Source organism: Nymphaea colorata, chromosome 10 (assembly GCF_008831285.2).
Source record: "Nymphaea colorata isolate Beijing-Zhang1983 chromosome 10, ASM883128v2, whole genome shotgun sequence".
In the NCBI taxonomy this organism is placed as follows: domain Eukaryota; kingdom Viridiplantae; phylum Streptophyta; class Magnoliopsida; order Nymphaeales; family Nymphaeaceae; genus Nymphaea; species Nymphaea colorata.
The window spans coordinates 5,040,482-5,112,570 of record NC_045147.1 but is presented as its reverse complement, the minus strand read 5'-3'; the positions used below and the strand labels follow the sequence as shown (position 1 = coordinate 5,112,570).

General features: G+C 39.1%; 2 protein-coding genes across 2 annotated transcripts; one reads left to right on the top strand and one right to left on the bottom strand.

Annotated features, from left to right (window-relative positions):
* Nucleotides 1–16,058: 16,058 nt before the first annotated feature.
* Nucleotides 16,059–18,148, bottom strand: LOC116262733 (uncharacterized). Its single transcript, XM_031642223.2, has 4 exons — nucleotides 17,757–18,148; nucleotides 17,213–17,256; nucleotides 16,987–17,030; nucleotides 16,059–16,715 (listed from the first exon to the last, which is right to left on the bottom strand). The coding sequence occupies exons 1-4, from the start codon at nucleotides 18,033–18,035 to the stop codon at nucleotides 16,294–16,296; spliced, it is 789 nt and encodes a 262-aa protein (XP_031498083.1). The 5' UTR covers nucleotides 18,036–18,148; the 3' UTR covers nucleotides 16,059–16,293.
* A 6,565-nt stretch (nucleotides 18,149–24,713) lies between these two features.
* On the top strand, nucleotides 24,714–47,244 carry LOC116263414 (vegetative cell wall protein gp1-like). Its single transcript, XM_031643171.2, has 7 exons — nucleotides 24,714–25,349; nucleotides 26,411–26,469; nucleotides 26,549–26,597; nucleotides 26,777–26,860; nucleotides 31,010–31,135; nucleotides 46,084–46,163; nucleotides 46,689–47,244. The coding sequence occupies exons 1-7, from the start codon at nucleotides 24,789–24,791 to the stop codon at nucleotides 46,795–46,797; spliced, it is 1,068 nt and encodes a 355-aa protein (XP_031499031.1). The 5' UTR covers nucleotides 24,714–24,788; the 3' UTR covers nucleotides 46,798–47,244.
* The last annotated feature ends 24,845 nt before the right edge of the window (nucleotides 47,245–72,089 follow it).

Below are 72,089 nucleotides of genomic sequence, written 5' to 3'. Positions count from 1 at the left end.
TGAAGGAGTAAAACCTATATAATATAAATGTGTCTAGAAGACCAAAAGGGACTCCAAAACTAACATTGAAAGGCAAAGCAAGATTAGTTTCTAAAGGGCTCATCCAAATGGAGGGCATAGACTATCATGAAACGTATTGTCATGTCTCGACTAAAAAGTTAATGAGAATAGCTAGTACAATAGCCTTTTCTGCAAGCCTTTAGGATCTCATGTAAACCCCCCATGATGTTGTAAAGGGACAATATTAGGGAAAGCAGTGACTATGGATTCCCCTGTAAAGAGCTGGTGAGGGGAGACCTTCATGTTCGCTTTGGAGGGTGGGGTATCACGACCTTACTATCATTATTTATTTACACTATTCCTTGCTTCAATTCCATATGTGACTTTTTTTTGTATGTGGGACTCTATATCTTTTTACCCTAGTAGTTCATTTTAACTTAGAGTTATTCCAAATGAATATTAAAATAGCTTTCCTAGTGGGGATTTAAATGAAGAAATGTATGTGAAGCAACCTCAAGGATCTTCTGATAGTAATACATATCATTTAATTTTCAAACTTAATAAGTCAATATATGGACTTAAACAAACCATCTGACAATGGTATATCAAGTTTTCCAAAGTCATTGTGATTTTTGGGTTTACAAAAAACATTATTAATCGATTTGTAAACCTTAAGAATACTGGGAGCAAGTTCATAATTTTGATGTTATATGTTGATGATATTTTGCTTGCAACTAATGATATACAGATGCTAACAGAAACCAAGCAATTTCTTACATCTCATTTTGAAATTAAAGGATATGAGTAAGACATCTTATATTCTTGACTTCGAGATTTGTCCAAACAGAAGTAAACGGGTTTTAAGTCTTTCTCAAACTACATATATCAATAAAGTGTTTAAGTGATACGGGATGGAAAATTGCTCTCCAACTTTAGCTCTTATAGCTAAAAGAGATAAATTGAACCTAAATGATTGTCCATGCAACAAATATGAAAAAGCATAGGTGAATAACAATCCATTTGAATCAGCAGTTGGTAGCTACAATATGCGCAAATTTGCACTATGCATGATTATTTCTTTTGCTATTGAAGTGCTTGAAAGATTTCAATCTAACCCTGACACATTAGAAGGCTGTAAAGAAAGTCATGTGATATCCGCAAAGCACAAAAGTATACATGTTAGCATATTGTAAGATGGACCAGCCGGAATTAGGTGGTTTGTCAGATTGCGACTTGGAAGGATGTGTCGATAGTAGAAAATCTACTATAGGATATGTCTTTCATTCTTTTAGCTAGAGGTGTCGTCTTAGGGAGTAGCAAGAAATAAACTGTTAATTGTTCATATAATGAAAGTAGAGTTTGTTGTATTATATGAGACTACTTTGCACATATGAATAAAGAACTTTATTTCACAACTCAAGATAAAAGAATCTATTGGGAGACTACTTAAAGTTTATTGTGACAATAAAGTTTTGGTGTCTTTCTCTAATAACAACATGAGTACAACTTCATGTAATCACAAGAAATTCATGTACTTTGTTGTTAAAGAGAGAACTTAGAATCGTCTAGTGTGAATTTAGTACATCAACACTAAAGATATGGTGGTGTATCCTCTTACTAGAGTGCTAGCATCTGGACTATGTTCTAAACATGTAACAAGAATAGGTCTCTTCAATTTGATATAAACATGCCACATGTAATACAATGATCACATATAGTTTGTTGATTCTCATAAAGCTTGATTGTCTATTCTATATAAATATTTTCCTCATTTTCTAGTTGTTTGATAAATATAGAATGACTTAAAGACCTTAGAGTGGATCTCAAGAGCAATTCATCCATAAAGTATTTACTCATTTATAACGATTCAGACTAGTGGGAGATTGTTGAGTTGTATTGAATCCAGACCTACTATAACAACATTGTATTAATACGAATAAGTGATTAGAACTGAATAATCGCATAAGATATATAAATGATAGTGTTTCGTTATGATTACAATTTTCACTGCCTTGGGTAAAGATGGTCATGCTCATCCACTATCACAGTCTGCTACATATCCTCGTTGTATGAGAGGATGGCTGAGGAGAGAAACCCAGCACCTGCTGCAGGTACGACAGCCAACAGTTCCATGGTGCCCCCAACTTAGGTTCGTCTTCTTCTTACTCCATGAAAACTTTGTGCCTTTGTTTGCGTCTGATTTATGTCCCCCTTAGCATGAATGCAATCTATATAAGTTTTTTGTGGTCAAGTTTTTTCTCGAGTTTTCTTCTCACTATGTTCATGAATGCAAACAGAGTTCAAAATATTTTATCTTCTTTATTTTTCAACACTGCCTTCCTCCTTCCCTTCTTCAATCTACGAATTCATTAAGTCGAGGTAATTTGGATAATGAAAGCAGAGCTTTGTTGGCAGACTCCCTTGATTCACACTCAATCGCCTCATTTTGATAAGGCAAAATGAGGAGGAGAGGCTGCAACCATGTAGCCTGCTACAGCTTCAATGGCTACTACTGGTGTCAGATGCGTCAAGTGAGGGAATAAAAACGGTGGCAGCACACCAAGATGAAAACACAAGGTACAGAGAGTACACGATAGGGAGAGATAGAGAGAGCGAGAGAGAAAAGGGAGTCACTCAGTGGAGGCAAAAAAAAAATTCCCTTTCTTCTTTTTGGGCGCTATTCTCAACGACACGAAAACAACTATATATAGAAAAAAACAAAAAAAGCAAAACTTGATCCTCAAGAATAGCAACTACTGATCTTGCTTTCCCACGATTCCCTTCACTTCAGTTTTTTTTCTTCCATGATTTTCTTCACTTTAACTACCCATGAGCATTGGAACTGACACACATTCTAGAACGACGCATGCACACATGTTCCCATGAGCTCCTCCACGACAGGAATTAGAGCAACATCCTCCCCCCTAATCCTGGTGTGGCCTGAGATCTCGAACACCCAACAAGTGTCGCATTGTTGCCAACTTTGCCACCGGCAATGCCTTTGTCATAAGATCCGCTCGTTGCTCATCTGTGTGCACAAAGTCCACAACAATCTGTCCTCTTTCGACACATTCTCGTATGAAATGGAACTTTGTGTCAATGTGTTTACTACGTCCATGGAAAATTGGGTTCTTCATTAATGCAATTGCGGACTTATTATCTACATATAACTTTACCACTTGCGTCTCTTTTCCAACTAGCTCAGCCAGCAGTCATCTGAGCCAGAGTGCCTGACATGCCACTGTGGTTGCTGCCATGAACTCAGCTTCGCACGAAGACAGAGCAATGGTCTTCTGCTTTTGCAAGTTTCATGAGACTAAGCTTTCATTTACATAGAATGTCATGCCTCCAGTGCTTTTCCGGTCATCGATGTCACCTGCCAAGTCACTATCCATGAACCCGACAATCACATCTTCTCCTCTTCGCCTGGTGTATACCAGACCAGAGTGAATTGTACCTTTTAAATATCACAAAATTTGCGTAACTGCATTGTGGTGCATCACCGTCGGTCTCTCCATGAATCGACTAGCTACACTGACGGCATACAAAAGATCTAGTCTTGTGTGAAGAAGATACCTCAGACTCCGATGACTTGTCGATACTCTGTTGCATCAACCGATGTCCTTCACGATCCTTGTGCAGCTGCGACCTTGGTTCCATGGGGAATTTTGTGGGATTGTAATCAAGCATACCAAATTGAGTTAACACCTTCTTGGCATGGGCTGTCTGCTTGATCCGAATACTGTCTTTGCTTTGTGCCACCTCGATCCCAAGTTAATAGTTGAGCAGGCCAAGGTCGCTCATCTCAAACTCAGCCATCATCTGCTGCTTGAATGCCGCGATTGCCTCTGAATCTTCCCCTGTTACAATCAGATCATCAACATAAACTCTCATGATGATGTCGGCATGGTCTTTTTCCCTCGTATACACGGCTTGTTCCGCGCATTTTGAGAACCAAAGGTGCTTCAGGCTTCGATCTAGCCGCGTGTTCCAAGCATGTGGTGCTTGTCAGAGACTATACAATGCCTTGCTTAATTTGAGTACTATATGCTCCTTATTCTTCACTGTGAAACCCTTTGGTTGGGCTACATAGACTTCCTCCTCAAGTTCATCATTGAGGAATGCTGATTTGACATCGAGGTGATGGACTTGCCACCCACGGCTGGTTGTGACAGCAAGGATGCCTCATACGGTGTCGAGCTTGGCGACCGGTGCAAACGCCTCGTCGAAGTCAATCCTTTGCCGCTGGACATAGCCCTTTGCGACTAATCTGGCTTTGTGTTTGATCACCTCTCCGTCTGATTTTTTCTTCAATTTGAACACTCATTTGAGTCCAATTGCTTTAGTTCCAGTCGGCAGGGTTGTCAGCGTCCAGGTCAAGTTTTGCTTAATCGATTCGATCTCCTTGGCCATAGCTTCCTCCCATGTCGGCTGGCCAGCTGCCTCTTGGTAACACAACGGCTCCTCTGTTGCTATGAGCATGACCTCTTTTTCGACGTCTTCATCATCGAGCTCGACGTGCTGAGCTTCTCGATATCTCTATACCAAATGGGTCTGTCATTATTGTACCGTGGCAGTTTCATCTGCCTACAATCTCTGAGCCAGTGTCACCACCGGCGTTGCTTCACCGCCCATCGGTATCGATGAAGAAACCGGGTGGCCTAGCTCCATGGACACCAACCTTCTTGCTTGTCTGCCTGCAACTGAGTTGCCCACTACCAACTCAGCATTAGACTCCTCCTCAATAGTGAAATTCGATGGTTCACTGCCTCCTGCATCCATGTTTCAATTCCACTTCAGTTTTTCTTCAAATTTAGCATCACGACTTACATGAATTTTCTCGCGTCGTGGATCGAATAGTCGGTGCACCTTGCAGCCATCCTCGATGTTGAGGTACACCATTGGTTGGCTACGATCATCAAACTTCTTCAGGTGTGGCATTGTCACCCTGACGTGCACCGTGCAGCTGAACAACCGAAGATGTGCAAGATCCGGTTTCCTGCCACTCCAAGCTTCATATGGTGTGCGCTCGCCCATGGTCTTCGTAGGCGAGCAGTTCAATAGATAGATAGTGTGCCATACCGCCTCCCCCCAAAAACTTTCCGGCATACTCATGCTCTTAACGAGAGATTTTGCCATCGCCATCACTGTCATATTCCTTCGTTCCACCACACCGTTTTGTTGTGGTATGGCGTGGTGAGATGTCGCGCAATGCCCGCCTGTTCACACACATTGGTGAACTCGAGAGAGATGAACTCGCCTCCTCGATCGGTCCTGAGCATCTTTACGTGACGCCTGCACGCATTCTCGGCCAACGCCTTGATCCTCATGAACGCCGAGCATGTTTGGTCTTTTGTTCTGATCACGCACAACCATATCCAATGAGAGAAGTCATCAACTATTAGTAAGAAATAACTGTTACCGACAGGGGTGGGTGGCGTGATCGGGCAGCAAAGATTAGCATGCAAGAGTTTGAGTAGCTCATTCGCTCAATAGTTGGCTGCCGATGGGAATGACTGTCTCATTTGCTTCACCACCAAGCACTCTCGGCATAACTGAGCGGGATGAGTGATCGACGGTACCTCGGTTGTCATCTTCTTCTTTACAAGCATTTTCACTGCTTGAAAGTTCACATAGTCGAGACGAGCATGCCATAGCCATGTCGGATTCTCAAGGTTTGCCAGGAGGCACACTGGCCTAGCAATCTGCAGCTCGATGCGATAGAGACGATTTGGTGTGCGTCTCACCTTCATGATCAGCTGCCATGGATTTTGACGAACACCTCTAGTTCGTCTTCATCCATAACCACCTTGTGGCCTGCCTCGGTGAGTTGCCCAAGACTCATGATGTTGTTGCGAAGCCTTGGATATAATCTACTTCTTGGAGCAGCCATTGATCATCATTTTTGCATATAAAAAGAATTGAGCCCTTACCCATGATCTGCATTGATGAGCCGTCGGTGAACTTCACCTTGCTGGTGAATGCCTCGTCCAACTCTCGAAACTTGACCTTGTCTCCGGTCATGTGGTTGCTGGCGCCGTTATCCAGGTACCAGATATCGGTAGTTTCCTTGCAATGCTCGGTCTCGTGCAGTTCTGGCCATACCTGCTCCTCATTTAGCAGGACGACAACATTGATAGTTTCCTTGCAGTGCTCGGTCTCGTGCAGTTCCTGTCATAGCTGCTCCTCATTTAGCAGGACGACATCATCGGTAGTTTCCTTATAGTGCTTGGTCTCGTGCAGTTCCGGCCATACCTGCTCCTCATTTAGCAGGATGGCATCCTGCCGATCCTACCATTCTAGTCACTCAAGTGCTGCGGGCACCACTTCTTCCAACTCTGCAAGCAGCAGGGCTGGCTCAGTGTCGTCAGCTTGTGTGAGATGCACCTCCTCCTTCTTCTTGGGGGCTTTGCATTGGTTCGCGTAATGCCCCAACTCCTCACAATTGAAGCAACGGATGTGATTCTTGTCATGACCACCACCCCCAGAGCCACCTGCTCTGTCCTTGAGTGGGAAGTCGCCGCGTCCACCTCTTCCATGCCCTCTGCCACGTCCACCCCAGCAGCGAACCCCTCCTTCCCCGTGAGCCCTCACTTTTCGGGTCAATGATGGGTTGCCGCCACTTCTCTTCTGTCGTACTTCCCACTCGGCCTGAGTGAGAAGTAGTTGAGCATCGCCGTTGCCACCGGTACGGAATGCTCGGGACGAGAGCGTTCTTCGTAGGTCTTGAGTCATCCCACGGCCTCTTCTTCGTAGGTCTTGAGTCATCCCATGGCCTCTTCAAACAGCATAGTGTCAAGGTCGCAAAACTGCTCTACACTGGCGATTACGTTGAGAAACTGATTTGGTACGGTGTCAAATAGCTTCTTCACCAGAGCGGCGTCGCTCAGGGTTCCCCTAAGTTGGTATACTTGACGGACATTCCGGTGAGTCTACCCCCATACTGATCCAACGACTCTCCTTTCTGCATTCTCAAGGCGTCAAAGTCACACTTCAATGTCGTAGACGGGCATTCCTCACGCGATTGGCCCCAAAAAATCTGGACTTGAGGCAATCCCAGACCTCTTTCACCATCGCCTTCTTTGCCACCTGCATTAGGAGATCCTTCGGGAGGGCTTGGAGATGATGCGACCTCGCCTTCTTGTCCTTCGTCGTGTCGACAGCCACACTGGCCATCGGCTCGACTGCCTCCCAGACGTCTTGATCCTCCATCATCACATGGACCCTAATCACCCAACTGGTATAGTTGGTTGCCATGAGCAGATGATACTGAAACGTCCCACTGGCGATCTCCCGCGCTGCCTCAGTTGTGATGATCGGCATCCGCTTGAATCGAGGGAGCTTTGGCATACAACCTGAAGCTTTGGTACCAAATGTTGGCAGACTCCCTTGATTCGCACTCAATTGCCTCGTTTTGATAAGGCAAAATGAGGAGGAGAGGTTGCAACCGTGTAGCCTGCTATGGCTTCAATGGCTGCCACTGGTGTAAGATGCGTCAAGTGAGGGAATAAAAACGGTGGCAGCACACCAAGATGAAAATGCAAGCTGCGGAGAATACACGGCAAGGGAGAGAGAGAGCGCGCGAGAGAGAAAAGGGAGTCACTCGGTGGAGGCAAAAAAAAAAATTCCCTTTCTTCTTTTTGGGCGTTATTCTCAACTACACTAAAACAATTATATATAGAAAAAACAAAAAAAGGCAAAACTTGATCATCAAGAATAGTAACTGCTCATCATGCTTTCCCACAACCCCTTCACTTCACTTTTTTTTTTCTTTTATGATTTTCTTCACTTTAACTACCCACAAATGTTGGAACCCACGCACATTCTAGAATGATGCACGCACACACGTTCCCACAAGCTCCTCCACGACAGGAGTTAGAGCAACAATTACCTCGGTGTAGTGCTGCCTCTAAGGGGGGTGTGCGTTTCTTCTCTAGTATCTAACCTTCAAACGTAACAAAGGGACGAAAGAGAAAAGTTAATGAAGGAAAAGAAAATGATGAAACAAAGAAACCAGGAAAGAAAAGGCACGAGCTTACCTCTAAACCAACCAGCCTATCTTCCTTCCGTAAAGGATATTTAATTCCAATAGCATAGAAGAAGGTGAATTAATGGATCGGAAAAGTGCATAAAGAAATACCATAAATAAAAACGAGATTGACAAGGAGAAGAGAAAGAGAAAAATTAACTTGGCTTAATTACCTTGTGTAAGCAAGAGGTTGCAACATACCATTTAACTAAGACTTGAAGACCCTTTCATTCCCCTTTACCTTCAAGGTCCTAGATTGCATCGGGATCTGGGTAAAGTACATTAAAACCTTAACTTGAGTATCATGATCTCACCTTTAATGGTACAGTAGAGTAGATCCCACATGAGAACAGGCGATGTGCCTCTTACTTGTCTACCTGTTCAACCAGTTATGCTACATCCATTAGGCAACTTGGCTTAATTACCTTAACATGCTCTCTTTCTTCTCAAAATATGCTGAGTCAACAAAAAACAAAAAAGGAAGGAAATGGAGATCGGCTCCATAATTATATAATTGTGTGACACCCTGTGATGGATATATTTTAAATGTTTAGAAATTCGAAAAAGAAAATAATTTGAGACTGGAAGGTGGGGATTGAATGTAAGATGAAGTGGACCAATCTGTGAATCTAAATCCAATGATGGCATGTGGATATAAATGTCAAAGCCTATCAGATCCTATTATAGTGTTTGGATCTAATCATCTAACCCCTAGGAATTATCAGATTTTGATATGATTTATCGGATCCCACCGTGGATCTTATCTCTCAGGTGGATGGCGTCATTGTGAGATTAGCCTGATAATTTTGAAGTTTTTGGATTTCTTCGGAATAAAAAACTTCTACCAAATTGAGTGGCTACGATCTTTTGAGGATGACACATGTCATCATATGAGGGATTTAGAGGTTTTCCTTCCAGCAAAAGTGTTTTGGTTCATATAAAAAGAGATCAATTGCATCAGAAAATGTTAAAGGTAGATGCAAGGGTTCGACCCTGAACTGGATGACCGAGATTATTTGAGCAAGCCATGTGTCTAAATCTAGTTAATTAACTCACCCTATTTGAATTTGACTTGATAGAGATTGAGATCATATTTTTCCAAATGAAAGGGACGCCAACTCAAGAGTAATTTAGAAATTGCAAAGGAATGTGTTGTCCAACCCTCGGTTCCATGATGAAAAGATAGGAAATTGGGATTGAACTACTCTGATTAAAGTTGGATGATGTAGCAAGATCAAATAAAATTGACGTTTAATACTCAAATCAAACATGAGATCCGTGGTCCACATCTAGGCTTGGAAAAGTAGGCCGCCAATGGGCATAAGTATATTCAACGAAGCTAGACATTTTTCCTAAATATGGATCTCAGATCCTGGCTTAGGTCGAAGGATTTGAAGATAAGGACTTGATCCAAAAATGATTCTAGTTTCCGGATAGGAAACTAAGAATCGGATTGTGACTTTGAATTCGAAAATTAGGTTAAGATCTGAGAGTCGGATCTGGGATGTGTGAAAGATCATAGATGATGAGTGTGGACTGTTGACTTAGATCAGAATTCATGATCTAAATTAAGTAGATTGTGAACTGGAATCTAGATATAAATCCAGATTGACAACTTGGATCTATGACTTGGACTGGTATTTGATAGCAAGATTCAGATTTGGAAAAAAGAACAGATCATAAATTTGGATTTGAAATCTATGATCTAGATGTAAATTCCATAAGGATATTAGTTTGTATTTTTGAACCCGGATTTGGATAGAAGATGTATATGTATCCAGATTTCGTCCCTCTTGGCGTAAGTGAGTTCAAGTTAAGTTGACTGAAATTGGTTGCAGTGGAAATTTGATCGAAGATGGGTTCAGTGTATGGTTTGGTCAGGGTTGACTGGAGTAGTGCATAGTTGACTTAACTTGAATTAAATAGGTTTGACCAGAGAACCTGGCTTAGATCGGGTCCACCCACACTGCACCCACCTAAATGGATTTCGTGAGCTTGGTGGATTTGGGTTAACCTGAGATAGCCTTAACTGGGTGAACCCGGCTCAGAACAGGTCTGCCCACCCAAATGAATTTGGGTGGGCTAGGTGGATTTGGGTTTAACGTGGAATAGACTTAACTGGGTGAAGTATGCTTAGATCAGGTCCACCCACACTAGGCCCACCCAGACGGACGAATTGGTGAGCGAGGTGTGTCTGGCTTGGGAGAGACTTTCCCATGTACGTTTCAAATATTCATATTAAACATACGTTTACTAAGTTTTAAACTTAGGAAGGTAATGAAATATGAAGTTTGGACAGAAGACCAAAGTGGCCCTATACATCACATGTAAAATGACTGTTTTTCCCTTCATAAAATCATCCAAAATTCAAAAATATAATAAGATTATGTATTGCAAACCATACCACATCAAAGAGCTTATGAAAGTATTCCTAAGCTTGGAATTTCGTCAGAATTCTTTCTGGTTTATCTAGAATTTGAACATTTGGAAATTGACTGGACTGTTTTTGGGAAAAGGCGCTGCTGGAAATGAGAACCTGAGGTCTAGATGGAGTCTTTTTTAGTTGAGCTGGGGATACCCGAATCAGAGCTGCTTGATCGTAATGGCTCAAAGACCGGGATGATTCGGACAAAACGTGGAGCTAGAAATTAGCTCAGAAGGACACTCTGACTGTGAATAGTGAAGTTATTGGGCCTCATGAATGAGGAGTGACAAATAAAGTTGCATCTGTAACACTTGAACTAAATCCAAATTGAAGGTAGGCTAAGTGTTGCATCTAGTTAGTTTAGGAGTACCACTCATACTTTCTGAGCTAGAGCTAAAGTTAGGGTTTCACTAGGTGTATAGATGAAGGTCGTTTAGAACAGGAAGCTGGGCAACTAGGAGCCGGTGTATAGATGAAGTGGAAAATTTGAGTTCTTTACACCAGGCACAAGAATAGTGACCAAGTTTCAACCGGTGACCCAAGTCTCATCGATCGGCTAGCATTCAGGGTATGTATGTTCCACATCGCGCATAACTTGTTTGATGAAATGACCGAGAGAGATGGAAATCAGTTTCTTCACGTGTAACTGTTTTTTTCATATGCAACAGAGGCAAAACTGGATTTTCTGTTCTTGGCATGTGAAAACCCAGCATTCTGTCATTCGATTTCTACAGAGAAGCTTGCCGTTTAAGTATAACCTATGCTGTGTTGGCAGTTTTTGTGGTGTTGTCGAGTCACTGCCATTGTTTTCCTTTTCTTATAGTGCGAAAAGGCCTGTTTCTTTTAATATGTGTACGTAAGTCAATTTTTAACTGAGTGTTACTTGGGACCCTTTATTTTTTTCTGAATGTATTTATTTTCCCGGCACTTCATCGCTTCTTCTTTTTCATACTGTGTTTTTCTTCCTTCTTATCTTTGAGCTCGGGTAAGTGGTATTCCCAGAATCAGAGGGCTCTGGTAAAGTCCCATTGGCCATTCTATGTTGGTTTTCCTTATTGGAAACATTGACTCCTCTTTATGCAATTTTTTCCTAGTGCATTTCTACTAGATGCCTTGTTGTTTTCCTGATTTTGTCTGTCTACCCTCTGAAGGCAAGCAAAGCAAAAGAAATGGTGGGTATTGATGGTTGTGGCAAATTTGCTTCTTCAAGATGATATCAACATGAACTTGTTTAGCATATTCTTGCTTACCTATCTGTGTGTATCAGTAGATGCTGAAAACGGGGCCAAGTTCATCTTTGCAGTTAATCAATAGAAAAAATGTCTTCAATTTTTTGGCATGCATCTATTGACTAATATTAGAGACATAAAGATTTTATGAAGCAGGCAAAAACCAAAATGGTTTGTCTTTAAACCACTTTATAAAATTATTGAAGGATAGGTGGGACTAAATACCGCCTCTTTTCTTATTGGAATTAAGTGTTGATGATATGAATTTCGAAAATTGTACTTCTAATTTTGCTATTCAGATGGTTCAAGTATCATCTCTCAAAAAGTTTATGGGATCATCTCAGAAAACTGGATATATATATATATATATATATATATATATATAAGAGAAACCATGGATGAAAGAGGGCCACCACTTCTCTTGTTTTGCAACTAAAGTTTTGTCAGATATTACCAACAAACAGTGAATAGATCTGGCAATTTATACAAACACAGGGTTTATATTCACAAACAATAGATAGAATGGACAAAACAAACTTCACAAGTCACAAACAGCGGACTATTCAGACAGCATGGACACCATAGGAAACAAACACCAGACAGAAATGGATATAATCGACACACATGTTCCACATGAAACAAATGCCGGATAGAAAGGATGTGGTATTTTGTTCCTAAATTTATCAAACAAAGGACAGAGAACTGTTCTGTCTATTGAGATAAGACAGTGGTGTGGTAGACAAGACTTTCTTTGTCCTCCTATCCCATGGAACAATGATCACCTCTAAGTGGTCGGTGATCTAGTCACATTTTTGCTTCGCTCTCTTGTTATATTGATCTAATAACCATCAACCTTTTGTTTTCTTTTCTCCTAGTCTTGGCTTAAATATGTTCACATTGATTGATGTTAATTCTTGCTCGTCCTTGTCAACTTTTGTTGCATAAAACTTTTTACAAGTCATATGAAACAAGCTGCGGAAGTGAACAGCCACTAATGGTAGTCATAGTCAATGTTTAATGGTATGTGTTCAATGATTTTTATATATATATATATATATATATATATATATATATATATATATATATATATATATATATAGTAAAAGCCATACCCTTTAATTTTTTTGCAATCTAACCTTACTGATATGATCTTAAGAAAAAGGTTGACGCAAAACATATATTAAGTTGATCATTTGTTAGGCTTTGATAGTGTTTTTATAATAAGAAAAACCAAAATGGCCCTCATAACATCAACATTTTGATAATAAAAAATTCATATTTTTCATAAAAAAACAACTTGAATCAAATCATGTTTTATATCAAGAAAGTTTTTATAAATATATTAAGATGTTTATATTTTATTTAATTAATTTTTTAGCAAAAACTTAAAGTGTGTGGCTTTTATTCCTGACCTAACTGTTTGGTTTTTATCAACTTCTCTCTCTCTCTCTCTCTCTCTCTCTTTATATATATATATTTGAAATGAGCCAATTGCACTTGCCAGATGTTGTACATGCAATAGAAACACTAGCAACGGTCTGTAGCATGGTACTGGTTTGTAGTGTTTTTAGTGATTGTTTACGTTGTATTTAGCCACAGTTTTTAAATATTTAGTATCAAGTAACATTTTGTAGTCTGCAGATTTCAATTTTTCTATATACAAAGAAACTCTGTGTATTTAAAAGACGCTAGTTGGTGTAGACATCTTGAAAAACTCATTTTTATCATCCAAACGAAAACAAGGTTCAAAAAAGTTAAAAAAAACGTCTTGTTACACGAACATAATAGGTTTTCGCAGATTTGATTTAAAAAAAAAATCATCCTTTTAGTGCCATACCATTTTTTATTTCCTTCTATAGTAATTAAAAAAAACCCAAAAAGATGGCTCAATAAAAGAGTTGTAGGCATTAGGTAGCTGGACAGGAGTTCGAAACTCATTGTAGCCTGTAGCAAACAGAGGAGTGTGGTCGTGGTTGAAGGTGATAAAGGCTTATGCGTGGCATTAAAAGAGGGTTGGGCCCAGCAAGAGCTGCTGCTAATCGCTCCATAACCTCGTCGATCGTCGACTGAATGGAGAAAGCGCCCCCAACTTTGACATGTGCAAGAATGATGCCCAAGGAAACGGAGCGACGACAGCCATTGTTACAAGCACCGCCGGCCCCACCGTGGGGTCCGATTGCCTTCATTATTGGACCTCGAGGTAGCGTGTGTTTGTGCACACCATGTACTCTCTTTTGCTGCTTTCCATTTCACGGTGAGGGAGGTTGTTGAAGGAGGTGAATAATTTGAAACTACCCCGGATGCATGCATGCCGGCCACCAGCGTATTGCCTCTCATATGCCTTGGCATATATAAACTGCTAATTCTCTCCCCAATCTCGCCTTGCTAATCACAAAAATTAAATTTTACGTTGGTTCTCTCTCTCTCTCTCCCCGCCTCCTCCTCCTCCTCCTCCTCCTCTAGCACCGGCGCACGAATCTTTCTTACTTTCCTCTTTTTCTTTATAACAAAACATGGTAGAGATAAAGTTACCGGTGGAGTAAGAAAATTGTAGCTAAGAGACAGCAGTTATAACTTTTTAAATTTTTAATGAACACCAATATGTAAGTGAAGTGAATTTTCCTAAAATATCAATATGAAGATATAAATTTTTGAATATCTGTGTGGGCAGTTGCCTCCTCAGCGCCTGCACTGCCTTCTTCCCCCCCCCACACACACACGCGCGCGCTTTCCTCTCCTCGAGAGGAGGTAACGGCACGGGAAGGCTTGATTTCACTATGGTCTGTCTTCCTAATGTTTACAAGGTTTGGAGTAAGGTTAATTTGGCTTAATTTCTCCATAAGCTACGGGTGCAAACTAACAACTTTTCAAGCCAACGCTTTATAAGCAAAGTAGCCTGATGCAGTTTCGGACTCGTTAGGAGTTAGCTTGTAGATCCCGTTTGGCATAGTATATATATATGTGTGTGCCTGCGTGGATTAGACCCTTCTCATCCCTTTGTCACAAATCCTGAATCACATATACTTTCAGCCAGCTGTTCAATCAATTTTTTGACGGAATATGTCTTTCGAGCTTTGAATATCTATAATAGTTCCAAGCTATTGGGGTTTCAAAAAAAGGAAAGAACCAACTTATTGGTTCGGGTTTCTCGGGTTAATTGCGCAGTAATTTTTTTTATGAGCAGACTCGATTCGAAGTCGGTTAATTTTCAGGAGCTAATCATCGATGTCCGGTCACTTTAGCCTTTCTCATTCATTCACGTGATCAGCGCCTGAGCTCGACCGAGGCGAGCGTCAACGAGTCAAACCCTTCCCGGCTCGGTTGGTGTGATCAGCCGTCGGTCCTCCCCTCTCCACGGACGACCATTCAGAATTTGGCGGGAGCTCGCTCGAGACCCTTTTTTTTCCCAAGCCAAGCCTTGAACCCGTTGCTGCTATAGGACTGCCTAGTGCCTATCGTTCTCCACGTTATGTCATATAAGTTATGTCAAGGAGGACGAGCGTCTCGCAGAGACGGCAGTGAAAATTTTAACAAACATTTCCTGGTACCGCCAACTGAGTTGGTCATTGGTGCAACTCCCTAAAAATTGTTTTTTCTATATATATATATATATAAAATTCAGTTTAAATAATGAATGCAAAGGATTTCACCTTTATTGAATTATGACAAACTTACTTATTTTTATTCAAAAAGAATTGGTTGGAGCAAAGATTTTTTTTCCCTAAGAACTCGATTAGAAATCATCCAAAGGAGCTCTTAAATATTTAAACAGTATTAACAACATCATACAAGTTGTAGTGTACCCACTTGGGTAAGCAACTTGTCGCTCACCCTTCCCAAAAAAGAGAAGGGGCATTCCAGACAATCTAGAAAGAACGTTGTCGCATCGAATGAAGGGTCATGGCTCCTTCAAGCCCTTCGCTCCATCCTCTTCCAGATTACGCTCAACGCCATCAATCGGATTTCTCCCAAAAAAAAAAAAAGCATAAAAAGGAAATCAGACACCTTTATTCTTTTTCAAAAAAATATTTTAAAATTTTTGCACACCATAAAACTGTGCTCTTTTTTCGCAATCATGAATTGCCGAGCTCAGTATTTAACTCATTTCCGGCCTTCATTTTCATTTCCTTCGGTTGCCCAGAAAAAATCATCTATTTATCTCCGGCATTTTCTGGAAAACAATTTGACAGTCAAGAGGGAAAGCAGGCACAGATTAAAAAAAAAAAGAGAGGAAATTATTCATCGTACGCATGTCTCCTTGACGCCAAATTCACACAGCGCAAAAGTATGGCTTTTTTTCTTTTTTTTCCTTGGTTTTGTCGAGGGGTAAAATCAGAAAAGAAGTGCAGGCAGGCAGCTTTGATAAATGAACCAGAAAAAAAAAAAAAAAAAAACCAACTTCATTTTCATCCATGCATCCATTTCACAAGCGAAGAAAGAGGGAGGGGAAAGGCTAGAGAGGAACTCGCGTCTACTTTCTGCTATAGAGCACCCACTAGAAGAAAGACCTGCACCCTCTGCATGACTGCAACTAATTCTAAAGATTCCCACAAAAGGAAAACAGGAGAAAGAAACCAGAAGAGGAGGGGATGCGGATAGGGGCTTTCCATTTAGGCACTAGGAGAAGCCTGATCTAGAAGAAGGCTGTTCATGGATCGAGCCTTAACGATCTCCTTCTCTTTCTTCTTGTTCTTCTTGCTCCCGTTTGCAGCTTCAGGATTATCGTCTTGCTGTTTCTGTGGTGCAAGTGTGTTGATCGTCTTTATCCTCCTCCCCTTGCCGAGATGGTGCTCGCAGAGGGAGTATCCCACAAGTGTTGGCTTGCTGCACCTCCATCCTCTACCGTTCATCCGAGTGCACCTCCATTTCTTCTCCACCGCCTTGGCTTTCTTCCTCTTCTGCTTACACTCATCATCGTCGCTCTCATCTTCAGCACCATTATCGCCGTCATCCTCACCGCCGTCGAATGCCCACTCGAGATTCTTCCTCTTCTTCAAAGGGAACGCGCTCTTCTCCTCATGCCATCTTCCATCTGCCGTGCCGTTTTCGGTTGCATTATGCACCACCATCAACAAAGGTAAGAAACCATGAGAGATTCAGATATGCGATTATGGGGCTTCTCAATTGCATCAAAGAATCAAAATCCACGCTGCCCCCACCCTAAAACTAACCCCAATGCCAACAGCTCTTATTTTCCTCCTCCATCACCATCGCCGCCATCATCATCAACATCAATAACAACAACAACAACAACAAAAATGCTCTACCTTTAGATATATGTTCTCTCTGTAAACAACACATACCTTGTGAATAATCCTTCTCGGTAGCCTCCACACTTGACCAATTTCTGTTCAAAATCCAGAAGGAAGAAAAACAAAATAACAACAAAAAAAACCCATCAACAACCCATATGATGTTTCCATCACACAAACAGATTTGACATCCTTGGAAGCAGGATAAGGCTAAGAACCATTATCACTTAGTATTGGCACCAATAGTTTCAAGTTTCAACAGCATCACGATCATTACCTCTCATCCCTTGCACCCTCTCTTTTCTCCAGCCGTGCGGCTTCCTGCACACAAACACCAACCCGCATATGAAGAGCTCATCCCCATGCCCTTTTATCTCTTCACCGTCATTATGTTCAGCATTTATTGAACCGAAAAGATCGATAGGACAAACAAAGAGAAATCATGGCTAGAAAAAGAGTGCAATGCTCTCCCCCATTTCCTTTGCACCACCGACCGGAACGACGCAGATCCGGCAAGGGACGGCCGAGGAATCCGGCCCCTAGACCGAACCACACGGTCCCTCCGACTACATTTGTTTAATCTGCAGCCATCTTTGAAAGACGGGCTTCCGTCTTGAACAGCAGATGTGCCTCTTGGGCGTAGGTACCCACAAGAGATGCAACATAAAATGTAGCGGAAAACCAGATGGGCGTCGGGAATCCGACGTTTTCTGGCGAGGGAGGGGGAGGTGCATGCGATTATTGGGGCCGGAAAAGGGGGGCTGAAGCAGCGGAAACGGCAGTTGGGGACTCCCAAAAAGGGTGAGGTAGAGGGCACCTACCTGTGTGTGAGGCTTGAGCAAGGCGGTGTGGGAGTCCCTTGCGGTTTCTCCGGCAGCTTTCTGCAGGAGAGGGAGTGATCCGGAGGTGGGTGGGTGAGAACTGGGTGGCCGGGGGTGTAAGGCTGCACCGCTGGCGGCTTCCTCCTTCTGCTCTTGCCGTGAAGCCTCCGTCTGGGCCGCCCCTTCCTCCTTCGGTTGCACCAATCTCTCTCCTCCTTCCCTTGAGAAATGGGGGAAGAGCAGGAGCGAGAGATGGGTCGATCTGTTTCGTATCCTCATCTTCTCCTTCTCTTCTTCCCTTCCTTCTCTTCCCCTTCTGTGTGAGAAAACGAGGTTTGAGAGAGAAAGAGAGAGAGGAGCCTCAGAAATGGTGTTTGTGGGTTGTCTTTTTGGCGTTTTTATTTTAGTTTCATCCTTTTGCATCTACTATTTTTTTCATAATTTATATACAATTCATTTTTTTTTTTTCTTCCTTTCCACTTTCTTTTTAGAGAGAGAGGAATCGGGGTTTACATGTTTCATCTTTTTGCAATTTTCACCTTTGCGTCGTCGTTCATTTCTTTTTATTGGTTTTCCCATATTGCCCTCCCGGGTTGGTGTTTTCGCACGTGTGGTGCAACCGGTTCCCGAGGTGGAGCGGAAACCGGCTTCACCTGCGGTAGCCGGTGGACGGAGTAGGGGTTCGGAGTGACAACCGACGAAGACGAAGGGTAGGTTTCATGGCGGGGCCCACTAGGGCGAACCACAAGGCCCTCATCTCATGTGCCATGTGTGTTGGGGAGGGGAGGGCTATGGCCCGCCAGTCACTGCCGGGCCAGGTTGGCCCTCTTGTCGGCTCGGCTCCACCGCCCGACTCGGCCCGCACTCGACGGCATCCCAGCCGGTGACACGCAATCTGTCCCAAGATCCTTGCTGCCAATTCCCTACCATACACCTGTCCATCTTAACGGTTCTCGAGTCAAGCGGAGAATCCAAGACAGCCGCCCGCGAGATGCTGGGAGCACAGTCCCGATCAGATGTTTCCGTTCCGCCTGCCAAATCCTTGTTTTCTTGAAATGACTCGGTTTTTCGGCGTCGACTCGGCTGAGAAAACCAGTCAAAGGCCATTTTTCCACTGTAGTTGACTTGACAAGCCACAGCGTACTGCGAGCGAGCCGATTAGAAATTTCGCCGGAGTTCGGGTCAAACCCACCCGAGCTGCTACCGCCACCCAATCAAGACTGCGCACCATGTCGCTCGCATTTTCGCCGCTTGAGCTCTCTGAAGTAATCAATTTCGGACCTCCTTCCGTCTCAGCTGACTCTACTTGGCTTTTTCCAAGCTTATGCTGGAGAGGGGAGGGCAGACCCACCACATCATTGTCAAGACTTGTAATGTTGGCTTTTAATAATTCTTGGTAAATTATTATGTAAAGAGATGGATCTCAAGAATTGAATTCTTCACTTATTTCAAACGCGAAGCCTACATATATTTAGTCATATGCTCCAGCCTTTTCATTGGAACAGTTGCGAGCAATTCTTATTTGACAAATGACTATTACTATTGGCAGAAACTTTAAAATTTTAAGTTTTATTTTCGTGACATGTTTGATACTTCAGTTGACTACCTCTCACACGCTGAATCTTGAATCACTATGTCTTTATATACGCACGCACACACGCACAATAGTAGAAGATGGATTAGACTTTAAATGAGTTTTCTCACTTTATTTATAACAAAAACTCTTTGTACCTAAAATTTAAATGAGTTTTCTCACTTTTTCCTAATATATGAAGCTCTCAAAACCCTAATATGTGAAGTCGATTTAGGGAAGATCAACATTTAAATAGTTGGAACTTTCCCTCTACCAAGATTATTCTGATGATCCAAGAAACAATAGTAGAAGAAGGATTAGCTTTTTTTGGCCTCAAAAATACCCTTTTTTTGGGAAAAATCTAGGATTACATTGTCCTGCTCCCACATTAAGAAGCACATTAAGAAGCGAAAATAATGAGCTCATTTGAGGCTTTTCAACCCAATTGCATGCTAAACACATTCTTTCATTCAAGTCAACTGGACTGAACAGATTGTAGTGTGTGTGTGTGTGTATATATATATATATATATATATATATATATATATATATATATATATATATATAGAGAGAGAGAGAGAGAGAGAGAGAGTTGACGCTATGGTGTTTAAAATAGAAACTTTCTTTCTTGGAGATGGCAATAGAAAGAGAGAAAAAACGACATTAGCCCCAAGTACCATAATAATATTGCTATTAATTGAAATCAACTTAGAAATGTGGAATGCATTGTTTTCCAAATTAATTGCTACAACCCCAGTTAAGTCAATGGACTGTCCAAAAGCTTGATATAAAATTGTCTGGTTATTGATTCTCAAAAAAGAATTAAAAGAAAACAAAAAGATCTAACTTTGACAATAACTTCCAATCATTTTCTTCTTTTTTCTAATAAACAAGTTAAGATTAGGCAGACCATGATTTTGACTGGACAATTTTCTGTCATGATCCTCTGTGATTTTCTACATTTTTTTTTCAAGAACCTAGGGTTCTACCATGGTTAAGTCTTCTTCAAACTAGCTAACTTAGTCCACAAACATGATAACCATTCTTTCATCTAATAAAGCTTGCAATTCATGTTCTATTAACCCTCGGCCACTTTGCTATTTGAATGACATATCATTGTCTTTATCATTAATACACTACCCATGTGTGGCACTACATTTTAATGCTTTGTTGAGCTTTAGTAGGAAGCTCCAAGTTTGCAATACTATTTTTTCTTTATAATTACTCTAGGTCCATTGCACAATGTTTTTGTTATCAGCCATGTTGGTTTTGTTGTCGATATGCTTGTTGTCATTTCTAAACTTTCCGATGCGCCAATTAATGACATGAATATAGGAGAGCTTCTACAACTTCCTCTAAGTCTTATCTCTAATTTTCTAAATCATGCATTACATTAGCTCCCTTTTAATGTTCGCACGGGCTTTAAATAAAACTTCAAACTTGGAAACAAAAAGTTTCCTAACTGCAGTAGCATGGTTACAACCAAAAAATAGATGAGATTCATCATTGCCCTCTCTTGAACACAACATACATCTTAAAGCAAGAACAAACCCTAGTTTTTGCATCCTAACCTTGATAAGTATTTTGCCTATAATAAACAAGGTCCAAGCACCTCTAGGAAGACCATTTCCTTGCTAGATGTGCTCCCTCCATTGCTCACCAACTTTAGAAAGTAAATTTTGCCATCTTAGAAAGTAAAGTTTGCCATCGCTTACCACTTAGCTCAAGCTCCTAAACAACATCTACAGAACTATTAGAGAAAACTACAATTATGTACATTAAATCATGATGTTTAATTCCCAAGTAGTTATGAACCATTTGCCCTCTTTTTCATTTATCAAGATTGTCATAGAGATTGTAGACACATACCATAATTTTATGCATTCATCTATCATCAAAACAAAACCTGCAAAGTGACTTCTATCGAAAATTTATGGCTTATTTTTTGTGAGCATTACTCAAATCAATTTTATACATACAGTCTTGCCTTCTTTATTTTGCATTGAATGTACAATTTTATTGTTCAGAAGAAAATTGTCATAGATATATCATCCTAAGAGAAAGACACTTTGTTCTTAAGAAATTATATGACACTAAATGGGTTTCACCCCATGCATCATAATCATACTTATCAACTTAACTGTGTTGCTACATGGCAGTCTAAAATTGTGAACTTGGGACTCTTTGGAGACTTTGAGAATAAGCGCAAGGTAGTACACTTCACTTTTCAAACTAATAGAGCTTTCACTAAACCACTATCAGCTTTAAGGACTGCCCACTTGATTTTTTTTGTTCTATATAGGTTTTAAAAACAACAAATTTGCCTCTACAAAAATTGAAGCTTTGTCAATCATTTTGCTAAAAAGTTCCTCCAATGCATATACATTAATGAGCAACTTTAAATAATTTTTGACAAGAGCTAACATGATTGCCCAAATACTTGTCATGTTTATCCTTTTGCACCCTTTAGTAGAGTCATGAAAAAAAAACTTGTATTATAATTGCCTCCCTTGGACCACTTGATTCACTCCTTTTGTTCAACAAATCATTTTTTGAAAAAGTATTTTGCACATAACATTCCCTCATAATAAAATTCTTAGCAGTTTTCTTCATTTGACTCCTATTGAACATTATATTAAAATAAATTTTAGTATTTACTATCAACTTCTCAATGTCCCACCAACTAAAGAGTTTTGATCCAATGTTGTTCGAGGTATAATATATAATTCAAAATCTTAATTTGAAATTTTAAATCTAGTTTTTTGCTAACAAAAGGATTCAACTTATAACATTATATATTTACACAAACAATAGGCTATTTTTTGTGAACTTATTATTGTCCATGAATATATTGATGTAAGGTAATCTAATAGAGTAGGAGGTCTTCCAAATTTTTAGTTGTAATTACTGCAATAAAATCACCACGTAGACAACAAGCTCTAACAACTAACTATTGACAGAACCTAGAGCATAAAAATTAGAAGAGCCAACTTCTCCTTCCAAAATCGAGGTCCACTTACATACCTACTTCATCAAATGCTTCTTGTGCTTGAATTAAGCTAAATTTGCAAGCATTCCAGTAGAGAATATAATAAAAATATTCAAGATGTACATTGTTTATATTTAATAAAACAATTATTCTTACCCAAAGATTGTTTTCTTCAATATTATAAGTGAAGTAGTGATTAAGAAATTTATATTTAATGTCTTGAATACTTTGACTGACAAAATGAGATTAATGATGAATGCGATGGGTGAGATTCACCTAAAAAGCAACATCTACTTATCCCATTGCAATGCCTTGTTTGCCAACTCACAAATGTTCCATCTTAAAATCACAATGAGAAAGATTAGATCTTGTCCAAAGGCTCCATGTTTTCCATTCCTAATGTTGTAGAGAAGTCCAACCTTTCTTGCTTTGCGGTTGTTTCTTCCTTTTGGTTATAGTATTTTGCTCTTACAACTTGTTTACAACTTGTTTGGATGAAGAGAAATAGATGAAAAAGAAAGGGAAGGGTTGGGATAAAGATATTTGGACGGAAGGAAAGAGAGGATGAAAAAAATAAATGATGTAAAAATGTGTTTGGATGGGAAAAAAGAGAAAGGAAAAGAAATGATACTTATGTTCATTTCTAAACCCTACAAAAGTAAATGATTTGGATGGAAAGTAGGACTCATATGCGAAAATGTTCATATGCGCACAAGGTTGGGCATCGTGCCGGGCCGACCGGCCCACCTCGATTATCATGTCCAAATCCAAGCCCGATATCATTATTGAGATGGCCTGATGCCTGGCTCGGCCAGGCCGATGGAATATCAAGCCTCGAGCTAGATTTTATGTTTGAAACCTGGCCCGGCCCGGTTAGTAACAGATCAGGTTGGACCGGGATTTGGGCAGTCGAAGAAGAAGAAGACTGCAAAAGGAACATGACGGCGATGCGACAATGACAAGGAGGAGACGGTGATAGTGAAGCAGTGATGGCAAGGAGGCGACGGTGACGGCGAGGCAGCAACGGCAAGGCAAAGACGAGAGATTCAAAGAAATGTGAATGGATTCACAATACTGCACAAAATGGAGAGAAAATGTAATAGCGATTAAGAAAATGGTGTTCAAAATCTTTCTCCCCTACCAGTGGTCCGCCTGAGGTAGATGATGAAGAAGAAGAAGCAGACCTACCGGCGGTTGGGGTCTGGATACCGGTGATCCCTCAATGAAGAGGCGGCATTGGGCAGCAAGCAGTTATTTGCTGCGTTTTAGGCTGTGGGCATGTGGCCTTGGGCAGCAGGCGGCCCGGCGACGCCATGGCGACAATGGCAAGGCAGCGACAAGGAGGAGGTAGGGGTGACAGCGAGGCAGCGATGGCATCGGCGGTTGGCGAGGCAGTCTGGTAGAGAGCGACAACGAGGAGATTCATTTCTTTGTTTGGAAGTCAGAAGACAAAACTTTGATTCTTCAAAAAATCGAAATCGAACAAGCCCTAAATTCCTAATTGAAATAATGAAAAGTAAATTTAAAAAAAAAAAACCGCTGTCCGGCCTATCGGCCCCCAGAGGCCTCCGGCGAGCAGAGTATAGAGCCCAAGCCCGACCCCTTAGGAATCTTGGACATAACCATATTGGTATTGGTGGTTTTTAAAGATTTTCAAATGATATTTGTAAAGGTTTTTTGATTTCGAAATGGTTTAACTCTCAAATAATACTTCAAAAATTTTTCATCCAAAAGTTTATGAGATATCAATTTTAAACATTGTTTTTAAGCAATACACCACAATTAAGATGAAAAAAATGTTTAAGTAAAAATAAAATGCATTAAGAGTAAGTGTAGCTTTTGGACTAGTTACTTTCGATACACCACTAATAGCCAATCCTCGTACCAACGAATGAATTCATTTCTCTTTATTTTCAAAACAAAATTTTATTTTTTTTTGAAACTCTCCAAAAACCAAAAACAAAAAACATAACTGAGATGCAAACAAAATCTCATAGGATTTTCTTCTATGCAAATGCTTTTGAGGAGAGTTTGATTGACCCCATCAATGGTGGCCGATAGCTTTCACACTCTCCTGAGGTTAACATATAACTTTAAAATGAGATTCTAGGTTATTCAGTTGCTGAAAAGTTTGAGTAGAAAAACTTGACCTGTCATGGTAAACCCAGCTAAGCCGAGCGTATATTATATCATGGTCGACAAAGGAATCAAGCCAATGGCGTAGAATTGTATCGAGTCGGCCCTTGTGGACCGATACGACAATCTTCTGACTCAACGGATGGAGACCACTTGGGAAAACAATTCGCAAGGAAACCGCTTTCAGGAATTATGTAACATTATTGAGGGTATATAGGAAACCATCCTTGAATAAAGAAGCGGCAAAGCGAGCGCAAAATCCAAACCGATTTGAAAGGACTAGGGAGATAAAAAGGAAGCAGAAGAAACGAAGAAGCAGAAGGAAGAAATCACCATGGCCGCGCCTCCTTCTGATCAGCTCCCTACCCCTTCTCCTTCAATTCCTAGCCCTAACTCCAACCCCAATAACCTTAGCAACCAGAAACCCAACCTCAACGGCCTCAATCCGGTTCCTGGCAGCACCAATTCGGCGTCAAGGGTTTTTCCTTCCCCGCCGATCCCACCGCCTCCTTCCTCTCCGATTGCCCCTCCACCGAAGGCCGCAACTGCACAGCAGCTCCTCCCCCGAATCCAGGAGTCCCTAGCCGCTCATGGCGCTGTCTGCCCTTCTCTCTCATCATCCAGCCGCGTCGCCCGATCGTCCGCCGATCAGGTAGTCACTGTTGTCAATCCCGCCTTTTTCAATGGCAGCCCAGCTGTCGTCGGCGTTCACCAGGTCCACAGGTTCGCTCCTTCATTCATGGCTGCAGCCGCGGCGGCTGTGGCGGGCCCTGCGGTCAGGGTGCTTAGATCACCTCCGCCACAGCAACGGCCGGTGGTGCCTGTTAGAACGGTCCCAAAGCATGCGGGTGTTTCTGGTCCCCCAAGGATAGGACCGCCTGTTGTTCACAACAAGGTTTCGTCTCCACCGAAAATTAATGTTTTTACTTTTCTTCTTTCAGTAAGTTATCTTATGGGTGTTTCCTAGATAAGATCTGATGAATAACGGGAATCTTTATTATTATTATTTTTTTTCCGATGTGTGAAATCTTATCTAGATGCTGCCATTTATTTACAATTTGAAATATATAGTGCTATTGATATAACATAGTTCTGACAATCGACGTCCTTCACCCAGTAAATTTATGCGATATCTATTAGGATTGTCATAGTGGGCTTATTGGAGTGTTGAGATGAAGTAAAAATGGATACCCTAGAGTCTGCGTAGACTTATCAGATTATCGTGGTTTCTGGGACATTCAGAATTTGGGCTTCACGTATAGAGGTTCACTTGTAAAGCGACATGCAATGTGCGTTGTCAACGGGAGGTTCATTAACTCCAGTTCTCTCTTATTTAGCGTGAAAATGGAGGCTGATCCTGAAAATTAAGTTTATTAGTTCAATTACCTTTTAATGTGGAATTAGACGCCAAGCACAAAGTCTAATTCAGGTGCTCTGTAGGCTTCTGACTAATTTTTTTAACTTGATGTCTTCCAAGACACCTGGATGCTTATGCATTGTCAATAACATATTCCTCTTGCAGCACCCTAAATAGCTGTGGACCTTGAGTTATAATTGATCAGAGTATCATGTCACGAGTCATATTAAAGTACCTGAGAGCATTGCTGAGACTGTTTGCCACTCCAATCAAAAGTCATGTTTCTAGATCTACTTTATGCAGTTTTCTTAGTGAACTTTTGCTGGAAAGCTTATGGCCTGTAAAAAAAAAAATTCTGCATCATGGCCGTTATATGCATCTCCATCAGCGTTGTTTACCGCTGTCATTTTTCATTTACTTCCAAGGCCTTCAATTGTTTCCGTCTGCTCACCTTCACAAATGATTATGAAGAGCATTGCTGTGAACTTCTAAACTACTTTTGAACGTCCTGGTTTTTCCCTTTTGCAGCATTTTATTTCTTCCTTACAATTTAAATTTCCATTTTAGGATCCTGATCCAACGCAACTTGCTTATATCAGGTTACTCCATTTTCAGATGTTCCTTCTCCCTCCGATTTGAATAACTATAAAGATATGAGGTATTTTAAATTCTCATGTTATTTTTTCTTAATTGTACGTTCTTTCTTCATTTAGTGATTAGATTTGATGTTCTTTCAGGGAGAAGAATGGCGAGAATGCTGTTACAGTGGTCATAAATGATAGAAAAGTAATAAAATTATTAATCATTTCCAATTTCTGCAATTGGATCAGTTTTACATATTTAATTTAGTTTTGGTCTTCTGAGATATGTCTTGTAAAGCACATAAGTCCTCGTCCATAAGATTTTATGGTATTCATGAAGATGTTGGATATTATTAATCATTTGAACTCACATATTTTTTGTAGGTCAGGTTGCTTGATGGTGCCCCATCATCTCTTTATGCACTTTGTCGTTCATGGGTTCGGAATGATATGCCTCAAGAAATTCAGGTTTGTTCAAAAGTTCTGTTAGACCAGCTGATACATTGCTGAGAAAACAACCTCTTAACATGTATGTCATTGTCATAGATGGTTTTGTGGAATGATATATATGGGTTTACTACTCATCTTTAGCTCATGCTCAAGGAATAAAACAGATTGTCAGAATAGTTCCTTTACATTCCATCACTTTTCATGACATTTTCTGTGAAATGATATCCACTCTGCCTCTCACTACGCATTCTACCACATGTTTCAAGGAATAAAAGATATTTCATATTCTTGGTGTAATATAAATTATTGATTAAGATCCTTTATAAATCTGAGTAGGTTTCATGAGCAACCCAAACTATTGTCAAGCAATATGAGCTCTACTAGTTTATTAGCTCATTCCTTGATAACAATATTTTCTGCGGGCCTTATTTTTGAACTTATAACTTGTCATATTTATTTGTGCATTGTGAAAAAAAAAAACTCGTAAAGCTTGTATTTGCTCCCATTTAAGTTCAGAACTTCAGATGAATGACATGGATTGTCCAACCTACTATGACCATGGCTATTGTGACCAACTATACTTAGTACATTAGCTATTTGACTTTAGAGTGCATAGGTAGTACTTCATTTGCTTATTTATTTATTTGATGATGCGAGAAGTCCCTTATTTTCCTAAATGCTGGTTGAATTAAGAGATGCATATTTAGTTTTACTTTTTTTGTCCTGTTTATTGCTCACTTGGAAGGTCTTCCCGTTGCTGGCTCTGTAGCAAGGGAAGCACATTTTGGGCATTAAGGTACCACTATGATTTATTGATTTGGAGGCTTTGAACTTATGCTTCTAGCCATGGTAAAAAATATCATGATATTTTTGAAAATATCACGATATTAATGAGAAAATGATAAGAACAAAAAGAACCTGAAAAAACAATTGTGAAAAATACATTTATCATGTTTTTTCCTTTTTTTTTCTGGTATTTTCATTTTTCTCATTTTTAAGGTTAGTGACATCATGGATTCACCTTTAAACTTAAATTAATTATTTAGTATCATTCTTATCATCATTAAGACATTCCTTTTATCATTTTATCTATTTTTTTAATATCTTCTTATTAGTTTCTCATTTGTTTTATTTTTACCTAATTTTTAAGATTTTTTTCATTTTTAAAAAATTTGCTGATATTTTCCTGATTTTTTTTTTTAAATTGCCAAAAAATACTGGAGAATAAAAGTCAAGGACGATATTTGTGGCCATTCTTCTAACTAGGCAAATCACATGTCCAAATGGACCTGCATATATACCAACGTGATTTTTTTTTTCTTAGCCTTTTCAAAAATAAAGTAACAAGAGATGTCAATGTGTTTGGTGTGCTCAATGCATTGGACTGTTGATAATGTAAATGGTAATGTCATTGGTTCAGCTCCAAGAAGTCCCAACTCAGCATGTCTCTAGGCATAGGCCTTCACGCACATAAAGTGTCATTCCTCTATATTTGGCCTTTTAAGTTGGACATAACATATAATATTATCCTCAATTCATGTGCAAATGCTGGAGATAATAGATTTCTTGTCGTATTGCACTTTGTCTAGTCTACGTTGGAATATGTTGCAAATTTGAATGGTCCATGATTTGCATGTGATGAACCCTTGGCTAAATCTCCTTTTAGATGTGTTGGTTCTCCATATACTTGCATCTAATAATTAGCAGGTGAGGTTATATATCTTTCTACAACTTGTATAGGATAGACATATGTCCTAGACTCCTAGTTACTGTCATAGTAACAAATATCTTAGTTTTTTATTTGTGAGGTTTTCTTGGTATTAACTAGAAAATTCAATCTGTCAGAGAAATCTTGGGAATTCAAAATAGTAAAATTACACACAAAATCATAGGAAAAATATGAAATTATGAGTTTGTTTACTAATACAAAAAGTGAAATCTAATTCACAAGTGATTAGGAGACAAAATAGTAAAATTACACACAAAATCATCGGAAAAATATGAAATTATGAGTTTGTTTACTAATACAAAAAGTGAAATCTAATTCACAAGTGATCAGGAGAAACCAGTGGTGGAGCTAGGATTTTTTTGGCTGAGGGGTACTCGAGTCACTAGCTGAGGTCTGATATGGCACCCATGTAATTTTTAAGGCATCATAATGTAATTTTGAATTCTTCACATGGAATTTTTGATGAGTGGCCCACACCAGCCCCTTGTATCTTGGTCACTGGGAGAACCCTAGAGTGGCCACGGACCCATTTCAATAAATAAATGAGTCTTCTGACTCTTCTTCTCCCATTTGAATATGCCAACAAAACAATTGAATATGTAATTCATTCAAATATGACCAATTGAGATGGTGAAGGAGAGATGATTGATAATATCTTAAAAGATCTTACAATAATGCATTGTTATGTGAAAAATTGAAATCAGTGATATTTTGGAAACATAGTAAAAAAAACATTAATAGATTTTAAACGATGAGGATTTTCTTGGGTATTTTTCGACAAAGCTGAAAATCTTAGGAAAATCTTGACAATTTTTTAGAAAAAGAAAAAGTCTTAAAAATTAAGGAAAAGTAAAATAAACACAAAACTAACAAGAAAATATAAAAAATAACTTGATAAAATGATGTTTTAGTAATAATAAAAATGAAAATAAATAATTTAACTTAAAGTTTTAAAATTTAAAGCAAAAATAACATAAAAATAATGAGGAAAAATGATAAAAACGTGAAATTCAATTTGGATTTTTTTTCAAAAAAAAGGAAAAAGGCAGATTTTTTTGTTTTCGTTACTTTAGCATTTTTAGCAGGTCGTTTTCGAAAAGACGGATTTTCTGTGACTATGTTTGGAAATATCACATTAAATTCTTTTTATGTTTTTTGGCAATATTATTTGGATATTCTGAAAATATCGCTGGTATTTATGACCATGGTCGTTGTAAGATAAGTTAACCACCAATTTCTTGCGTATTTGTGCTTGGAGCTTGTTATTTCAGCTTATAAGAATATTTACTCAGTAGCTTACATTTGTTTATACTTGTTTCCTTCAATGGACCAAAATCATGATTCCTTTGGGAGGCTATACTATCCCTTAGGTGCCTAAGAACTTCAATGTGCCAATAGTCTAATACCATAGGTCTTATTTAGGTAAATTTTAGAGGCTTGGGTAAATTTTGACCTCTTAATTTCATCATTGTCATTTTCTTTGACCACTGCCTCGTATCCCTAGGATATGAGCTCTGTAGTGTAGAGTATATAGATAAAAATGCATATGAAAAACCAAATCCAAAGTTGACCATGTTGAACCTCTCAAACCATACTCTATATCCCTGCTTGAAATCATACATAACCTTTTTTGATTTCTATCAACATCTATTTTTATTTTTGTAGAAATTCATATGGGAATGACATGTAAAGTCTTGTGTAGAAATTATTATTCATACCTAATTAGTGCAACAAACATCATGTAAATTGCAAATAAGCATACCATTCTGTTGAATTCAGCTTAGCTGCATATGCAAGCTTTTTTGGTAGGTTACATCATAAGTTTGAATATCTGGTAGCAACTGGCCTTGCTTCTTACATTTGATCTAACCAATTTGTTTTGTACTTTGAACATGATAACATAAACCTGTATTGATCTATACACTTTGTTTGACATCAATTTGTCTCTTCATTTTCCATTGTGTAATCTTCAGAGCTCTTCAGCATTCTTGGGAATGGAAATGTTTTACGTAGTGGGAATGTGTGATATAGAAGAACTCATGCCCCTCTAGGTAGTGCACCTATTCCCTGAACATATTTTCCCTTTCTAGATACAGGGAGGGGCAAGGCAAGGGTATAAATTGGTTCTGTATTAGAAAATTGAAGTGACCATGATTCTAAACTGTGTTGCTTAACATAGACATAGGTGTTAGTCTCAAGCATGGCTAGAGAGTATTAGACAAGCTAAGACTTGTTTAAATTCCAACCACAGTGAGAATTGTGAAACTGACAAAATGCTTGTACTGTTGATTATATGTCTTCTACCTTTTGTCTTTGGCGAGTGATTTCTCCATGTTCTTCCTGCCTTTTTTTTATTAGCCTGGCATTCTATTGTAACGGGTTGGCTTATTATCCATATCAAATTTCAAACTATAAGCATGTTATCACTATGTTGGCAGCCACAGTTTGGGGAAGGGTTAAAGCTTCTTCCAAGGCCATTGCCTATAAACACAGGGAACAATGCCATCCCTAGAAAGGTAGAAGGTGATGTTGATGAAGATGATGAATTTTCACGTCAAAACCAGGTTTGTTTCCTCCAAACCTGTATTTATACTTGCAGTATCTTGCTTTTTACTTGGTCTTTTGTTGTTATTCACCACACTAAGATTGAAAGCAACTTGAACTGTCAGTTGCACAGAGTTATTATGTTAGGGAGTGAAGCTTGTGCTGAATGCAACACAAAGAAAAAGCAAAAGCGCTTCATATACATCCTTTGATATCAACCTAGTGACTAGTTGGCTGATTAGTCAACCTAGTCTATGACCAGCTGACTGGTCCATGATTATCTAGTCGGCTGGAACATGGTTCATGGCCAATTGACTAATTAGGTAGTTAGGTGAAGTTGCTAGTCTATGTGTTGGCGGTGCTGGAGCCATCAAGGTCTCTCTCTCTCTCTCTCTCTCTCTCTCTTTTTGAAAACCTTCTTTCCCTCGCAATGAGAGATGGTTTTAACTTTCTGTTCAACTTTCAGTCAACTCTTTCTTTTCCTCTCTCTCTCTCTCTCTCTCTTCCTCACACACACAATTTGAAGATCATCCCTCCCCATAAGGAGGGAGGGCTCTCAATCATTTTCTCTCTAATCAGTGTTACAAATATTGCAATATTTTAAAAAGTAGCGTGAGACTAACGAGAAAAAGAACAAAAGTGAAAAATCGTGATATTTTGGAAAAAAGGAAAAATGTATTATCACATTTTTTTTGCATTTTTCCCTATTTTTTTCTTTTTTTAAACGTTAATATCATCATGGATTCAAATTTGAACTTTACATAAATTATGCTTTCTCATTTTTATCATCGTTAAAAGTTTACAACATTTTTTTATCACTTTTATCTAGTTTTGTTTATGTTTTATTGTTAATTTCTGATTTACTTCATGTTTACCTACTTTTTCATTTTCTTTCATTTTTAAAGTTTTTGAGTTTTTCCCGAGATTTTTGTTTTGAGAAAAACATCGTTGTCGAAAATTATCTGAAAAACATTTTGCCATTAAAATACCTGAGAACGGTATTTATGACTGTTGACGGATCTTGATGTATGGGTCTGGGTCTGGATCCGATCCAGTATGTCTTGGTTTGGGCATACTTATACCATTGTAAACCCTAATCTTAAGTGTTAATGAAGTTTCAAAGAGAGAGAGAGAGTCTGGCAGCTAGTGGGCACCAGACCTCCTCACCCGTGGTTTTTTCCCTCTAGTTGAGGGTTTTCCACGTTACACCTGTGTTCGATCTTCCGTTCTTGCGCGTCTATTATTTCTACATGGTATCAGAGCCAGCGAGCTTGGAAATTTTTTTAGGGTTGTGAAGTTCCAACCCTAGACCACGTGTTGCTGCTGCCGCCACTGCTCCTGCCGCCGCCGCCCGTCGCCGTCCGCTATCGCCGCCGCCGCCCGCTACCGCCGTGAAGTTCTGGCGTGACTGATCATCGCTCGACACCGTTGGAGTTCCGGCGTTTCTTCCAGCGACGTACTCAACGCCGTTGGAGTTCCGGCGACGTACTGGACACCGTCTGGAGTTCCGGCGTCTCTCTGTTCAGGCGGCTCTCTGTTTCTGCCCTGCTTGTTGCCGTGAACTTCCAGCCAACACCTCCGCTGCTCAGAATCTTCATTGCCTGACGACGCCTGTGGTTCCTGCTTCCGTTTGGCGTGTCTTCATTCTGCTCCAGCGCCGTTGCCGTTTTTTTTTTCCCTTCCAGCGCGACTGATCTTCTCCAACGTCGTCCAAGTTGCTGCTCACTGAGACGACGTGGCTACGCCTGGTCCATTGCTCGATTTTGTTTGTTCGGGATCCACTATACCCAGCGTCGCCCTTCTATCCAGAGTTGTCAGTGTTGATTGGTCGCCCGACTATATCCACCGTGATCTTCCGTCGCCCGACTCCCTGCGTCCCTCTGCCTTCTTGCGGTCGCCTGAGGGGTCTCCATCGTCTGTCTCCTTCAGTGTCGCCCGACGCCGAGCTCTCTATTGCTCGCCCGACGCCGGCTGTCAGCCTTCTACCTCGTCGCCCTCAGCCTGCTTGCACGCCCCCCTTATCGTCACCCGACGCTTTCTGCTCTATCGTCTCTGCTGGAGTGCTCCGAGAGTCACTGTAGACGCCCTGCTGTCGCTGCTTCTTGCTGCCAGACGACTTGTTACTGTCTGTCCAGCATTGCTGTGCCAGTCAGTGCCGCCAGTGTATCTGTCTGCTTCGCCGAGGCTGCCCTTTGTCACTGCAGAAGAAATTTGGGTGTTCTATCAACGTGATGGCGGATTCCTGTATGGGAGAGTGGATCATCGACAGTGGTGCTACTCACCACATGACCGGCGATCCTAAAGTCTTTCATGGGTATAAGCTTTCGTCAGGAAAGGAACGTGTTTCTCTTGCTGATGGTTCCTCTATCTCTGTGGCTGGGAAAGAGAGTCTTCCACTTTTGAACAAGTTCTTTGTCCACAATGCTCTACATGTTCCCCATCTTCCCTTGAACCTCTTGTCGGTTAGCAAGATTACGAAAGAGTTGAATTGCGAACTTATCTTTTCTGCTGATTGCTATGTGTAGAAATACGAACAAGGAGAGGAAGAGGAACAACGATCACGATGTAACGTGGAAAACCCTCAACACGAGGGAGAAAAAACCACGAATGAGGAGGAGTTGGTGCCCACTAGCCGCCAGACTCTCTCTCTCCTTAGATTATCATTAACACATAAGGATTAGGGTTACATGACTTAAGTAGTGCCCAACACGGGCTACAAGGCGGGTCGGGTATGGATCCGGACCCGAAACATACGATCTATCAACACTCCCCCTCAAGTTGGGCATACATATCAAACATGCCCAACTTGGATACATTCCTCTCAAATGAAGCTGAAGGAAGAGCTTTCGTCAGAACATCAATAGTTTGGTCTTCAGACTTCATGTAAGGTAAGATCAACTCTTTCGCATCAATTCTTTCCCGAATGAAGTGACAATCAATTTCAACATGCTTTGTTCTGTCGTGAAGAACAGGATTGTTGGCTAAGTTGATTGCAGACTTGTTATCACAATACATTTTCATAGGTCCTTCAATCTCTATTCCAATGTCAGTCAGCAGTATCTTCAACCATAGTAATTCTGACACTCCCATAGCAACTGCCCTATATTCTGCCTCTGCACTAGATCTAGAGCAAACATCCTGTCTCTTGCTTCTCCATACAACAAGGTTTCCTCCCAAGTAGACACAGTACCCTGTAGTAGATCGTCTGGTATCACCACAACCTGCCCAATCCGCATCAGAATAGCCCTCGATTTCCACAGTCTCTTGTTTCACATACAGGAGTCCCTTGCCAGGATTTTTCTTCAGGTAGCATAGTACTCTGTCCACAACCTTCAGATGTGCATCGGTTGGTGCATGCATGAATTGACTCAAAACATTCACCGCAAAGGTGATATCAGGTCTCGTGAGGGTAAGATAAATCAACTTCCCAACCAGATGTTGATATCTTCCCTTGTCTTCTTCACAGAGAGGCTCTCCATGACTCAACTTGTGCCCAATGTCAAATGGGGTAGGAGTAGGTCTACATCCCAATTTACCAGTTTCTTTCAGCAGATTTAATGTGTATTTCCTTTGGTTTAGTATAAGACCAGTACTAGACCTAGCAACCTCCATACCAAGAAAATACCTTAGCTTGCCAAGATCTTTGAGATCGAATTCTGTAGCCAGTAATCCTTTTAGCTTGATAATCTCCTCCTCATCATCTCTTGTGACAATCATGTCATCTACGTAGACCAGCAGGAGAGTAACCCTGCTCTCATTCTTCTTCACAAACAGAGTGTGATCTCCATTTCCTTGTTTGTATCCATGATGTATCATCACTCTTCTCAGTCGTTCGAACCACGCTCTGGGCGATTGCTTAAGGCCATATAAGGCCTTTTTCAGCTTACAACATTTTCCTAGTTCTTCATATTCTGGAGGCATATGCATATATACTTCTTCTTCGAGGTCACCATTGAGGAATGCATTCTTAACATCTAGTTGATACATCTTCCACTCCTTCATCACAGCTAGGGATATAACCACCCTTACTGTCTTCATTTTCGCAACAGGAGCAAAAGTTTCCAAGTAATCAATTCCATATTTTTGGCTAAATCCCTTGGCCACAAGTCGAGCTTTATAACTTCAACGCTCCCATCTGGTTTGTACTTGATGGTATACACCCATTTGGATCCAACTAAGTGAGCGGCTTCAGGAATCTTCACCACTTCCCATGTCATATTTCTTCTCAGGGCATCTATTTCTTCTTTCATTGCATCAGCCCACTTGGAGTCACTTTGAGCTTCAGCAACAGTCCTGGGGATCACAGCCAAAGAAAGAGTAGAAAAAAAACACTTGTAATCTTTTCCAAGTCTGGAATAAGATACAAAATTACCAATGGGGTGTTGAGTACATGACCTGACACCCTTTCTCAGGGCAATGGGAAGATCTTCATTCTTCTTTTCAACCTCATCATGAGTCTCCACAGTCTCCACGGTAGGACTTGGTTCATCCAGGGAAGGAGTGGCATTGGGATTGGAAGTAGATCTAGCATCACAAGTCATCATCTCTGTCCGAGTACCTCGTCTAGAGTAGAACTGTCCAAACAACCGAGGGCCTTCCTTCTCAATGCTAGTGTCACACCTTTCCTCCTTCTCAGGCACATCAACAGTAGTAAGCGATTCTGCTTTCTTGTAGTCCAAAAAATCTGTAAACTGAAGTTCATGTCTCTGAGAATACTCTTCCCTGCCCACAGACTGCTCCCCCTGAAGAGGATTCTCACCAAAGTAAGAGGCATGTTCTAAGAAGGTAACATCCCTCGTAACATAAACTCGACCAGTAATAGGATCAATACATTTGTATCCTTTTTGCGTAGGAGAGTATCCAACAAAGACACCTTTGATAGACCTAGGATCAAGTTTCTTGACATTTGGACTGTGATCATGGATAAAACATACACAACCAAAAACACGAGGAGGAAGTAGGAATGGTGGACGACTGCCAGGAAGTAACGAGTGGGGAGTCCTACCATTCAAAACACGACTGGGCATGCGGTTAATAAGATAGGCACTAGTAAGAACTGCATCACCACAATAGTGTTTAGGAAGATTTCTTTGAAACAAAAGAGCCCTGGTGACATTAAGAAGTTGACGATTTTTCCTTTCAGCTACCCCATTTTGAGGGGGGGTGTAACTACAAGATGTCTCATGAACAATCCCCTTTTGTCTGAGAAACTCCTCAACAGGCTGACACATGTATTCACGGGCATTATCGGACCGGAAAGTTTTAACATTCGCACCATATTGGGTATGCACAAGAAGAATGAATGTCTCGATGATACGAGGAACCTCACTGCGGTCTTTTAACAAGTACACAAATGTAGCACGAGAGAAATCATCAATGAAAGTGATAAAATATTGAAAACTTTGACGGGTATGAATTCCCGAAGGTCCCCATACATCAGAGTGAATCAGGGAAAAAGCTTCATTAACACAACTAGTAGAAAGAGGGTACGAAGCCCTCACATGTTTGGCAAACTGACAAACATCACAAGAAATGGAAGACAAATCAAGGGAGGAACACAGGTCTGGAAACAAATGTTTCAAAATCCCAAAAGGTAAATGCCCAAAACGTTCATGCCAGTACATAAAGGACTGAAGACAATCTTCTCTTCTCTTATCTGTCTTGCGGATCGCTGTCAACAGAGCAGTAGCCACACGTATGGGAAGACGATATAATCCATCAGAAGCTAAACCAATCCCAATCCTCTTCCCTGTCACCAAGTCCTGCAAAACACAGCGATCGGCAGAGAAAATAAGTTCACAATTCAATTCTTTAGTAAGTCTACTGACTGACAAGAGATTTAAAGGAAACTGGGGGACATGTAATGCGCCCTGCACATGAAATTTGTCTAACAAGGACAAAGTGCCTTCGCCTGCCACACAGGTAGAGGAACCATCTGCAAGAGAAACACGTTCCCTTCCCGAGGACAACTTATACTCATGAAACAATTTTGGATTACCTGTCATGTGATGAGTAGCACCACTATCGACAATCCATTCCCCCACAGAAGAGTTACCTTTATTGCCAATAACTGCAAGAGCATGATTAGCTGTAGTTTCCTCTGAGGTCTCAATCTTGTTGACATCGATCCTGCCCAAATAAGCCCTTAGTTCACGAAGCTGATCAGCCGAAATAGAAAGTTTTTCCCCACTAGATTTGGGCGCCTCAGGCCCAGGTGTTTTCCCACTAGAAGACCTCCCTCTATTTCCTTTCTTGTCTGGATAGAGATCCCAACAATAATCGACGATGTGACCCATCTTCTTGCAATGTGTGCATCGACGAGGGGGTCTGGCCAAGCCTCCAGGTCCACGGCTCACAAGGGCTGATCTCTCATGAGAGAGACCAAGATCCCTCTTGCTTTCATTGGTGACCAGCCTTCTCTGTTCTTCTGCTTCAACAACCGAATATACATCTTCAATACTGGACACCTCTCCAGAATTCAGAATCTGGCTCCGAACACCTTCAAACTCATCATTTAAGCCAGCTAAAAAGAGGAACACTCGGTTTTCCCATTTCTGGGCAATGTAAAGTGCCTGATCTTGGGGACAGTGCCAACAGAAGAGTTACCTTTATTGCCAATAACTGCAAGAGCATGATTAGCTGTAGTTTCCTCTGAGGTCTCAATCTTATTGACATCGATCCTGCCCAAATAAGCCCTTAGTTCACGAAGCTGATCAACCGAAATAGAAAGTTTTTCCCTACTAGATTTGGGCGCCTCAGGCCCAGGTGTTTTCCCACTAGAAGACCTCCCTCTATTTCCTTTCTTGTCTGGATAGAGATCCCAACAGTAATCGACGGTGTGACCCATCTTCTTGCAGTGTGTGCATCGGCGAGGGGGTCTAGCCAAGCCTCCAGGTCCACGGCTCACAAGGGCTGATCTCTCATGAGAGAGACCAAGATCCCTCTTGCTTTCATTGGTGACCAGCCTTCTCTGTTCTTCTGCTTCAACAACCGAGTATACATCTTCAATACTGGACACCTCTTCAGAATTCAGAATCTGGCTCCGAACACCTTCAAACTCATCATTTAAGCCAGCTAAAAAGAGGAACACTCGGTTTTCCCATTTCTGGGCAATGTAAAGTGCCTGATCTTGGGGACAGGGACACTATGTTATGCAGGACTTGGTGACAGGGAAGAGGATTGAGATTGGTCTGATTTCTGACGGGCTATATCGTTTACCTATGCGTACTGCTCAGGCTCTCATGACGGCAGTCAGTCAAGCAACGAAGAACAGAGAGGACTCCCTTCAATTGATTCTACGTTGGCATGAGCGCCTTGGACACCTGCCTTTTGGGCTTCTTAGACAGTTGTTTCTTGATTTATGTTTCAGGTTAGATATGACTATGGTGTCCTGTGATGTCTGTCACCTGGCCAAACATGTTAGGGCTTCATACCCTTTGTCTAGCCATCGTTCTAATGAGGTATTTGCCCTGATTCATTCTGATGTGTGGGGGCCTTCAGGGATTCCTTCCTATCATGATTTTCAATATTTTATCACCTTTATAGATGATTGTTCTTGTAACACTATTGTCTACTTGTTGAAAGATCGTAGTGAAGTTCCTACTGTTATAGAGACTTTCATTGCTTATGTGGAAACTCAATATGGAGCATCTGTTAAGACCTTTCGATCTGACAATGCTCGTGAGTACATGTGTCAGTCTGTTGATAGCTTCTTTCGAAAAAAGGGAATTGTTCATGAGACTTCATGTAGTTATACTCCTCCTCAAAATGGAGTTGCTGAACGAAAGAATCGTCAGTTATTGAATATGACTCGAGCTCTTCTTTTTCAACGTCATGTTCCAAATAGATATTGGGGGGATGCTGTGTTGACCAGTGCGTATCTTATAAACCGTTTGCCTAGTCGTGTGTTAAATGGGCAGACGCCTCACTCTATGTTACCGGGGAGTCGTGAACCTTTCTCTCTTCCACCAAGAGTCTTTGGCTGTGTTTGCTTTATTCACAATCATAGTCCTCACATTAAAAAGCTTGATCCAAGGTCTATTAAGGGTGTATTTCTAGGTTATTCTCCCACTCAAAAAGGGTATAAGTGTCGGGACCCTTCCACTGGTCGTGCCTATGTTACCAAAGATGTCACTTGCCTTGAACATGCTTCCTATTTTGGTGAGAATCCTCTTCAGGGGGAGAATTCTATGTCAAACGAAGAGTATTCTTCGAGTCAGGAAATTCTGTTTACAGATTTTTTGGACTACAGGCGTGAATCCGTTGGTCCTTCTATTGAGGTGCTTGAACAAGAAAAAAGTGGAGAGTGTTCTACTGGGGCAGGAGAGGAATGCAATCGTCTGTTTGGGCAAGTTTACTCTAGGCAAAGAGTTTGTACTGATGAGATGACAAGTGGTGAGAATTCTACTCCCAATCTAGTTAGTCCTTCCCTGGATGACCCAAGTCGTGCTCAGAAGCAACCTGTTGAAGAAGAGATTCAGACTGGTTTTGCAAGTGAAGAGCTTCCCATTGCCCTGCGAAAGGGTGTCAGGTCATGTACTCAACATCCTATTGGTAACTTTGTTTCATATTCTAGACTGAGCAAGGACTACAAATGTTTTGTATCTTCTCTTTCTTTGGCTATGATTCCCAGGAATGTTGCTGAGGCTCAAAGTGATCCCAAGTGGACTTATGCAATGGAAGAAGAGATGGAAGCCCTGAGAAGAAACATGACATGGGAAATTATAAAGATTCCTGAGGCGGCTCACTTGGTTGGATCTAAGTGGGTCTACACCATCAAGTACAAACCAGATGGAAGTGTTGAAAGATACAAAGCTCGTCTTGTGGCCAATGGGTTTAGTCAGAAATATGTGATTGATTATTTGGAGACCTTTGCTCCTGTTGCGAAGATGAAGACTGTCAGAGTCATTATCTCCTTAACTGTGATGAAGGAGTGGAAGATGTACCAACTTGATGTCAAGAATGCATTTCTCAATGGAGACCTTGAAGAGGAAGTATATATGTGTATGCCTCCAGGATATGAGGAACCTGGAAAATGTTGCAAGCTAAGGAAAGCTTTATATGGGCTCAAGCAATCTCCTCGAGCATGGTTTGAACGACTTAGACTTGTCATGAGACAATGTGGATACCATCAAGGGAATGGAGATCATACACTCTTTGTGAAGAGAAATGAGCAAAAGGTTACTATTTTGTTGGTATATGTTGATGATATGATTGTCACTGGTGACGATGAAGATGAACTAATTAAGTTAAAGAAACTGTTGGCGATCGAGTTTGATCTCAAGGACCTTGGTAAGTTGAAATATTTCCTTGGCATTGAAATTGCTAGGTCTAGGACTAGCCTCGTGCTAAATCAACGGAAGTACACTCTAGATTTGTTAAAGGAGACCGGGAAATTGGGGTGTAGACCAGCTTCTACTCCTCTAGATGCTGGCCATAAGCTAAGTCTTAGAGATGGGGAGCCTCTCTGTGAAGAGGCCAAAAGAAGATATCAATGTCTTGTAGGGAAGTTGATTTATCTTACTCTCACTAGACCTAATATTTCCTTTGCTGTGAATGTGATGAGTCAGTTCATGCATGCTCCCACGGATGCCCACTTGAAGGCTGTTGACAGGATCTTGTGCTACTTGAAGAGAAATCCTGGCAAAGGTCTCTTGTATGTCAAGCAAGGCACTCTTGGGATTGAAGGTTATTCAGATGCAGACTGGGCAGGCTGTATTGACACTAGGAGGTCCACCTCTGGCTATTGTATTTATTTGGGAGGGAATCTCATAGTGTGGAGAAGTAAAAGACAAGATGTTTGTTCTCGTTCCAGTGCTGAAGCAGAATACAGAGCAGTGACTATGGGAGTTTCAGAGCTTTTGTGGCTAAAAGTATTGTTGACTGATATTGGTATAAAGGTTGAAGAACCAATGAAGATGTATTGCGATAACAAGTCGACAATCAACTTGGCCAACAACCCTGTGCTTCATGACAGAACAAAGCATGTTGAGATTGACATGCATTTCATTCGAGAGAGAATTGATGCTAAAGAACTTATACTTCCTTACATGAGATCTGAAGACCAAACAGCTGATGTTTTGACGAAAGCCCTATCTTTAACTTCATTCGAGAGAAATGTATCCAAGTTGGGCATGTTTGATAGGTATGCCCAACTTGAGGGGGAGTGTTGACGGATCTTGATGTATGGGTCCGGGTCTGGACCCGATCCAGTATGTCCTGGTTTGGGCATACTTATACCATTGTAAACCCTAATCTTAAGTGTTAATGAATTTTCAAAGAGAGAGAGAGTCTGGCGGCTAGTGGGCACCAGACCTCCTCACCCGTGGTTTTTTCCCTCTAGTTGAGGGTTTTCCACGTTACACCTGTGTTCGATTTTCCGTTCTTGCGCGTCTATTATTTCTACAATGACAATGCTTTGAACCCTCTTTCCAAGGGAAGAGCTGTTGACTTTTTTTTTTACCCAAAAAAAACTTTAGAAAAGAGAGTTTAAGGCTTGTGGATTGGTTCTGATCGGAAATCTATCCTGATGTACCTATAGTGTATCAGGGGCTTGGGTATGACAACCTTTCTCACATACCCTTCTGATGTAGAACCTTAGGCTTCAATAGACCCAAAATATTTAAATGGGAATACAACTCAGGTGGGTCAACTATATTTGGGACCTCTTTGGTCCACAACCAACTTATTTATACTTATAACTATGCTTTGCTTTCCGCTATTTACAATCCTCAAGGTGTGAAGGCTGGAAACATCATTGTAGCCAAGTAGAGTACTCCCATCTCGGCCATGGTGCCTGGTTCTCTTGCCATCTTACATGGCTGCAGGTGGCTGGTTGTAGCGAGGGCACATATATGATATATATAATCTGTTATGTAAGTCATTACAAGTTTGACGGTTTTATTTGTCTACGTTTTTTAATTTTTTTATGGAGATTGCTTTAATCCATAGCCACAAAAAACCTGTCTTCTTCAAAAAAGACCCAATAAAAATGTTAAGAATGAAAATGAAAAAAACATGTATTTTTAAACTTTTTTTGAAAAAGTTCTAAAATGAATTTTTTGCATTTTTTTAGTTTTTATTACGTTTTTGTCATTATTTTTAGGTTATTTTTCTTTAAAGTTTAAAACATAAGTTAAATTGTTTATCTCATTACCAAAACATCATTTTTATCATTTTATCAAGTCACTTATTATGTTTTATTGTTAGTTTTTCATTTATTTTGCTTATTTCTATTTTTTAGGATTTTTTCTTTTTAATAAAAATTGCTGAACTTTCCCAAGATTTTCAGCTTTGTTGAAAAATACCAGAGGAAAACCTCACCATTTAAAACCCATTAATGACATTTGTGACTAGTCTTTAATCTCATTGGCCCTCTTCCTTACTATGAGAGAGATAAAGAGAGAGAGAGAGAGAAGGAGTGGGGGGGTGGGGTGGAAGTAGAAAAAAAATGGGAGAAGAACCATGACCATCAGTTCATGATCATAGGTGGACTTGGCCTTAAATCAGCTCTCCTTTGTCTTACTGAAGAAAGCCATAGGGTGGTAACCTTGGCTCAAAACATCCCCTATTCCAACTTTTGATTCATCAATATCAACTGTCACTGGCCGACTAAAATCTGGCCAAGTCAGTATTAGAGTGCTCATGATGGCCTTCTATAATTTCTCAAATGTGACCACAGTGTCTTTCTTTCATTTCCAGCTATCTTTCGTAAACATTGCTGTTAATGGCATAGTTATTTCCCTGAAGTTTTTCCAAGGCACCTGTAATAACCAGTGGGCCACACGAAATCTCCCAGTCCCTTGATCCCCTTTGGTATTTCCCAGTCTTTAAAACCTTGTCTTCCTCCATCTGAATTCCTCGGCCAGATATAGTGTGACCCAAATAAGTGACATGTGGATTGATGAACATGCAACTTGAAGCGTTGGCATACAACTGATTGCTGCACAACAATTTTAGTACTTCCTTCAACTTGACAATGTTCTCGGCTGCTACTATGAATTGATGTGTCATAAAAAAAAAAACATAAATGAATATGTAGGTGCGAGTAAAAACTTCATTTGTCAGAGCTTGGAATGTTGTAGGGGTATTTGCGAGCCTGAATGGCATGACTCTAAATTGACCTCGTGTTTGAAAGGCAGCCTTCTTAATATCCTCATGATCATCCTTACCTTGGTGGTACTTATCCCGTAAGTCAAGCTCGAGCAATATGTCAGCTCCTTTGAGCTCATCCAACTGCTCCTTAACAATTGGTATGGCATACCTATTCTTGACAGCAATTGAATTTAGGGCCCTCTAGTCGATGAAAAATCTCTAGTGCCCATCCATTTTCTTGAATAATGGGGCCTCTACTGGGCTGGATCATTCCTTCCTGCAGCATTTCTATAATCAATCTTTCTCTCTCACCTTTCTGCAGTAATTGTACTGATAAGGTCCCAGCTTGACATGAGCTGAACCAGGCTCTTTCAAGATGCGCTATGAGAATTTAGGTGGTATATTCACTATGCTTGGTTTTTCTTGGCTAAACCCTGCAGTCACAATTGTTAACAAGTGCAGGCCTTCTCACCCTCCCCTAGTCTTAGCCGACTTCGTCACTTTTTTTTGCCTCCAATCAATCAACTTTAGAAGCCTGGATAGTCCTTTCTCCTTCAGGTCCTTGAAACTTCATCTGTATTTTCATGAAATCCCATTCTATCTTCCCTAATTGCTTTAGCCATTGGATGCCAACATTATCAAGGGGGTACAACTCCACTCTGAAGCACAACCCTTGTATCTCAAAGCATCTCCTGAGAGCTCCTTCCTTTGCATAACAGAGAGCTTCCGTTGCCTACAACCACCTTAAATTTTGGCTGCTCCATTTATTTGCTCCAACCGATCTTTCCTGTCTTTTTGCTTATACAATTATGGTGGCACATCAGGATGTTGATTTCTTCTTCCTTTAAGTCGACCTTCTGCTGTCATTACTTGTGGTACATTGACCCTAGCCAAGGTGTGAAATGATATATTTGAAGCCACGTCCAAGCTTTGCTATGCTAGATGCTGCTACCTTCTTTGCTTCTGCATTGACATCTTTGCCAGCTTCATCAACTAAATACTTGCAAAGTTTCTTACGAGTGTGTCCTACTGTCCACTTTTCATCACATTGGAAATGCATCTATGTCACATGGGGGATACGGGTGTTGGTATGGGTATTGAAGCACTTTTAAAAACATGGGTATGGAAACACAGTCGTGTATAAATAAATAAATAAATAAATATATATATATATATATATCTATAAAAAATAAAATTTTTAAAAAATAAATGCATCATCATCGTTTACATTTATAAAATATACATTCCTGAACATAAAATGCTAAAATACATCAAAAACATATCTAAATATAAAAGTATACCCAAAAAAGATTAGAAAAGTTAAGTCAACTGTGTCCAAACAGTCCTGTGCCAGCACCAGTGTCGTGTTGCACTGACACAAGTACTTTGTCTGTGTTTTATAGAAACATACTCCTTTGTCTGATGACTTTGATCCGTTATGGCGTCAACCTTTTGAATAGAACTTGTTTACCCTGTGACAGCCACCTTGCCATGAGATAGTTTCATTGTCGTCCTTCATCATCCTAGGACTTTTCCCCAAGGAAGCATTAGTCAGATATCCTTCCCAAACTCCATTTCCCCGCCTACATCACTTCTTCTCTGTTACCCATGCTAGCCATTCCAGCTCGAAACTCTCGAGAAGTGACAGGGGTATGGCAGCTTGTATTTCAATTTGTATTTCTCTTTCAAGCACCCAATAGATGCTTTGATCGAGGCCTCCATTGGCCAACCTGTCACCGTGTTCCTTAGTTCTTCAAATTTCTCCTATTAATCCACTACCCACCCCTTCTGTTTGATCTTGACTGCTCAACATTATAATTCAAGTAGGCAGAAGGCTCAAATCTTACCATTAGGGCTTTTACAAATTGCCCCCAATTAGGCTTCCTGTGTTGCTAAATGCACCAGCATATATCCAGGCTTTCTAAATAAACTGCTGGGTCAGCGACCTTGATCTCAGCAGCAACCCCTTGACAGTTAATCATGCTCCTGCCTAAAAGACGTAGATGGTTGGGTCCTTAATGAAAAATTTAGGAAATATTTTTTTTGGGCCCCTAGCTAATTTGGTATATTCTCCATTTTTGGTGAAATGGGTCAAATGAGTTCCCAGGAGGAGGATGCATACCTGGAATGCCATGTGAGGATGAGCTCTATCACATGTTCACTTGTTCCTTTCCTTGTCCCTCACCAGCTGTGTGATTCCTACTGGAGAAGTGTTAGAGTCGGGTCTTAGCAGAGGAGGAGGGTCCTTAATACAGTAAGCAGGTTTTATTTCTTGATCTTGTTCTAGAGGATCTGAGTCAAGTCGGGTGCAGAGCTATAGAGGTACTAAACCCAACTCAGAATACTTGTGCTTAAATATGGGGAAATTTGCCCTAATTGGTAATGAAAATAATTTCCTGTTATGCAAGAGTTGGATTAGAACTCTATTATTGTTATGCGGATTGCGGGGTACTTTGTAGTTGGGTCTGCATAGTTTTGTAATGCTTATAGTAAAATTGTTGATGGGTGTATCTTTGCTACCTGGAACGTCTCAAACCTTCAATGGTAATACTAATTGAAGGCTGTTGTGGAACTTGTTCCTGGTGTCGGGATAAGTAGCAAAGACTTCTTGTCGCTTATGTTTCCTTTGGATATTCAATTTCAAAGATTCATCTTAAAATATGTCGAATATTTCTGCATAGGATGATATGCTTCTAAGTATTAGATTACTAGCCTTATCTCTTTTTTTTCCAGTGCCAACTGATTTTCAAAGTTTATGCTTTGACTAGGTTTCAGAAAAGATGGTTATCCATATCCGTTCATGAACTTGGAATTTGTTTCAGATTATTTATTGCAAAAATTCTCATCTTTTCACAAACATCTCTTCATTTCACAGGCAAAAAATTCTGTTGATAACCTATCTACACGTGAGTTACTGGAGACGCATGTAAGACATGCTAAAAAAGTTCGGGCAAGGTATGACCTTTAACATAGAGTGATGAATCCATTTGTTTTATTTATTTTTTTCAGTGCGCCTGGATGTGTTTCTGCTAGACACATTTTCCTTCATTTCCTTGGAGGAGAACAATTATCAGAGCTAATGGTTATTTTAATCCATATTTGTGTTTCACTGAACAATAGTGTGATTTATGTATGCTCTCAGACTAGTTTAAAGAAAAAAAAACTTCTTGAGTCAGTTTCTAAAGTTGGCAGATTGTCCTTTTGTACAGTTTATCTGAAAAACAACCACGATTTTCCCTTTCCAAAGTTTGGACACTAAAATGTAAATTATGGGTTTGGATGAGCCTGCTAATGCTGGTAACCAATTGATGAGAAAAGTGTAATAATCTTGAAGTACTGTTAGTTAATGGCTGACGCATCCTTTATTCGTTTGTTCTTTGTTTTTTTATTGATTGAAACTAACTTCCAAGTCATTGAGTCTCTCATCAGCTTCTCGGGAGATAAAAGTAGGTTTCTTTTTCCTGGTTGTTGATTTTGCAGATTGCGGGAGGAAAGATTACAACGCATCGATAGATTCAAACAAAGGCTTGCCCTCTTACTTCCTCCTTCACTGGAGCAGAACAAAAATGATGTGGTGGCAGGAAGCTGACACTCCAGCCTTGCCGTGTCATTGCGTCACATGTAATGCTATTGAATGTATTGTTTGGACCTACTGTTAGGTTCAAAAAAGGAAAAAAATGAAGGGAGGAAAAAACCAAGTCAAAAAACGCAGACCAACTGAAGAACCTGCACTGGCCGTATTTCCCCACTAAGAAGATTCATTATCATTCAGAAAGTTTTCATGCATTCCAGTGCTGAAGGTACGATGGGAGAAAGCTGCACTGTTAATTATGTATATTTCCTGTCATGATTTTCTTGGTCTCAGTCCTGTAATAGAAACCAAATCTCTGGGTTTCTTCGACGAGCAACATGGCAATGACAACGAGTAAGCATCGAAGACATCTGAGTTGGGTAGCTTGTTATCTTGGCTAGGAGATCATTGCTCAAAAGCATCGGCAGCCACCATGTATTAAGTTGGTCATTTTTTTACTTTTAATCATGTTTTTTTAATAATAAAAAATGAATGGATCTTATAACATAAAGCTTTGATAGTAGAAAAATCAAAATTTTTTATAAAAATAATTTGAATGAAAACATGATTTATATTAAATTAGTATTTATGAACATGTTAGGATGTTCACATTTTGTTTACGATATTTTTTGACACAAAATCAAGAGGTCTCGTTTTTCAATGTTACCTCTGGTATTTGTCGAGTACTCACGTAGAAATCGGTAAAGTACCAGACCACTCGGGTTATATCTTTTTCTCATCTTGCGATTCTTTCCACGCGCTTCCCGCTTTCTCCCCTTTCGGTGATTCTCTGAGGGGCCGTTTGATGGCAGGAAATATGGAAATGAAAAAAAATTTTCAGAAAAAATTTTCTGGAATTGGTGAATACGAAATAAAATTCCAATCGTCCAAAACCACGTTTGTTACATAGGAATTATTTTTCTGGATTTTTTTTTTGTTTGATGAAAAAAAATTGGAAAAGAAGGAAGAGGACGACGGTTCTGTGCCCTGAGGAGAGGAAGACGACGACCACCGCCATCACCGAGGAAACCCCGAGTCGTCTCTTCCTCCGCCCTCTGGTCTACACCACCACCATCCCGGACCTGCAGAAGTGGCGTTCGTGGGCCAGAAATCTCGCCCTCTCTGTGGGTTCGAAGTTTGCCCAGCTCGACAACGGCCCCCACTCTCACACCCTATGTAGAGAGGTGGAATGGCTCTTGGAGGATGCCGTCGAGATCTATGACCACCGATATACTCTGGAAAATTTTCTCAACGGGAAGCAAAAGGGGGACGGAACTCCACCCATGAGAAAAGAGGGAGGAACTGTAGGAATCTCATCCTTTCCCTCTCCCTCCCTCTCTATGTCTCTCCTTGGATTAGGGCAGCCATATCCGCTTGCGCCTTCAACTTTTTGCGTTCCATCTCTGTTCAAAGGGTTTTTGCCACATCCAATTCCACCTGACGGCTGACGGCCGATTCGTTTGATCAGAGGGGTTAAGAAGAGGAAGCAAAAGGAAAGAGGAGGAGAAGATGATGATGCAAAACCCTACCCAGATGACCGTCGCCTGCCAGACTTGGCCTCTCCAATCCCCATTCCCCATCTATCCTCTCTCCCCCATCATCCACTAGCACCAATCCAACGCCACAACCGCCAGTACCACCACCATCAGCGGCAGCAACAAGGTCAGCCTCAACCGCCCAACAGAAGCAAACATTCTTCCTCCCAACGGATTCCCAGGCGAAACCTCAGGTGGGTGAACGGGCGAGAGGAAGACGCTGTGAGAGGGTGAGCGGGCGAACGGGCGAGAGGAAGACGCTGTGAGAGGAGAAGGCGAGGTTGGTGCGGCTGCGGGCGAGAGAGAGGATGATGCGGCTGCAGGAGGAGAAAGCCAGGAGAAGCGAGGTGTGCCCTAACGGGCAAAAATATTTCTCCGGAAAAAAATTTCCACCCACCCTGAGTGGAAATTTTTTCCGGAAAAAAAATTTACGAAATCGACCGTAACGGTCCAAAATTTTTTTCCGCGTTCAGAAATTTTTTAAAAATTTGAATTTTTTTTCTGCTGCTACAGGATTTTTCCTGCCCGTTAAGCCCCCTGAAAGAAATGGAAAAATTTTGTTCAACTATTTCAGATGTTGCCTGTGAGGAAGCTTTTTAATGTTGCATTTTTAACGGTTGGCACATAATAACGGTATTTGGGACACAGGTGTGCGTAAAAGGGTTTCAGTGGGTCTGGCTGGTTCGACGAAATGGATGGATATTGCAAGCATCTGAATTTTGCACTTATCGATTTTTAATTTCATCCATCACATTTCTATCAGATACGGATGAGGGGATAGATGGTCTCTAATTAAAGGAAAATAAAGGCTCACTTAAAAGCGAGTATATCATCCAACTTTTCTTCGCAATAATAATAATGGTAGCAGTTATGAAGACAATAATCTTTTTCCTGGAATTGTGCTGGATTTCACTTATATGAGACGATCTTCCACTCTGTCTACTTTTGTTCCTTTGGGGAATGGATTTAAAAGGTGCAAAGAATCTCAAAATGAGGTGGTTACTGTTAGCAAGAGGAACGTGCAAGTGGAGTGTGCACATATCGCCCCAAGGAAAAATGTCCAGCTTTGTTATAAAAATGCTAAAATGAAACAAACATTAAACATTTTAAACTTAAGTTTCTTCTGGCGAGAACCGTCTTGAATATGTTGGGGGATTGTGTGGTGCAGGCTGAATTCTATGGCTATGTTTAGCGAAGTCTATTATCATGTTAAGTTTAATCACTATAAAGCATCATAAGATTCTTTAACTTGTGATTGCCTAGAAGTCAAACGGTTCACAATTGAAGCACATGTGATCATTCAGAACTAGTTCAGAGAAATATAATTCAGAGATTTATTTTAATTTCGGATTTGTACTTTTGCATCTCTCTGTCTCTCTCCCGCTGTCCCTCTCTCTCTCTCTCTCTGAAAATATAAATATCGATGCACACACAAACACACACACACACATGCAGATTCCATTTGTTTTTTTTTTTTCTTTTAACATTCTGGAAAATGTCCAGCGCTAAGAATGGGACTTACAGGATTGATTTAGTTCAAATCAACTTTTGAATTGTTGAACAATATATGTATCAACATTTTTTGGTAATCCAAAAATCGAAGACCAAAAAAGCGTCTAACTTTATTAGCGTAAAACACATTTATTTCTATCAGAAAACCAAATAAGAGGTCGACTTGTGAAGTTGCGATCCTGTTTTGCAAAGCTACAGACCAAGTTAACTAATTAAAGTAAGACTCTAAAAATTTAAGCTTCGTTATATGTACAACCAACTGCATCATGAAAGATAAAATCATAAGGGATATGCCACGTATATGGACTTGTCCTAAAGGCAAAACATGTTGAGATGCTCCAACAGTGGATCTTGTTTTCCGAGGTAAAAGCAATCGCGCCTTTATGAGCCATTAATTGACTACAGGAGAGCGAGAGAGTGGTTGCATGTGCAATACATAATTGAGCGTGTGACCAACGCGTTTTTAGCTGATTCTTTGTACCAAGACATTGACTGAGAGTTTCAAGCACCCGTACTTGCTGGACCACTGTATTACCTTCATTGATTATTAAGAATATATCTAAAGCGGACGTCTACTACTTCAATGAAATGTGTTTTTCGGTCGCTGGGTTTGCTGCCTCAGCCTGACATCCCCACTCTAACAACGGTTCGCATCAATTCCTTAGACACAGAAACAAAGGAAAAGGAAATGATAGAAAAAGAAAAGGAAAAAAAAAAGTCACAAAAACTAATCTTAAATAGTAAAGGGCCTAGGTGGCAAAAGTTTGGTTTGCATATTTTGACCTTGATTGGCAATTTAGACAAAAGAAAAGGATAAAAAAGATCCTTGCAGATCATCTGAGTATTATCTAATATATTTTTGAGCATATTAATCAACTCAGGCCACGAGCTGACATCAGCTATTGATGTTAAGGAAAATTCTTACCAGTACATTATGGCAGTATCTGGCTGTTATTGGATCCTTTACTTCTTTAATTTGATCGTTCTATGCCAATCACTAGACAGATGTATGTATGCTTCTGTTACTTGGAAAATTAATCAGTTGTCTGTGCTTCTGGATGAGACCATAAAGAAAATAAGTCATGAAGAGGCCAGTTATTTCAATTAGCATGACAACCATAGGCCATAGGGTGTGCAGAAGAGCTTGAGATCTTAAACTTAAGGATCTGATGTAGCATGGATTTGTGATTAGGCAGGAATAGGGATGTCAATATGTTTGATTTGGATTCGATATCCGACTGAACCCTTCTGAAAAAATTAGATATGAAAAAAAAAATATCCAATTAACAAATCTGACCTAATTCAAATTTAATAAATGATATCTGACGGATTCAGATTTAGATTTACATAAATGACCGATCTGATTCATATTCAAATTACGATTCAGATTGGATTTAGTTTAAAAACAATATCATGTATCCAATACTTTTACATTTTGAAAATTGACCAATTTGGATTCAGATGTGGATATAAGTGTAAAAATCAGATTCGGATCATATTTAGATTATGATACTGAATTTTGGAATTGGATATGACTTTTTTTGGTTCATATTGAAATCTGAATTCAAGTATGAATATGTATCCGAAAAAATGGATACGGCAAAGGGTATGTCCCATTCAATTCCAATCTGTTGACATCCCTAGACAAGAACCAACCGACCAAAATCAAAGAATTTTCTTTTCTCAAGCGGAGGTTTCTGAAAATCATCCCTTGTACCACTTTTTGAATCATAGGCTTTAGGATATTGACATCATCCGATGCCACCATTAGGCCGGGGGATAGCTGGAGTCTGACTGTCTGAGATATGATCGTCGTCGATTTTTCAAATTGGCAGAAGATATAACTTCAACGAACGGATGAGGTACGTCAAAAGACGGGGTTTCTCAATCAAACTGGAGCTGATACTGTACATCCTGTACACTCCTAACAAATGTGAGCAGGGTACGTCAAGATGTTTGGTAAATGAGTTTGAAATTTTCATGATGAACGGAGTCAGCTTGCTTGTCCGGTTATGGAAATCCCAACCAGAACCAGCATACTAAGATTCAAAAAATCAAGCACCACTAGCACGTGAGATACATATTATGGACTCGAGGAGATCATTGATGCGAAGAACATGATACTCTTGAACAAATGTTTAGGAACAGTATGTTCTTGTTCATGAAAACATGGTGTGATAATTTATTGTTGAATCTAAAAACTATGTGTTGAGGTGTGCTGTTAGCTTTAAGTTCAGTTAGAACATTTTACAACCCACCACACCACTTTTTTTTCTCTCTCTCTCAAAAAATGACGTCAGGCATATATATATATATATATATATATATATATATATATATATATATATATATATATATATATATATATATATATATATATATATATATATATATATATATATATATATATATATATATATATATATATATATTAAAAGCCAACTTGCCCAGAGAAGCCAAGAAAGATAGCCAACTTGCCCTAAAAGGTATAAGTTAAAAAGCCTATTGGAAAAGATAGAAGTGAAAGAAAATAATTAGGTATTGGATCCAAATGGCCAATGAAAATTAAAGACCACAGACCAGATATACAGCCTTACATAATTATCACATCAGAGTTTTAAATTAATCCCAACATATTTTGGCACGAAGTTGTCCTTTCTTCCCGTGCTTTTAGTTTTTGTCTATCGACAATGTTTATTTCTCTTCTTTTTTTTTTTTCGTCACGAAATACTGGGGGGGTTCATGGTTTGATCATTCAACTTTTTGGAATGTAATATGCAATCACATGGAAGAAAATGGTGTGTACAAACTCGATCTGCTTTCTTTTGTCAAGGAAAAAATTCTGTTTCCTTTTGTCACAGAAAAATGCAGCTTATTTCCTGAATTGAGGGGCCTCAATTGCTGTGACGAAGTACCATTGTACCGAAATTTTCCAGCAACGGCTTTGAAGTTCCATACTCGGGGAAATCTTCTCTCTTACACGGGAGCCATAGTTCCTTGTTAGAACGCTAAATTTTTTGTCAATTTTCTTTTTCTACCTGAATCCTGGTGATGCAGCTACGAGTGTCCAAGCCTAAACCTCACAAGAGTTCGAACACAAAAAGTATGAACCATGCATATGAGATATGATTCCAATGCAACCAGGGGTGGAACCAAGAATTTTTCGTGAGGGGTGCCAAATTATAGTTTCGGCTGAACTATAATTTTTCAAAATTTTTATATAGAATATATGATTTTTTAAAAATTTACATGTAAATTTTTTAAATTTTTTTTTTTTTTTTTAGGGAGGTAAGGCTCCTGTCGGTCCCCATGGTTTCACCCCTGAATGCAACCCTACCAAGGGAAAACCCACCCAAATTTTTTTAGAAAGAACAAAAGAATTGAACCAAAAAATAAAAGCTGCACAATAGCAAAAACCAAAATCCTGAATAAGAAGAAGGCAGCAACCTACAAACTATGCAGCATCTTCCCGAGGATGTCGTGACCTTTAGGGCTTCACCAAGAATAGTGAAACCACCTCGGCTTTAGGATTCCAATTTGGGATTCACGTAAGGTGACAGGCAAGAGTGCCTTGGCAAACCAGATCAGTCAGAGGAGACGAGGTTCCTCAAAGTTTTCCTCCAGATATATGAGGTGAGTGTAAAGCATATGTGAGCGTCACCAAATTCTTTAGGTCATCCCAGCAGAGATGACAGAAAACAAATGATGTGATTTTTGAGTTCTCATGGACTATTGTATTTCAATGGTTCCATAGTCTCGAAAGCCAACCTCATTTGAAAGAAAAAGTCTTCCACTTCTGCACACCCTCCCTAAGCCCTCCATTGAAAGAAATTTTGTAGAATCGGCTTGAAAGGGAATTTAAATATAAATCAAGTCAAGAATTATACCTGAATGAGAAGAGGTTCGCCAAAGACTGTCTCTCAAAAATGGATACAAAAAGGTAATGATTCTCACATAACCAAGAAACACATACTTCCACAACTCTGTTTGCAAAAAAAAGACAATGCACCCTATCTCTCTTGGGTTCCGTAAAGAAAAAGACTGATTGTCACTATCTCAGTGTATTTTGATCTTTGACACTCACCCAATGTTTATAAGTGTATAAGGTAACCATGTTTCTCAAACTAAGGGAGTGAGTGATTTCTAAAGCCGCTCCCTCTACTTGTTCAAAACTTCGAATTATAGAAAGATTCAAATTTGAATATGAGAAAGGTGAATTAGATCCTATTTTCCGTCCTAGGTGGATTCAAATCCAATTTTCAAGATTCTCTCACTCGCACAAGATGAGAAAAATAATACTGCATTATACTATGAGCATTTCATGTGAACATGCTGGCAAATAGATTGTGCGACCCTGCGAGCATGAATGAATGAAAGGATATTGTACACCGGTTAAGATCATACAATACCTTGTACCTGCACAAAGAAACAAAATGTATAGCTCTCATACATATAGGTTGCTTGGTGTGCCCTAAATCAAATTCAATGTTCACAAGTCTCAACATATTCAATCCATCTGTATTAATAAAACTGAATATATTAGACTAACATCTCACCTTGTGCTTAATTTTTTACTATTGAAATCAGGCTTTCTAGGCAATTCAATATCGCTAGCTGTAATTATTAGCATCAGCGAAGACACGAGTGATCACTTTCCCTTGTACATGTATTTTTTGATCATAAATAACTACTTTCCTAAACATGAGCCATTCAAACGAATCATTCATGGCCTTAGTGACATGCTAAAGCAACAACATTTACTTCATCTTCTTAAGGTACAATCAAGAGTAATGAGGGCACAAATATTGTTTGAGATATTTAATCTTGTATCTCTAGGACTCACACAATGAAGAAGCAAAAATCATTCTTCATTTATCATTATTGTTCGACTAAAGTATCAGTGCAACACACATGGTATGTCTCAAATGACTCATGTCTAAATAAGCATATGCAGGTACTAAAATGAAACTCTTTTGCTGTATAGATCACCAAGAGTTCACTTTCTTCTCGAGAAATGATTTGAGATCTCAAGGATTGCTCATTTCAGTTTGCAAAATATGAGTTCTCAGACCTGGCTTGCCATGTTTATATGATTGGGCTAGATCATGCTGGTTTAGAAATGATGAGTCCTCAGCTTGAAACTTTTAGGGCAATGCATAGTATTATGTGAAGATAAGTTATCATTTTTAGAGTTTCTTAATATTTAAAAAAACCTATCTTGCTATCCAATAAGCACTTCTAGGTTTTCAACATCTCATCTCAGCTTCCATCTCATGTAGTAGTTCGTGTGAGGGAACGATATAACCTGGTTGCATATTCATATAGATGTGCAACATGCTTTGAAATAGAAAAAGAACATCTATTGATAAATCTGATTTTCTAAGGTCCCATAAACCTTACATGCTTCAAGTACAATTTCTTGGCTATTGGTTTTGTGAAACGATCAGCTACCATCTCTTAAGTAGGTATAAAGTCTACTTGACTATTCCTTTTGATATAATGTTACATAATATTTGCACCTACTATCTATGTACTTGGTTTTTCTATGAAATTTTCAATTCATTGCATATGCAACCAGACTTTGATATAAAATTCTTTGATTATCATAATAAATAGTCATTGACAACTCCATAACATGAATTATTCATAGATGCTTAACCAGTCTTCTTAACCAATCACCTTCTTGCACTGCCATTTGTTAACACCCCAAATTTTTCTACATCAGAATTGAAGCAATGTCAAAATTTTACAAAAAAAAATTGTGTAAAATGCAATTGTAAAGCCAATTTCGAATCTAAAGAACAATTTAGATTCAAATCATGAATTTATCTCCTGAGACGAACCCCAATGTAGGATTACGAGTCCAAGGTGTGACAAAATTAGGACTTGAAATCCAAATTCAATTACAAATGTCATTTGAAATCCAAATCCAATTGCAAAATTCAAATTTTGACTTAAATCCGAGAATTGGATCTAATTCAGTCTAAAATGCTATGTGGGACCCATGGTGGGCCCCACCTAGCACGTGTGGTCAAGAGCCCCCCAGAGGTCACGCACCTCTATTTTCTTTAAAAAAATAAAAAAATATTTTCTCTCAATTAAATGAAAAAATCATTTTCAAGAAGAAATAAATGAAATCATAACAAGAAACCAAGGAAAAGAGAGACATTTATGTCTCTCTCTCTCTTCCTTAAGTAGGTTCTCTTTATGCAGGGGCCAATCTGCAAGAAGCAATAACTAGGCTGGTCAAACTCACTTAATTCAAGTTGGTTCGACCCTAGTGCACCCAAACGTGGCGCCAATCTCAGCTAGGCTCAGTCAACATGAGATCAGCTTGGCAAAAAGGGTAGGTCTGTCTCACGATCAAATTTGTGGAAAAAAATAGACTGTGATCAGATCAAATCCACTTTGACTAGACTCAGTCGAAGTACAATTCACTTCAATTAGGAGCTTTCTTAGCTGAAATTTATCAAATTACTTCAAACAAAGTCAAACTACTCACAAATGAGCTTTGACTTTGGTCAATTGGTCTAATTTGACCAATCTGAACAATTTTACCCTTTTATGAGCAAATTGAGATTATAGAGCCTAAATTGGTTTATGAAAAGCACATATACATTTGGATTTTTCAAATGTATAAATTAAATATCAAATTAAAATTCAATATTTCAAACCAAAGTTTGATTCAATTGAAATCCATCTTCAATCAAGTTTTGGACGAAAATCCCCTTTTCGAACCAAATTTGATAGAATTTTCAAATTTTATTCAAATTTTAATTGAATTGTCATAATTCAATAACATTTAGAGCTTAGTAACTAGGTTTTAACCTAATGAGCTCGATTTAAAAAAAAAAAAATAGAACAAGCTAAAGCAAAACCCTGCACAAAGGCATTTTCATCCAAAATTTTGGTCAAAGTTGGTTAGTTAGGTCTGAACCAGGGTTGACCACACCTAGCCCAGCCCACCTAGCTCGTGTAAATGAGATAAGAATGATTAAATAGAGTCATTAAAAACTCATTTACTCCATTTTCTAACTCCCTAAGCCTTGATTAATCTTCCAAGGCAAATTAAAGAAGGTGGTTGAACTCTTCTTCTCCTCTTATATAAACCCTCCCTTGGCAACCAAGTCGGGACGAATTTTTAAGTATTGCATCAAGTTGATGCAGCTAAGGGCTAAGAGGGAGAAGCCAAGAAGGAGAAGAAGAATTCGTCCAAGCCCCCTTTCCCTTTTCTCCCATTTTCTTCTTCATTTTCCTCTATTCTCTCCATTGATTTTGCTAAGTTAGGGTGCTTAAGTGAACCCTTACTTAGGAATTTTGTGGTGAGAAGCTCTCTTTCCCACTGCAAATTCCAGCAAGTAAGCTATTCTTCTTCTAGCTTTGCTAAGCTCAAATCCATCCGAGGAGTTCCATCGAACTACGAGAGTCTGGTCAAATTGTGCTTAAACCAAGAAACACGTCTTCAACTTATGAAACATGATGTTATTGAATCACCTATGGCAAAACAAGTTACTATAACAGCCTTCAATACCATCTGAGGTCACAGATGTGGGCACGGTCGAGGATTTTATGAAGGAAGAGGTGGTCATGGTAGAAATCAACATCAATCCAATAACCATCAACAAACATCTGGAAATCAGGCAAACCATCAGCCATCTAAAAAATCCATTGAGTGTCAATATTGTGGCCATAAGGGCCACACAGCCAAGGCATGCTGGTGATGAGTATTCAGATACAGAGGCAACCAATAATATTGTCTCTAGTGACGAACATTTGGAAAACAAGCAAACTTACTCGGGTTCGGAATCCAAAATGGTTGGAAATGGTACGTTCCTACCTATTTCTCATGTAGGGACTTACCAGTTAATATTCAACTGACTTCTTTTATTTTGAAAAATAGTTTACATGTCCCTAAGATTTGCACATAATTTGATTTATGTGGGTTGGTTTACATATGATAATAATTGTACTTTTGAATTTACTCCATCTGAATTTGTGATCAAGGACCACAAGACAAGCTCAGTGCTTCTTCGATGACCGAAAACTAGTGATGACCTTTACCCGGTTCAAGTAAGCACTAGGACTATAACTGACGGTGACATCAAGAAGGTGCATGTGGCTTGACAAATAAAGAAAGTTCAAGGGTCATATGAGAAATGACATTGGTGACTAGGGCATGCTAATAGGAACATAGTGTCTTTGCTTAATTCTCTCAATCATATTTCAATAAATAGCCCTGTTCCGAAAAAGGTGTGTGAACACTCTCTTATCGGAAAGACACATAAATTGCCTTTTCCATTGCCTTCTTTTCATGCTGCTAAGACTCTAGATCTCCTTCACATGGATGTTTGGGGACTAGCCCCTGTGGAGTTTAAAGATGGTCTTAAGTATTTTTATTGATTATTGATAACTATTCCTGCTTTACTTGGCTATTTCCATTGAAAAGTAAAGGAGAAGTATATCAGTGTTTTGTCAATTTCAAACTTATTGTGGAAAAACAGTTGAGAACCACCATCAAACAAACAGTTGAGAACCACCATCAAACCTGTTCAGTTGGACAATGGAGGGGAATTTTGCAATAAAAATTTTGAGAATGAATTGGAAAGTCAATGAATTATGCACCATTTTTTATCCCCATGCACACCTGAACACAACGGGATTGTAGAAAGAAAGAATCGACATGTCGTCAAAAACCAGGTTAAGTATGTTCATGATGCTCAACTTCCCCATCGATTTTGGGTTGAGGCTTTTCAAACGGCTGTCTATATAATTAATCGGCTGCCCACTCTCAAACTAGATCAAAAATCATCTTTTCAAATGATGTTCAATCAAGTTCCCAACTATGGATTTCTTCGGGTTTTGGATCCAAGTGTTACCCATTATTGATGGCGAGCAATGATATCAAATTTCAACCAAAGATCACCCATTGTATTTTTATTAGATATGGAAGTCGACACAAGGGATATATGTGTCTAGATCTCAAATCAAGGCAAGTGCTAATTTCTCGTCACGTCATTTTTGATGAGCATTCTAGATGCTTCAGCAACTCTTATGACATCTCCTTCCAAGAGGCTGATTTACAACAATGGGTGCATCAATTTATTTCCCCACTATTAATGCATGTAATACAACCGATCCAACTCTTGCAGGACCAGATGCAATAAACGACTCAAATCTAGGGGCCATCATTATTTCACCACTCAATAATATAGAGAGGCAACCTCCATCGAGGGTTGTTCAGCCTGAGGCCATCTAGACTTAGTCAGAAATTGATCTAGATCTTCAAGTGCCAACCACAAGTGAACTACAAAGTCAAGACACCACCATAGCTACTAGTCAACCATCAACTCATTCACATCAAATGATCACCCGCTCTATGACAGGTTCTTTCAAACCCAAGACGTTTTCTACTCAAATAAAGATGGATTCAGAACATGAACCTGTCACATTCAAGGATGCCAGCACTGCCACTCACTGGATTAAAGATATGCAACAAGAAATACATGCTGCATAAGAATCAAACTTGGATTCTAGTGCCACAACGACTAGAGAATAATATCATTGATACTAAATGGATATACAAAATCAAACAAAATGCTAATGGTTCCATTTCTAGGTACAAGACATGCCTGGTTGCTTGACGATTTTTACAAGAAGCTAGGGTGGATTACCTGGAGAATTTTAGTCCCACTGTTAAGCCCCTACCATCTAAGTCATTCTCACCATTGTTGTGCAACACGCATGGTCACTTCGCCAGCTCAATTTTGATAATGCATTTCTAAATGGCTTTCTCAATGAATATGTTTATATCGCTCAACCAGAAGGGTTTGAGGATCCAAAGTTTCCATCTCATGTATGCAAACTAAATAAGGCACTTTATGAGCTAAAACAGGCCCCTTGCGCATGGTGTCACCATCTTAGCACCTTTCTCAGTGCCATTGGATTTCATGTATCTCAATCTGCTGCATCTCTTTTATTTTTGGCAAAGGATGTGAAAAGACATACATCTTTGTTTATGTTGATGATGTCATTGTCACTGGATCATCAATTGAGTTCATAAATCAAACTCTTGCCAGACTTCAAGCATTCTTTTGTCAAAGACTTGGGAGATTTATAATACTCTCTACATAGAGGTGACTCGGCAACCTAACTATTTGGTCCTTTGGCAACAATCATATCTCCAAAACGTATTATAAAAAGCTAAAATGACCAATGTCAATCCAATCCAAATTCCTATGCCTGCTGGCCATGTTTCAGGATCTGCCGCTCCATCTCGGATCCTACCCTCTATTAGAGCGTGGTGGGAGCATTACAATACGTCACTCTCACGCATCCAGATGTAGCATTTGCAGTAAATCAAGCATGTCAATAGATGCATAAACCGTTTTACTGCCATTGGAGCCTTATAAAGTGAATTATCATTAGATATTTAAACGACACAAGTCAGTTTGGATTATGTATTCGAAGATCAGATCATCTTCACTTGAGCACATTTGCTGACATGGATTGGGCTGGAAGTATTGAAGACAAAAAATAAATTCATGGATGTGCGACATTCTTGGTGATAATATTATATCTTGGGCATCTAAAAAGCAACGAACCGTGGCTTGGTCAAGTACAGAAGCTGAATATAAATTTCTCACATATACTGCAGCTGAACTTTTGTGACTAAAATCTCTAGTGATAGAATTAGGAATCTCATGCAATGGAACCCCAACCTTGTGGTGCAACAATATAAGGGCATTATACTTAGTAGCAAGCCCTGTCTTTCAGTCTCGCACAAAGCACATCGAAGTTGATTTCCACTTTGTGTGAGGCCATGTGTCAAAAGGAAATATTTCAATTAAATTTATTAGATCATCCGAGAAAATAGCAGATGAACTGACAAAACATATTAGATCTGTTAAGTTCAAAGAATTCATAGACAAGCTGAGCATTGTTCCTACCACAATCAACTTGAGGGAGCGAGTGAAAGATTCTTCAGATGTCAAGGAGAGATCAGTGGGTGGTTGAATCAGATTAACATGGCAAGAAGAGATCGCCAGGTGGAGGATCAACACAACTAAGGAAAGGAACTTCAAATTTTAAAATCCTATCACAATTCCTAGATATTGCCTTCATTATGTTGTTACTATATTCTCCAGCCATTGTAACGTCTTGTAAACTATATTATATAAGACAAAGACTATATTATATAAGCTAATGATTACTCTTGCTAATGCTCACACAATATGTTCCCTCATCTTCTTGAGTTGTTATTTTTTGTCTCAATCCTCATTGTTTCAGGATGAATGAATGAGCCAATGTGGGATGGGTTTTTTCCTATTTCATTCTAGGCTAGGAATGATGTCCAGCCAGAATACCTATGTAACATGTATATGCTAATGAATTCCAATGCATGCCTACAATTGGGTTTTGTAAAAAAAACCTACGTAAAAAAGCAAGGTTCTTCTCAATAGACCCACTTATGGACTTAAAAACAAGTTTTTAAAAGTCATAATCAAGGAGAAAATACAGAGTGAGATATCCCCATAATAGGATGAGTGATGCATGGCTTGATCGTGTGTTGCTTCTCTATTTTGCTTTCCTTTCCATTTCACATTCTTGTCATGGTGAATGCAATACGTGAGAGAGGAAGAATAAAAATGAATGAAGGGTGTCTCTATTCAAGTGTGGCAATCATATCCTAACATGCCAACTATTTCAATCTGGTAAGGACTGAACTCACTCAAACAATGAGTATAGTCTACATTACAAGCAGCAAAATCAAACTTAACGAACTTGTTTTAAATAAGCCATTATTTTTTCAAAATATATATTTTTCAAATTTTCAAATATTCCTGCAATTTCTAGAATTTTACTCACCAAAATTGATGAAAAATCAATTAATCTAACTTGATTAACAATGCTACAAATAAGTGCTCCCTCTCTTGTTCAAGAACACATGAAATCTATCTAACAAATAGTCAAATTTGATAACCATGAGAAGAAATCAAATTTATCTTCTAATTTTCTTATCTAAACCAGCCTATGTGTTTATCAAGCAATATCTGAAAATGTAAATTCTCAGATCTCAAACCGGCCGTTTCAAAGTTGGAAATGGCTGTTCAAATATTCTGGTTTATTGAAGGACCAGACTCCTTCAAAATCAAATTCCCAGAATCATCTCTTCCAAAAGTTCTAAGACCATCCAAATGTGAAATTTCAGATTTCTAACATTCAAATCAGAACTCTTTTCAGTTCGAAAGAGTGATAGGGTTAGCCGGCCAATGACCCAGACTAGACCCATAAATTTTCCATCATTTCAATGTCTCAAAAATCTGATTTTGAGCAACATCAATTTTCTGTATACACAAATAAAAGTTTATTTCTAGTAGGAAAATAGACTGATTTCCAAACTAAAAATGACATCAACATTTCAACCAAAATGGTTGAAATCAAATCCTAAACCAGAAAGCTAAAGCTTGCCGAATTGAGCAGATTTTCCAAGATCATTATTGGTTGTCAATAGCTTGATTTGTAAATCCATCGGTTAAGTTGATTCAGAAAAAGTTTTTCAAATTTTTTAGGATCTCAAACTTCCAAATTCCAAACTTTGATTTTCAAAATTAAGCCAAGCTCATTGACTATTTTCTAGAGTGCATCCTTGATTCCAATGCCAAGAATGAATAGAAGTCATCCAACATTTTCTATCTTCAAAAAACCAGACAATATTTACCTTTCCATACATGAAATCCAAATTAATTTATGTTGGAGAGATGAGAGAGTGAAGTATGAATGACACATATAGTTTACTTTCACAAAACACACATTCAATCACTGCACATGCACACCAATTCACTCATCGCTAAGATGTAAGTGACATAAGTTAGAGTTGCTACCGTGACCAAGTCATATTGCGTCAAAGATTTAGTTCCCTGACTTATCTCAAAGTGGAAAATACTCAATTCAATCTCAAATGATTTAAAAAACTTGAAGTTTCAAGCCATCTAATTCCAAAATTTTTTAAAAAGAATTTCATCTCAAAATCCCAAAATTGAGTCTTCCAAAATGGACTCCCAAAATACGGCAAAACAATATTGCAATATTATCTATTTTTTAGAAGAAATTCAATTTCAAAATCTCAAATCGGTTTAGAATCTAAACATTCAACTACTTCCCAATCCAATTTCTAATTCAAATTCCCAACTTCAATTCAATTTCCTATTTCCAAATCCAAATCAAAATTTTCCAAATCTATCACATCAAATTCTAGGATCAAACAATAGTCCTGATCCTAATCAAATTCCAGATCAAATCTTCAGTCAATTTGCTCAATTATCATTGTCTCTCTTGACAACGTCACAATCTCGCGGTGCTGCCCTCTGCAAGGTGAGCACTTGAATCCAAATAACAACAAACATTAGAGACAACTCTGAATATGACACATCCTTGAGGTCCGAAAGTGATTTTAGAATATGGCCCCCATGTATCACAATATATAATATCAAAAGTATATTCTAGTGAAATATAACTAGACCAAAAAATAAGATGAGACTATTTGATGCAATGACAAATATCACACATGTAACTATTAAAGCAACTTTCGACCATAATTACAAAAAAAATTCTATATGGAAAAGGATGAGTGCCCAAGCCCTTTGTACCATATCTCAAAGTTAGAAAGAAAAAGACAACAAACAATTGAAGATGGTGGATGATGAGCTGAAGGATGAAATAGTAGCTTCCATTATGTTCCTCACCTGACCAATCACAGTCTTCGACACTTGGCCCGGATCATACAAAAGGAAGAAGAGAAAGACAATGTATAGTTAAGATTTTTCAGTAGTTTGCTAACTTAAATGATGTTAACATTGGAGGATTATATATATATATATATATATATATATATATATATATGAAACATGATTTCAAAAGTAAGACTGTCAAACTAAGTGACACATACTGAGTCTCACAAATGATGCTGTCAATGGCAACTGAATGGACCTAGGAACCAAAAGAAATGACGAACAAGTCTATCTCTAAAATTAATTGTCCAATGATCGATGTAAGGATTACCTACAAAGTTCAATGAATTTAGTTGGAGTTTGTACTAGAGTTATGAGCTTTTGACACTCATTCATAGTGAATGTAGACCCAATATTGTTGGTCCTACCACTTCCTTTGCCTAAAGGTTTTGCCTTATTAGTGACTACTGTTGCAATAATGAGTTTGAATTGAAGATTATAAAGATGATGACCATGAAGATAGTCATGCGGTTTGCAATACTTCCTTTAGAGTATGTCCAATCACCTAGAAATGAGAACGTACTAATTGATTGCCATTTTGTTAATCTCTTGGCTTACCTTTGAAGTACTTGGCACTAGGAGTTTGTCATTGGAATGAATTGATCCTTTCTTTGTTTTATTCTTAGAGAACCAAGGCATATGCCTCAGCAATGTTAGCAATATATCAGAAAGTAAAACTTGTGCCGGTGCAACATGGTAGGAATTATTCAAGCCCTTTAAGGACTACATGGCTTTTTGTTGTCGATATTCTAAAATAGCTTCTATGGCTCCACATATGCAACCAGGAAATAAAAAGTATGAACTCAGTTTACCCCACAATTCGTTCAATTTTGTAAAATGGAATGCAAAAATCATGATACCTTGTTGCATGCAACATATGGAATTTTGAATATGATATACTTTAGGAGTCAAATTTTGGCTATGTTATCTTTCAATTCATTCCAAACATTATGAGTATTAAACTATACCTTTTGCACTTGAATTACGATCCAGGAGAGAATCAAGGTGTTGCATGTTATCCAGAGATGATAATATCCATAAATCAATATCAAGTTTAGAAATGGTACCATTTTCAAATGTCAACTTGTTTTTTTGGAATATGCCATGATCATTGCATGGCTCTAGGCTGGTTGCATACTTGCCATTGATGAGCTACTATATATCAAGAGCATTTCTTGGTCCATTTGAGTGGTGCATGTAATACATTTTGGATGGGGTTCGAGGCAAATATGCTTTTAGTCAATTTTTTTGGGACAAAAAAATTGGATAATGAATTAGTCATGAGCATATGGTTTTGAGGTGTAGAAACAAAAAAATTAGAATACAATATGTTTCGTTGGTGCTTGGGGTGTCAACAAATGCTTTTGTTATGCTTGATGCAAAATATGTAATGCAAATAAAAAAGACTGGTACTAAACATGCAAGGAAAGATATATAGGGATGTCAAACATTCAATAGTTGTGCCATTGGTTAACTAGATAGTGCAACAACATACAATATGCTCTGATACCATATGAATAAGCAACAAACAGATCAAAAGAAAAAAAAAAACTTGATTCTATTAGATATATACCATACAATTAGTAATTTTATAACTCATATAACTTACAACAGATTTCTTCTTTCTCAAAAAACTTGTTTTGAATAACATGGGAGTAAATGCAACCATTGCAGATCAACCTTCTAGTGTGGTGACCATCTTTCATTTCACAAGAAGTTATCATTAGAGGAGGCTTCCATTCTACTTAAAAAACCATCTTATGAATTAATGATTAAAGGAATTTAAGGTGGATTTAAGAACAAAATAATATCAAGTTCAAGCAAACAAATTGGTTATCTAGGTAATGGTGAAAAGGTAACAAAAGGAGAAAGATAGAAATATCTAATTCACTAAACTTTTTCTTACATTTAATATTGTAGTTTACATCTAAATATAATAAAGTACATAAGTACAAGCAAAGTAAAGAAGGAAACCATTTGTATAAAATGGCAATGGTTCCTGAACACATGATTCAACATAATCAATTATTTATCTTGCAGGATATAGCTTCAATTGTATCACAATAAATGTCATCTTAACTGCCTTCAGTCTTGTCTCTTTAATTAACACTCCCCTACATTCACATATGCTGGTTGCTCTTTTGAAGTTATGAAATTCACGCAAATGAACTTTTTGCACATGATTTTGTGTAAAGTGAAAATCAATTTCCACATATTTTGTACAAGCATAAAATATAAGACTTGTTAAATAGAGAGCCCTGACACTATCATACCACAACAATGGAGGTATTGAAGGTTCATGTCCAAGTGCTTTAGCTAATGCATTAACCAAATAAACTTAACTAGTGCACATCCTAAGGCTTTATATCTAAACTTCATGCTTGATTGAATAACTATACATTGCTTTTTTAAGGCCCATGATATGTAACATGGTTCCTAGATAAGTAATAAATCCAATTGTGGACTTTTTACCTTTAGGAATGCTTGCCAATCTATGTCTATAATAGTTGATGCAAAGGCGTTGTATTACTGAATGGATCTGGATCAAGGTGCAGATTTGAACTTGCAGTGCTCCCACAGGCTAAGAAGATAGTCTGAGGGTGAGGGCTTCTCAATCACTTAGAAGAGGATGAAGAAGAAGAAATTGAAGGAAGAGAAGAACCGGAGTAGGCAGAAGCTGGGTAAGAAGGAGAAGGCAGAAGCTGAGGAAGAGGAGGAAGAAGTAGTGGCAGGGAGAAGGTAAGTTTTCTCTCTCTTTCTCTCTTCCCCTTGTTCTCTTGATTTTTTTTTTCCATCTCTCTTTCCCGATCTCTCGCCCTCATGTTCCCTTTCTCATATGAACCTCACCCCTCTCCATCGCACTCTCCCCCTCTCATCTGGCTTCTCCCTCTCCTTCTCTCTCACTCACCTACTTACCCTTTTGGTCTCTCACTCTATTATCCCCTATCTCACACTCTCGCTAGAACTCTCTCCCACTCCTCTTTATTTTCCCCCACTCTCTTGTCTGCTCCCTCTTTCTCGCCAAAACTCCCTCACTCTCATTCTTCTATTTTCTCTTTCTCTTGCCGCACTCTCCTATGGTCTATACCTGATTTCCCTCTCAGTCACTCACGTGCTCAATCTCTCCCATTGTCTCTCTTCGATTCTCCTTCTTTTGCCCTCACAGTCCCTCTTGTGCTCTCTCTCACTCTCATGAGCTTTCCCAAACTCCCTCCTATTTTCTCCCTCAATCGAACCCTTTCTCTCTACTCCCTCCCTTTCGTTTGACTCTCCTACCCCCTCTCTCGTATGTGCCCTTTCTCACACACACACACACACACACTCTTGTCTGACTTCACTCTCTCCCTCTCTTGTTAGATTTCTCCCCTCTCCCTCTCCCTCTCATCTCTCACTCTCACATCCATCACTCATTCTATTACTATTTGAATTGCACTTTTTTTTGTCCTTCATGATCCTTGTTGCAAGTTGATGACAGACCTATTGAGAAAATTGATTTTTCTTCTTCTCGAGGCTGCTTGTATTGGTGTTGGAACACAGCAAGTTGGGAATGCTGGCTGCAGGCCATTCTTGCCATTTATTGGTGAGAGGAGCACTTGGGGTGATTTCCAAGGATGTCTACATCAGCTAGTATGCCATATGAGGGGTGAGGAAGGCCAAACAAGCCTAATTTTAATGGATGTTTGTTTTAAGAATATTGATAATGATCTTTTCAGCATATTGAACTTATATTTCATTTGTTTGGGGTGCATGGTAGGGATTTTCTTATATTAAAGAATATTTAGGACTGTTTTAGTGGACTATTAATACATGCTATCTTTGATATGAATATTGTGTTGTTTGTGGGTAATGAGAACTTGTGTGGACTTATATATTGATTTTTCTTCTTCTCGAGGCTGCCTGTATTGGTGTTGGAACACAGCAAGTTGGGGATGCTGGCTGCAGGCCATTCTTGCCATTTATTGGTGAGAGGAGCACTTGGGGTGATTTCCAAGGATGTCTACATCAGCTAGTATGCCAAACAAACCTAATTTTAATGGATATTTGCTTTAAGAATATTGATAATTATCTTTTCAGCATATTGAACTTATATTTCAATTGTTTGGGGTGCATGGTAGGGATTTTATTATATTAAAGAACATTTAGGACTGTTTTAGTGGACTATTAATACATGTTATCTTTGATATGAATATTGTGTTGTTTGTGGGGAATGAGAACTTGTGTGGACTTATATATTGCATTTCGGGTTTAATAGTAGACAGATGCAATTTACTAGAGTGCAGACATGCACTAGTGTACGAAAGAAATGCTCTTTTCTTGTTATTTTGATTAATTTTATGCTCTTTCTAATGAAATAATGTTGTGCCATCATCAAATTGTTAACGGGAAAGCATAATTGCAATGGTGAAGCCTCAACAGAGTGTTATCCGTCTAGATTGGGTGTCTAATTATTTGATGTTGATTAGTAATGTAATTGGGCATATTCATATTTAGTGACCTCAATGGAGTGGTCCTGCAGTCGCTTGGGACTAGCAAGTTAGTGGTGCAAACTATGATTAATAACATGAGGGAGTACTTGCGCTGGACTATATTTGAGTTGATCATGCTTGATTTTAAGTTTGGGTGAAGACCCTTGCGGGCATGCGACTGTTAAGCAAGGGGACCTTATGAAGTAAAGAACATATATGTATACATGGGTATATGTTTCCACATGGCAACTCGTAATTGTTGATAATGCGATCTGAATCTTTGTATCGGAATGACACTGTAATTTCTATTCTAGTGTCGACTGGAAATGTGAGTTGAGATGTATGCAACCAATTGACTGAGTGGAAGATTTGAGATTTAGATTGGTCTGTCTTGACCTTGCAAGTGTGGAAAAGCTTGAAGAGATGTCTTACAGGCATATTCAATCCATTGACACTTTCTAGAATCGACAACCTTCGACTTGATAGCCTTATTTCTTACCTAAATATATTTTAAGGGCACAGTATGTTAAAAAAATATTGTTTTGAATTTTTTTCAGGTTAACCAAGAGCATCGAGTAATGTTCGAGGTGATTTTCGTATTCATGGAGGCATGCATCAAGTATGACAATATTCCAAGCAAATCCATATCTAAGGCTGGGCACCGGGCCAGGCTGCTGCCGGGTACCTGGCCCGACTCGGGCTTGTGTTTGATTACAATGAATTATATGTATATATTATTTTATATTTACAAATATATTTTTAAATTTAATCGGCCCGGGTTCGGGCTCATGTTTTCCGAGTCGGGCCAGGCCCGGGCCCGGTTTTTGGATGTCGGACCAGCCTGGGCCCGAATCGTTGTCGGGTTAGACTGGCCCAATGCCTAGGCTTATCCCTATCTATGGCCAAATATGAATTGTTTTTTGCATTTTCAAGTGTGTACAAATGTTCTCTTGTTTTAATAATGAGTGAATCGGTGTGCCTTGTGACAAATAAATATTTGTTTGAGATGTTTGACTGTTTTTAATTATGACATAATGACATAAGCATGCTAGAATTATAAATGCTTATGATAGCTTAGGTGGGGTATCAGGTCGAGTACCTCATCGACCCCAATGGTGCATTAGTGAGCATCCTAGTATGATAACTGTTTAGGGTAGCTACGAGCCAAACATGGATTGAGACTACTCTCCATAGTTTGACTAAGTGTGGATTGATTGCTATGATATTTTGTTTGCATAAAAATTGTGAAATGATGTGTTTGATTGGACTAAATGGGTAGAGGTACCTAGGGAATGTGGTTTGGCTAGCCAATAGTACTGGTTGATTGAGTGACCTTCATATGAAGGCAGTTTAGGGTTTGGTTACATTGATGAAATGAACCAACCTTGTGTTCTAGCCAATCATTAAAAAAATGTGTTTCCATATTGATAATTTAGGAAAGATTGATTGAGTTGAGGCTAGTGGGTTATGGCAATACTTTTTTGATACATCCCACCCTCGCCATTGGTCTCACCTATGTGGACTGCAGGTGGTGCAAGAAGATGTGCTTGGAGTGTTTGTCTCTCATCTTCCTAACCTAGGTGTTATAGGAAAGCCCAAGTAATTCTCTTTGAAACTCTTTCTTGGCAGATTGTTCTACCACGTGTATGGATCTGTAGTGTTTTGGGCCACCATGGAAGTTGCCTTTCGACCTGAGATCACTCGTGGTGTGCATAAACATGTTTATTGCACCTTCAAAAGCTGTAAATTAAATGAGAGAATGTCAATAAATTTAATTGTAACCAACTGAGTTTGTTGTTTGTGATGGTTGAATTGATCTCTACATATTGTGGAATATGAAAGGGACCACATTGATAGTTAAGAAAATACATGTATATATCACTATGTGAAAGCAATTATGTTTCTCTGTATGTTTGGTTCCATATCTAACCCTTACCCTAGAAGATTAGAGATTTGTTTGGTTTGTCATCATATTTTGAAGACTCGGCCTTCTATTGTTTTTCTTTTTTATATTTCGGTAAACCCAGGGCAATAGGTTAATTAGATGGCTCAGCTTATATCTTATTGAGGAGTTTTTGTGCACCATCGTGTTGGTATGTCATGTCTTTAATTTGATGACTTGTTTTTGTTAGACATCAACGTTTAGTCATTGGGGGCATTTTTGTCATGGGGGTCATTTATAACAATGTAAAGTCGTTTTTATATGACCATTCCTTTGTATATGAATGAATTTATGGCCCCAATCTGATTTTGAATGTGTAGTTCTCCTTGACCATTGTGTCGTCACACCTCGATGTGTAGTGTTGAAAAAAAATACGGGTAGAATGCCAGGGTGTGACAATGTCAACAAACGTACTTAAAGATAATGATAAGTCTTGCTAAATATTTAAGTCATAGTGAAAAATATTCTTAAGTCAACATAATATCCTCTTGACTATATTCTAGTGAACCTCTTAAGGTGCATGAATACATTCACATGACCATTTTATAGCAAATGTAACATGTGGTCACGTAAGCATTACCTATTATATTGTAGCATACTTCAATGTAGAGCATCATTTTGAAACCATGAAGATTTGAACTGGTTGAGGATAGTACTCATTGGCATCAACATAGCCTTGGCATTGACTCATTGTGCTCAATCAAGTATGTTTCCAATGTGTGCATGTCGGCTAAGGATTTCTCCAATGGGTTGATATTTAATCTCAACACCAATGAAAATTGAAAGTCATTCCAAGTTACTTGATCAATAACACATGTCCTAAAGGTTTCATCAATCTATTCATAAGGCTTGAGGAATTTCCAATGGCAATCTATTTGGCAATGTAAACCAAAATGTAAAGGCAATTATTTCTTTTGTGAAGGATAAAAAATGATGCATTGGATTGAGAAATTTAGAAACTCATTTAGTAGAAATAACTACTTAACATTTGGTACCAAGCACGTGGTTCAGTTTTAAGACCATATATGACTTTATCCAGTTTGCATACCATAATATTGTTTGTCATAGTATCCTTCACGTATACTTATGTGAATATCTTTATAGAGAACTTCATTAAGAAAGACATTGAAGTCAAGTTGTCAAAGTGGCCATTGATAGAACTGCAAGAGCCAACAAAACTCAAACGGTTGTGGACTTTATGATTGAGCTAAAAGTTCATGTTTAATCTATCCAGCTTTTTTGAAGGAAGTCCTTTTCTATGAGTTGAGACTTATATCTGGTGATGTTTCCATGTGTCATGCTATTTGAGTTTATAGATTTATTTAGATCCAATTATATCGAAATGAGGTTGCCGCAAAGCTAAATGCATGTGTGATTGTTAATGAGTGTTTGATACTTTTTGTCTATCGTGGCTCATCACTTAGATTTTTTTGCTTGTCAAAAAGTAGGTTTTGTTTGATCAAGATTAGAATAATGATTGTCCTACCATATGCAAAAATAGGCTTTGGGTTTGGGCAAAACCCACCATTGACCTAGTTGCCATGGGTTGTGAACATTCAACATGTTGTGCAATATGAATATAACAAGCAAGTTTGAAACCAACTCCTTGAGTAGTCTATTCTTGAAGATGTTTTCATGACATTATGAAATTCATCATCTATAGAATCCATAGATGTGAGGATGATGTAGATCCATTATGATCCTGAGCAAATTGATCTTTTGAAACTCGAAGGTCATAAAAATGAGTAAGGGAGATTATTTTAGGATCACTATTATTAAAATGATCTTATGTGTTGACTACAGATGAATTTTTCTAACACATTATTTAGATGAATTTTTCTAACACGTTATTTCATGACTCAAAGTCTACTTTAGATGAAGTAGTGCTACCTTGAGTCTATTATTTGATTTTCATCAAAGTAAACATGGTGAAAAATGGTACCACATCTAGATAATGCATCAAAACACAAATACCTTTTGTGGTGGGCACCATAGCCAACACACACAACTTTTAGCTTTCAATTGAATTTTTAATGTGTTTGAGGACAGTGTAATGCTCCAAATGCTT

Bases quoted from the DNA above. Each gene is read 5' to 3' on its own strand.
- LOC116263414 (XM_031643171.2), top strand. From the start codon at position 24,789: ATGGCCGCGCCTCCTTCTGATCAGCTCCCTACCCCTTCTCCTTCAATT. The intron at 25,350-26,410 runs GTTTCGTCTCCA...TGCTTATATCAG, and splicing joins CGCCTGTTGTTCACAACAAG to GTTACTCCATTTTCAGATGT. The intron at 26,598-26,776 runs GTAATAAAATTA...TATTTTTTGTAG, and splicing joins TGGTCATAAATGATAGAAAA to GTCAGGTTGCTTGATGGTGC.
- LOC116262733 (XM_031642223.2), bottom strand. From the start codon at position 18,035: ATGAGGATACGAAACAGATCGACCCATCTCTCGCTCCTGCTCTTCCCC. The intron at 17,257-17,756 runs GTAGGTGCCCTC...GTTTGTGTGCAG, and splicing joins TGCTCAAGCCTCACACACAG to GAAGCCGCACGGCTGGAGAA. The intron at 16,716-16,986 runs GTATGTGTTGTT...ACGGCACGGCAG, and splicing joins CGAGAAGGATTATTCACAAG to ATGGAAGATGGCATGAGGAG.